Source organism: Schistocerca piceifrons, chromosome 11 (assembly GCF_021461385.2).
Source record: "Schistocerca piceifrons isolate TAMUIC-IGC-003096 chromosome 11, iqSchPice1.1, whole genome shotgun sequence".
Lineage (NCBI taxonomy): Eukaryota > Metazoa > Arthropoda > Insecta > Orthoptera > Acrididae > Schistocerca > Schistocerca piceifrons.
In genome coordinates this window covers 124,771,422-124,843,510 of record NC_060148.1, presented here as the reverse complement: position 1 = coordinate 124,843,510, position 72,089 = coordinate 124,771,422, and positions in this window count along the sequence as shown.

The following is a 72,089-nucleotide window of genomic DNA, read 5'->3' as shown; positions in this document are numbered from 1 at the left end:
CCATGCGTGAGGGCCCACCGGCGACTGTTTCAACAAACCTAATCGTAGTTCTCCTATCAACACCACCAAGGAACAAAGCCTCGCTACGCCTGCTGTGACATCACAGCTCTGCGACTGAGTTCAGAAACTAGCACTGAAGTAGCGGAAGGGAATGCACATTCGCTATTTGACTAATGATAGAAGTAACGAAAACAATGAAACCTTCAACTAAGAGAGTAGTGCATACTGTATCACCTAGATTGTAAATGATGAACTGTGGCGTAACACGATTGAGTGAAAAAGATTTATATAAATATTGGATCCTGTATCTTGAAAGGCAGTTCATATAGTCACCACTACCTACTTCTTAGAATTTTAAGCACTTATAGCGTCACCTTGCTGCTGATTAGATCTTACAATTAGGTAACCAACGCAATATTTCGACTACCTAAGGAATAATGATTTTCCTCGAATTAAAAAAAAAAAAAAACACTAGGTCCTTCAAATTCGCCTACAAATAATATAAATCATTTATCATATTTTTTCAGTCACCACTACCTACTTTTTATGCGATGTACGTAAAATTTTAAGCACTTACAGCATTGCCTTGCTACATATTCGATTTTATAATTAGGTAACCTTCCGCATGATAGTTTAGAATACATAAGTAATAATGATTTTCCTTGATTGTTAGTAACACTACACTAGGACCTTAAAAATTCATCGCAAATAATGTAGATCATTTATTAAAAGTTTTTTCATTTAGTAACTTATGAAAAAGGGGCATGTGATACTTAACAAGCTTCACTTTAATAAGTAAATTTCCAGAAAACATTTATTTCACAATTTTTTGTGAAAAGGAGTCAGATGTCAAGACTTTTTCATTCTTTTATAAATACTTACATCTTTTGTCACACACACATCATTTTTTCGTTTTACAAGGTTGTTTAGTAAAATATTTGCACTGCAAGTCAATATACAATGTATGATAGATTCAAGAGTGTGACCTTTTAAACAATGGAAACCAAGAAGTAAGTCTTTTGGCACATTAATGGCTGCTTCTTTCACAAGCACATTTCTTTGATTTACTTGTTGCAGGAACAAATTTTTCCTTTTCATTAAGAATTTTTTATAGTGTTAAGTATACATAGGAAACACATGTGACTACATCACTGCTAGGGTATGTTAAACCTCCCCTGTCATTTGCCATTATCAAATCATCTGCTTGTCTTGTTTCTTCAGATGTTACAAACCCTTCACAATATGGACAATTTATTTTAGATGCACTTGGTGTGAGCAATATAATGGAGTAATGGCCAAGTGTTTTCGTCTATTTCATCAACATCACTATCATCAACTACTACATTTAACAGCTCTGTGTTGTCGATATCTTGAAAGCCTGGGATTCTACAACTAGCAGCATCAACATAATTAGGTCTTACAACATCACCAAACACTTTGGACTTTAATACTAGAGGAAACATACTCTGTTCCCTTAATTTTCCTTGTTCCAAATACCTGCCTTAGCGATATATGGTAACTTCCCCCATTAAGTTGGCGGTATTTCCCAAACCTGTCCTTCAAACTGTCTGTCTGTATTTTCCCAAAGAACAAATATGTTCTCTTCTTCTCACACATTTTTTTTCTTTTTTTCTTTATTGTTATTTTCAAACCCGTACAAACAGGCAGGCTGTCAGCAGCATGGTACGCCGCTCTTCAGCCGTAGAGGAGATAAAGAAAGAACAGAAAGAATACACAAATGTGACATAACGGTGGGTAATAAAACAGTAGACACATAAAGACAAACACGGAGCCGTTCACACTCGACGATAATTCACTACAAACTGGTGTCACGACGCACTAACACTGAAGATGGCGATGGCACAGGTGAACGATGGAGTATGACGGGAACACTGAACACGAAACACGACGGCACTCACGAGACACTGATGGCGATGATCTCCGGCGCGCGAATGTCCACTCAGCGTGTACGAGTCCGGGGACCTGCCAAGAGTGGAGGTGGAGGAGGAGGAAGGGGAAATGGGAGAGGGGAGAGCAGAGATGCCATGGGCAAAGGAGAGAGGGGGAGGGAGGAAGGGGGAGGGAAGCCCGGAGGAGAGGGTAGGAGGGAGGGGGGAAAGGAAAGAGAAGGGAAGGGAAAGGGGGGGAGGGAGGGTGCCTGAAGGAAAGGACACAGGAGGGGGGGGGGAGGATCAAAGTTGATAGGAGGGGTAGATGCAGGGGAGGAGGACATCATCAGGGAGGGGGAGCTGGCGGAAGCCACCTTGGTAGAGGGTAAGGAGGGTGGAGAGATGGAGACCGGGTGGGACGTGGGAGTACAGGCGCGGCAGCGGGCGGGGGTGGGAGAGGATCGGGGAGACGAGCGGGTGAGGAGGATCGAGTTTACGGGAGGTGTATAGGATTCGTATCCATTCGAGGAAGAGGAGGAGGTGGGGGAAGGGGAGAAGGTCATATAGGATCCGCGTGGGGGAAGGGAGACGGATGCGATAGGCAAGGCGGAGAGCATGGCGTTCAAGGATTTGGAGGGATTTATAAAAGGAAGGGGGGGCGGAGATCCAGGCTGGATGGGCGTAACAGAGGATAGGGCGGATGAGGGACTTATAGGTGTGGAGGATGGTGGAGGGGTCCAGACCCCACGTCCGGCCGGAAAGGAGCTTGAGGAGACGGAGTCGGGAACGTGCCTTGGCTTGGATTGTCTGGAGATGGGGAGTCCAGGAGAGGCGACGGTCGAGGGTGACGCCAAGGTACTTAAGGGTGGGGGTGAGAGCGATGGGACGGCCATAAACGGTGAGATAGAAATCAAGGAGTCGGAAGGAGGGAGTGGTTTTGCCTACAATGATCGCCTGGGTTTTGGAAGGATTGACCTTGAGCAACCACTGGTTGCACCAAGCGGTGAACCGGTCAAGATGGGATTGGAGAAGGTGTTGGGAGCGTCGCAGGGTGGGGGCAAGGGCAAGGAAGGCGGTGTCATCGGCAAACTGGAGAAGGTGGACGGGGGGTGACGGCGGCGGCATGTCCGCCGTGTACAACAAGTACAGAAGGGGGGAGAGGACGGAGCCTTGGGGCACACCGGCGGAGGGGAAAAAGGTGTAGGAATCGGTGTTATGGATGGTGACATGGGAAGGACGGCGGGAGAGAAAGGAACCGATCAGACGAACGTAGTTAATGGGAAGGGCGAAGGTTTGGAGCTTGAAGAGGAGACCGGAATGCCATACGCGGTCATATGCGCGTTCGAGGTCAAGAGAGAGGAAGATTGCGGAGCGACGGGAATTGAGCTGTTCGGAAAGGAGATGAGTGAGGTGAAGGAGAAGATCGTCGGAAGAGAAGGACGGCTGAAAGCCACACTGGGTAACGGGGAAGAGGCGGTGCTGGCGGAGATGCTGGTGGATGCGGCGGGTGAGGATAGATTCCAGGACCTTGCTGAAGACCGAGGTAAGGCTGATGGGACGGTAGGAGGAGACGGCGGACGGCGGTTTGCCAGGTTTGAGGAACATGAGGATACGGGAGGTTTTCCACAGGTCGGGGTAGTAACCGGTGGACAGGACTACATTGTAGAGCCTGGCCAGGGTGGAGAGAAAAGAGACAGGAGCTTCACGAAGGTGACGGTAGGTGACACGATCGTGACCAGGAGCGGTGTTGCGTTTGGTGCAGAGTGTAGTGATGAGATCCTGTGTGGTGATGGGGGCATTAAGGTCCGTGTGTGGAATGTTGTCCAAGTACTGGAAACCAGGAGCGAGGGGTGGGACAGAGGTGTCAGTTCGATCGCAGATATCTGGGAAGAGGGAGTAATCGAACTGGGGATCATCAGGGATGGAAAACACATCGGACAGGTAGGAGGCAAAGTGATTGGCCTTACTAAGGGCGTCAGGGAAGGGGTGATCATCGTGGAGAAGAGGATAGTAGGGGGAGGGTTTAGTTCCGGTAAGGCGACGGAAGGCGGTCCAGAACTTGGACGAGTTTATAGGGAGGGTAGCATTTAAACGGGTGCATGTCTGTCGCCAGTCCCGGCGTTTCTTAGCCGCGAGCAAATTTCGAATGTGTCGATGTAGTTGCCGGTGGCGTCGTAGGGTGTCCGGGTCACGCGTGCGGAGGAAGGCACGGTAGAGACGACGGGATTCACAGAGGAGGAGGACGGCCTGTGGTGGTAAGGTAGGACGGTGGGGGTGGATGGCAACAGTAGGGACTTGGGCCTCCACGGCCTCAGACAAGGTCTGCTGGAGAAAGGAGGCGGCATGGGTGACATCATCGGGACGGCGGTAGGTGAGAGGGCAGCTATCGACCTGAGTGGAGAGGGTATCCCGGTAGGCATTCCAGTTGGCACGGGAATAGTCATGGATGTACTTAGGGGGAGGGGCATGACGGGGGTCGGGGCGGGGCGACGGCCGTCTGAAATGGTGAGGAGGACAGGGAGATGGTCGCTACCAATAGGCTCCAGGACATCCTCCGTAATGCGACCAAGGAGGTTGGGGGAGGAGAGAATAACATCGGGAGTGGAGTTGGATTCGGGACGGGTGTGCCGGGGGATGGGGATGAGGTCGCCTTGAAGGGAGGAGAGGAACCGATGCCACCGCCGTAACTGGGCAGCGGAGCGACTATGGATGTTGAGGTCGGCGGCGATCACATAGGAGGAGAAGGTACGGTCGATGTGGGAGAGGAAGTCGAAAGGAAGAGGGGCGTTGGGGCGGACATAGATGGTGGCACAGGTAATGGTAAGGCCGGGGAAGAAGAGACTAAGGATCAGGTGTTCGGTGGGGTCGGGAAGGAGAGGTTGGAGCCGAACGGGGATCTGGCGGTGGTGGCCAATGGCAATTCCACCACGCGCAACTGGGAGGGGATTATCGGAGCGGTGGAGGAGAATGGGGGAGGTGTGGATGGAGTGGTGGGGTTGGAGGAAGGTTTCATTGAGGAGGAAGGCATCCACACGGTGGGTAGCAAGGGTGTGCAGGAAGAGGTTCTTGTTGGCGGGAAGGGAGCGGATGTTGTTGAAAAGGATACGATGCTGTCGCGCCATGATAAGTACTTATACGAGGGTGTCAAGGCGGGAGAAGGTGAAATGGGCCTGGTTATTGGAATAGGTGGCGTACATTTTAAGGTGGAATATGGAACGGGCGGCGAGGGAGATCTGTTGTAAGGTGTGGGGGCGCTGAAAGGGATGGACGTTTTGGAGGACAATGGTGAGGAACCTGATGATGTCCTCAGCAGTGGGGGGGGGGACGAAGGGAATTGCCAGGAGGGGTGGGGGCATCCAGGGGACGGACAGGTACGGTGAGTTCAGGAGTGGTGGGAGGGGGTCGGGCTTTGCACTTTTGGGAGTAGGTGGGGTGGGGGGGCTGCAGGTATTACAGGAGGGAGGGGATTGGAGGTTAGGGCACTGCCGGAGGAAGTGCACTTGCCGACAATGCGGGCAGGTGGGGGCCTTGCAGCACTCTGCTGTTTGATGTGCATTGTAGCGCAGACATCTCTGGCAGCGCAGGGATTGAGGGGGGGAACGGGAGGGGTCGACCTTGTACCGCTGATTAAAGAGGAGGGCACCCTCCTTCAGGAGACGGTCAATGGAGGGGGCGTCCTCAGAGAAAACCCGCATAAGGCGGGTGGGGCCGGTCGCGTTGAAAATGCGGCGGACTGCCCGCACCTCCAGGGTGGGATGGGCCTTCAGCTCCGCAAGCACCTCCTCCTCCGTGATCGACGGGCTAAGCCGAGTGATCACGGCGGTGAGGGTCGGCGGGCGACGCGGGGGTTGGGGTTGGCGGGTAGGAGATGGGGAGGGAGCAGGTGTGAGGGAGGCGTGAGGACCAAAACGGGTGATGGGAAGGCGGGAGAGGATGTCAGTATGGAGGGTTGGGCTGGGGGAGGAGATAAGAACAGAATCCCGTCTGGGAGTAAGGAGAGAGATGGGGGCGCCAGGGAAATGTTGGCGGAGGAGGAGGGAGAGATTCCGGGCCTCGAGGAAGGAAGGATCGGGACGGGACAGGAGATATTTGTAGAGACCAGGTGGGGAGGAGGAGGAGGAGGAGGAGGGAGCGGGGCCTGGTGGGGAGACGTCCATGGCATTTTGGGGTGGGGATGGGGGGCGGGGTGGAGCCTTTTTAGGACCAGAGGAAGTGGAGGCGCCACTAGGGCGTTTGACAGCGGCAGATGGGCGGGTGGTGATATGAGGGATGGGAACGATGGGGAGGTGGTGGGAAGGGACAGGTCCTGGCACGGACGCAGCAGTCGGCGCCAGAGATAGTGACTGTGGCGGTGCAGGCGAATGTGGCAATGATGGTGATGGCGACGATGATGACGGTGGTGGCGGTGGCGGTGGCGGCGGTGATGGCGATGGCGACGGGGAGAGCTGGGCGTGGGCAGTGGCCCGACGGGCCACCACCCTAGCCGGAGCTGCAGTGACAGACTGCGGGAGTGGGGGGAAAGGATCAGAACGAGAGGAAGCGGGAGAGGGGGCGACAAAGAGCGAGGGCGAAGGGATAGAGAGGAGGGGAGGGATGGAAGGAGGGGGGTGGGACTGGGCACACCAAGTGATAGTGGTGGAGGTGGCGGAGGGGGATGTATACACGATGGCAGTGGTGGTAGTAGTGACGGTGGTCGTGGGGGCGGACATGACGACAAGAAGAAGAAAGAAAAAACACAGCACTAAAAGGACAGGACACACACTGGGAGATGACGGACGGCGACGGCGACGGCGACGGCGACGGCGACGGCGACGGCGACGGCGACGGCGACGGCGACGGCGAGAGGCAGGGACGCTGCTGCCGCGGACGGGGCCGGGGCGGCGGCGGCGGCGGCTGCTGCTGCTGCTGCTGCTGCTGCTGGACTGCTGCTGGCTGGACTGCTGCTGCCACCGGAGGGCTGGCTGGCTGGCTGGCTGGCTGGCTGGCTGGCTGGCTGGCTGCGGGACCACTGCTGCAGGCCGGGACCGGGAACTGCTGCTGCTGCTGCTGCTGCTGCTGCTGCTGCTGGCTGGCTGGCTGGCTGGCTGGCACCTGGAACACCTAGCACTTCGATGAGCGCGAAAATTGCACTATCGAAGGGCGGTAACCTTACGATGTACCGCCGGAGATGCGTTATGGGGCTGACGTATTTGTATATATCCCTGTCTCTCCCAGTAATTCCCAACAAGCAACTCCTCAAGCTAAGGGTCAAATCGGGTAGACTGGTGGTATTTCCAAACTTCGACTTTCGAAGAAGTCGGAAACTTAGCTTTAAACCTATATCGAGTTTACAGTAAAGCAACCACCTTTCTTTTATTTTCGTGTTTATCTTCCTTGTCTGCCCAGTCTGTAAATTTCATCGATTTAATGGTTGCATGATAGTTTAGTTTTTTGTATGAAATTCCAAGGGTACTATGGCCTTCCCTCGCTCCAGTATTTAAATTACAGTAAGCTTTTCTTTCGTCGACGGCGCACAGCTTTGGAAATCCAGGCAAGTAGATCCTATTTAGTAATGGGCTTTGTGAGTTCTAAGGGACGAAAAGCGGAACACAAAATTGTTACAGAGAAAACAGGAAATGTAATGTACATTCGGATTCTGGGATGCAAACAGGCTGATCGGTTAATACGATTGTGGCTAGAATATCGTATTTTCCCATAGCATATAAATGTATAGGATCTGTTTAGACTGTGACGTATGTACTAAAGCTGCACGTGAAGTGTTGTACTCATGAACGTTATAAACGGCAGATTTAGTTGTATGCAACTTATTACTGTTGTAGTGGCATCCGTCATATCCATTCCTGAACAAAAAACAACAACTGATTAATTTTACTAAAATTACCACACTATCTACAATAAACAACACTATATTAAGCTTAACACAGAAATCGTTAACTCAATGAAACGAATTCCACTACAAACACAGCCGACACTCGAACAATTCTGGATAATGAGCAAAAGCAAACTGCGCCCATTACAGCACACAAACGAAAACCCTGAACACACCACAAGAGAGCACAACAAACCACAACACGACGACATCTGCAAACACGCCACACTCACAAGGCAAACTCCGCGCCGTCATGACGTCACACGACAACACCCGTACGTCACGGGTCAAACCGACGCGTGGGATCGGACGCTTCTGTCGTCCCCTCTCAGATTATATTAGTGAATTATATTAGAAAACTTTTGTGGTTGTTGTTGAACGCTTTTGTGAACCTTTGGCAGACTTAGTGATAAACAATTGTTATGTTTTCTTCTAAATTTTGATTAAAATAACCTCATGGCTGGTAGACAGCTATGGTGGTGAAGGGTCATTCATTATTTACATCATTCCACATTGAATGAGCAAGAGCTGCGCATGCAATGCAAATAGAGCAAAACATACATTCAGATTTATTGTTGTCATTGTCAGCAGCAGTGGGAAGTACATCAGTGGGGATTGTGGATAGAGCAACAGTTGGCTCTCGCCTTCCTGTGCATTGTACTGCAGCTGAGATTGCTGTGTGGTGCCTAAAAATCAGTCATTATAGTGGGCACATAGGTGTCAAGAAAGAACAGCAGTTGGCTGACTCTTAGTCACTGCCACAATCACAGTTACTTTAATCAAGGCGTAGTGTGGTTGTGAAAAAATTATTTCATGCTGAAATTTGATCTGCACTATCAATACAAGACAGAAATATAACTTTTGTGTAAACTTTGCATCCTTAACTAAAATTTAACAAAGTTATGTATTATGGTATGAAGATATTTGAGAAGCTCCCATCTAACATACAACAAGAAATTAGTTATCTCAGGAAATTCAAAGGAAAATTTAAAAAATACGTCAGTAGTGACTCCTTCCATTGATTATCTTAGTGCAAGGATTTCATTCCTACTTTAGGTGGATGGCAGGTAGTGTGCTGTAAACTGTCCTATGTAATTACATATGTAGGTTACTGTTTTTTCTAAAAAATACTTGATTAATGAACTAAATATCATGTTTCTTATAAGGCATCCTGAAGGTAACTAATGTGACTGAAGTAGCAGCAGCTTTCTTTCTAATTCACTAGAACACATTTAACTGGCATAAAAAGAACTAGCATTAAGCAGTATTGTGATATTTTCTTGTTAATATAGTGTACAGCTTAAACAATGTTTGGTTGTCTTTTGTTAATGTTTACCTTCACTTACTCCCTGTAGGTTCACTTCCTTGGTGGTAGAGTAGAAGAAATTTCTATTCTTTTTCACCTTCTTGGTCGGATGATGAATGAGTAGAATAAATTTCTATTCTTTTGAAATTGTAATGGTTTATTTATGTCAAGAAATGTTAGTAAATGTATATAATGTGAAGGTGATATTAGAACACGTACCTATATAATGAGTGTCGGTCAATCCATAGCATCACTATCTTCAGCTGTCCAGTTGCAGTGTGAATGCAATACATGATCAGATTAGCTGACTAAATGTGCCACCATTTAACAACTTAATATGTAGTTAAATGTAGGAGTTTTTTGAAAATGATTTGCACCTAATTGGCCACAGAGTGGTGTATTCTACATACAAAATTCATATTGCTGATCAGTACATACATAATTCTTTTCTAATTTGACATGTATTGCTGTTATTCTAATTTGACATCTAATGATGTTATTCTACTCACATTTGTTCTTTCCGTTACTGCCATGTTCTATCTTAAAATATGCAATAATTCATTCAATATATCTCTGATGTATTTTCAGAAACACATTGCAAATCCAGTACCCCAACAGAGTGACTACAGGATTTCACAACCAAACGTTCTCTGCCAACACCCTATATTTTCTGGGATGGTTACTAGAGATAGGCAACAGCCAGTACCCAAGATCATTATTTTTATTTTACCATCTGTGTCAAATTAATGTGTCTGGTAATATATTAATAATGTTATATCACTGTCTGTAGTAGTATCATAGATACACTTTAAGAAAATGAAATGGTTTACATTCCACTGTGAAAACCCATGTCATAAAATGTTTACTGCCGTGGATGACACGTGTATCTCTTGTGTTGGAGTTACTGTTGCAGTGAATGTGATTTTTTAGTATGACATGTTAAAAACAACAGCAGTAAAATAAATTTGTTTATTGCAAAAGGAGTTACCGGTATGTCTTTTACATATGTTGTATTGTCCCATCTTATACATGTGTTGTTCACAATCCCTGCTCCCGTCCCCACCCACAGAAAGTAACTACAGAATCATGAATCTGTGTTGTGATTGGTTCTGCGTGGAATGTTGTTATAATATATTAAATTATTCAAAATTTGTTTGCTTACTGTGAACTATTAGACATCAGCTGTATTAGGTATATTAGTGACATGTGAAAATTTGTGCCAGAGAGCAACTTGAGCCTCATCAAAGATTCACTGTGTATATATTTAAAAGAAGGTATAATGAGCTAATTGTAACACATTCGGCCAGTGATACACAGCTTCTTATATGGCATGTGTTCAGTTCTTTTTCTTTGATTCATTCCACGCATCACCTCTCCTCTGCTTGTAACTTCAGATTGATCAGTCTGTGAGAGTACATAATGGGCTATGAAAATGAACACTTATTTACAACAGTTCCTACTAGATAAGTTCAGTTTGGTTTGATCTTCTGGATGTGACATGATCTCGAATAAAACAAGTTGAAGTAGTAACAGTTATGACCAGTGCTTGATTTATAAAAAAGAAGAGGTACCAGTACTTTGGCTTGTCAGAGGTATCAGTATGGCATACCATCACAAATCGAGCACTGGTTATAACAACCAAAGCAGTTGTTTGGTTTAGAATAGTGATGGCAGTAACTGTACCTGGATTGCTTCATCTTGTCACAGCAATGAAACATGAAGATATGTGTTAGACAGTTTTATGAAAAGGATAGTTGCTACCCACCACAAAGTGGAGTCGCTGATTCGCATATAGGCACAACAAAAAGACTGTCAAACACAGCTTTCAGCTAAACAGGTCTTCATCAGATTTAAACATCACACAACACAACACACAAACACAACATTCACAGACGCGGCCACAGTCTCTGGCTGCCAAGGGAAGACTTTTAGCGTCTTTCACTGCTGCTCACATTCTGGCCTTGGCAGCCAGATGCTGAGGCCAGGTATGTGTGTTTGTGTTTACGCACACTGCCGCTGCCACTCAAAGAAACTGATATACAAAATAGGTCTTATGAATTTTTGTGTGGTGGAGGGGTTGGAGGCAGAGGGGAAAGTTTGCACTGCTCACATGCAAAAATCTATCTTAGTATGTATTAATTAAGAAATCCCAACCTAATCATGAATCTGCCACTATAGATTTAGCATTGCGTTAACATACCAGAATTAAACAATTATTTGAAAGTGATGAATGAAATCAGAACATTTTGTGATTGGGCTCTGTATGGGATCTGATCCCTGTCACATTCATCTTTTTTTGTTGTAATATATATGGTTACACTGATGCAAAACTTCAGAAAGAGTACACAAGATGAATACTCCATAAAACAAGATTGATGGAAAAAAGGAAGTTAACTGTTTAGTATTTCAAAAATAATCACCATAGCTGTGAATACATTTATGCCCCTGTGAGACAAGATGGTCAATCGCTTCATGGAAAAATGTTTGTGGTGTACTACGAACTCTTGGTGTGAACCAAACGAATGACCAAGAATGGTTCTTTAGGGCTCCAAAAATATGGAAATCACATGAGGAGAGATTGGGACTGTATGGAGGTTGTGTGAAAGCTTCCCAGACAAAACTCTGCATCATAGTTTAAGCAACCTGCCAGTAAAATGCCTGCCAAGACTGTATAGAGTATGTTGCAGAAGTTTTGCTGGGAAACACATATTCTCCATAAAGCCCCAATGTCTCTCCATGTGATTTTCATATTTTTAAAGTGCTGAAGAAAGGCATTCATGGCTGTCCCTTTGCTTCAGATAAAGAGGTGTGTGTCTGGCAACATTTTTCCACAAAGGCGTTGACCATTGTAAGGCAATTACAGTGGAATAAATGTGTTAACAACTATGGCAAGTACTTCAGTATTAATGAGTAGTTTACTTACATTTTTCCACATTTTTCATATTTGACTGCCCTTGTATGCCACTCTCATAAGTTTGCTTTTGTAGCTCTGTGTACTACGTACACAAGTACTCTATTATTTTTTGACAGCATTTTTTTTAATGCCATGTTCCCTTCATGATCTTGCAGCTGTGTGCTGGGTTAAAGCTATCCCAAATTTGGTAGGTTTTCATAATGTAGCTAGATTTATCTGCAGTGCTAAAGCAATCAACAGTAGCTTCAGAAACACTGATTGACATGCATGCACCATTTTGGATTTGAGAACTGTAGACTCACTTTTTTAAGGTGGGAACAGTAGAATACGTACTTCTATTTTACAGTTGACAAACTTGATACTTGTAAAGTTGGAGTAACTGCATTTTGTATAAATCTACTACTTAAATAACTTTCTTATTTTTTTTTTTTTTATATTCTACTGGTTGTGGATGTACCACATTTGCACAAAGCACAAAAATTTCTATTTAAGTGATGTTTCAGTAAAATTCATTATCTGTCAGTTTAACTGAGTTCTGCTAATGTAATCATTGCATGTGTTCTTTTAAGAGAAATCTATAATTTGCATATTGTGAGCTAACAATTGTTTATTTCCAGAATGACATAAATTATTTGAAAGACCTCATTTCACTCTATCAGTAAACATTTTATTATTTGTGAAAATTAATTAACTAAAATGTCATTCACAATTAAATTTCCACACACTGAAAATAATATTATTATTTGGACCTCTGCAAGCCTTCCTGCACTTCAATGCTGCCTTCCAGCTTCTCAGCCTCCATACAGACAAATAGCCTCACATAACTACTGAAGCTCCAGTTACGCAGTATTTCATTCTTTTGCAGTTACATGGAATTTCTATATTTTTTTTAGTTTGTTTAATTTAAGCAGTATATTTTCCACCTTCATTTGCATTGTAAGGAAATGGAAATCCATCATTCTGGCAGAAACAGCTGTGCCACATATGGCAGCTGAGGAAACTCGGGAAAGGAAAGCAGATAAACTGAAATAAATAATAGCCATAAAATCAAACATGAACCATGGATCTTGCCATTGGTGGGGAGGTTTTTGTGCCTCAGCGATACAGATGGCTGTACCATAGGTGCAACCACAACAGAGGGTTATCTGTTGAGAGGCCAGACAAACATGTGGTTCCTGAAGAGGGGCGGCATCATTTTTGGTAGTTGCAGGGGCAAGACTCTGGATGATTGATTGATTTGGCCTTGTAACACTAACCAAAATGGCCTTGCTGTGCTGGCACTGCGGACAGCTGAAGCAAGGGGAAACTACAGCCATAATTTTTCCCGAGGGCATGCAGCTTTACTGTATGATTAAATGATGATGGCATCCTTTTGGTTAAATATTCCGGAGGTAAAATAGTCCCCCATTCGGATCTCCAGGCGTGGACTACTCATGAGGACATCATTATGAGGAGAAAGAAAACTGACATTCTACGGATCAAAGCGTGAAATGTCAGATCCCTTAACCGGGCAGGTAGGTTAGAAAATTTAAAAAGGGAAATAGATAGGTTAAAGTTAGATATAGTGGGAATTAGTGAAGTTCGGTGGCAGGAGGAACAAGGCTTTTGGTCAGGCGAATACAGGATCATAAATACAAAATCAAATAGGGGTAATGCAGGAGTAGCTTTAATAATGAATAGGAAAATAGGAGTGCAGGTAAGGTACTACAAACAGCATAGTTAACGCATTATTGTGGTCAAGATAGACATGAAGCCCATGCCTACTACAGTAGTACAAGTTTATATGCCAACTAGCTCAGCAGATGATGAAGAAATTGATTAAATGTATGATGAGATAAAAGAAATTATTCAGGTAGTGAAGGGAGACGAAAATCTAATAGTCATTGGTGACTGGAATTCGAGTGTAGGAAAAGGTATGGAAGGAAACATAGTAGGTGAATATGGATTGGGGCTAAGAAATGAAAGAGGAGGCCGTATGGTAGAATTTTGCACAGAGCATAACTTAATCATAGCTAACACATGGTTCAAGAATCATGAAAGAAGGTTGTATACATGGAAGAATTGTAGATTAAACCTGAAGAAACTGCAAAGAGGTAGGAATTTAAGGAGATGGGCTCTGGATAAACTGAAAGAACCAGAGGTTGTACAGAGTTTCAGGGAGAGCATAAGGGAACAATTTACAGGAATGAGGGAAATAAATACAGTAGAAGAAGAATGGGTAGCTCTGAGGGATGAAGTAGTGAAGGCAGCAGAGGATCAAGTAGGTAAAAAGATAAGGACTAGTTGAAATCCTTGGGTAACAGAAGAAATATTGAATTTAATTGATGAAAGGAGAAAATATAAAAATGCAGTAAATGAAGCAGGTAAAAAGGAATACAAACGTCTCAAAAATGAGATCGATAGGAAGTGCAAAATGGCTAAGCAGGGATGGCTGGAGAATTAATGTAAGGATGCAGAGGCTTATCTCACTAGGGGTACGATAGATACTGCCTACAGGAAAATTAAAGAGACCTTTGGAGAAAAGAGAGCCACTTGTATGAATATCAAGAGCTCAGATGGAATCCCAATTCTAAGCAAAGAAGGGAAATCAGAAAGGTGGAAGGAATATATAGCTGGTCTATACAAGGGGGATGTACTTGAGGACAATATTCTAAGCAAAGAAGGGAAAGCAGAAAGGCGGAAGGAGTATCTAGAGGGTCTATACAAAGGCAATGTACTGGAGGCCGATATTATGGAAATGGAAGAGGACGTAGATGAAGATGAAATGGGTGATACAATATTGTGTAAAGAGTTTGACTGAGCACTGAAAGACCTGAGTCAAAACAAGTCCCCGGGAGTAGAAAACATTCCATTAGAGCTACTGATAGCCTTTGGAGAGCCAGTCCTTACAAAACTATACCATCTGGTGAGCAAGATGTATGAGACAGGCGAAATACCCTCAGACTTCAAGAAGAATATAATAATTCCAATCCGAAAGAAAGCAGGTGTTCACAAAAGTGAAAATTACCGAACTATCAGTTTAATAAGTCACAGCTGCAAAATACTCACTTGAATTCTTTACAGACGAATGGAAAAACTGAAAGAAGCCAACCTCGGGGAAGATTACTTTGGATTCCGTAGAAATGTTGGAACATGTATAGCGATACTGACTTTACAACTTATCTTAGAAGAAAGATTAAGGAAAGGCAAACCTAGGTTTTTAGCATTTGTAGACTTAGAAAAAAGGTTTTGACAATGTTGACTGGAATACTCTCTTTCAAATTCTAAAGGTAGCAGGGGTAAAATACAGGGAGCGAAAGGCTATTTTCAATTTGTATAGAAACCAGATGGCAGTTATAAGAGTAGAGGGACATCAAAGGGAAGCAGTGGATGGGAAGGGATTGAGGCAGGGTTGTAGCCTATCGTGTAAATTGAGCAAGCAGTAAAGAAAAGTTTTGGTCCTTTTCATTTCTAATTTGATTCGACTGTCTCTCTGTAATCTCACTCCATCTTAAATATGTTCCTTCTTACACTACCTGTAAGATGCTCAGATAATCTGCCCTTCTCCCTCCTGTCCAGGTGCAGGCACTAATTAGCTTATTCCTATCTCCCAACTGGAGCAACAGGCATGGCTTGGATGTAAGTCTTCGTTTCAGTCAAAAGCAATTGCCCTCAGGACTTTGCTTACACAGCTGATAACTGCATTAACTCAGTGCAGGTTGTGTTGTTGCAAAACCTCCGAAACCCCTCACAAATATGTGCTGTTGCTGCTCTTGTTTCATCCAGGTAAGGTTTAATATTCTATGCTGTGTTGATACAACTGTTTAAGTTAAACAAGTCTGTGGCTCAATGTGGACTGTTTCTCTCCATGTTCTGTGTCTTTGTTCATAACCTATTTCCAAATTTTGTTATTTGAAGGAATGTTAAACATTTGTTGCAATTTACAGGTGGATAACATGACTATACAGTTCGCAGTACCAAAAGGCTCAATTGGACTGTTGACTGATGGTGAAAAAAGGAAAGTAAGAGAGGTACAGATACTTTGTTGTAATTCCAAGGTGGTATCATATTGTATCTCAAGTGATCTCTGTCATCCATTGTACAGCAGCATATGATACAACTCAAACAGATGATAAAAGAACATTGTTTCATGTAGTTTACACCACACTGAAAATATATGAAACATGAATTCATAATGCTAAAAGGGTAAGAGTAAGTTCGAGTAGTAATGCTGCTCATAATCAGACATTTTTATTTCTAATGAAACCATTTAGTTTTGTATGCCAACCCAAATTATGTTTAGTATAATTCACAAGAAATCACATTCAAGGAAGTCCTCTATCGTACAGCAGTAAAGATTTGTTGGAAATGATCAAGTTTTTTAAATAACTTTTTTGGTTCTTGAATATTTTTTACTTTTCAGGATATGGTTTTTCAGCTCTACTCCCTTACAGTTTCACCATTACTATACAGTTTAGTTGTATGGGGAACTAATCTTCTAACTTTGTTTGGCCTCGTGTCGTGTTGGGGACTCTCCAGGTACCTGTTCAGTCTGTTATGTGACCACTGTTCTAGATATGTGAAATGTTGCAGGATTAAAGTTAGCTTCTTACTTCTGTAGAGAAAACATAGACAAAGGAGGAGTTGCCAGTTTGTCATAAACTGTTTTGATTTCAAGAATATTGATATTAATAAATTTTGATCAGAGTGGCACTTAGAAGCTTGTGCAAGAAAATTAGTGTTTTACAATAAGTCCTTTATAATAGAGGTATTTACAGATCATCTTCAGGAAATTTTAAACTCTTCTTAAGAATTATGAAAGGTCTATTGTCCCTTCTCACAGTAAAAAAAAAATGGATATAGTGATTACTGGTAATATCAATGTAAGTTTATTGAAAAGCTCTTGTCAGAGAACAATTATGGCACTCAGTAACACTATCTTTCAATTTAGTTCCCACTGTGAACTTTGCAGCTAGGATATGTAAATGCTCAAAGATTGCCATTCATAATATCTTTGTATACAAATCAAGGGGAAAAAAAGGCATATCACAAAACCAATAGTAAATGGGCTATCTGATCATGACATGCAGCATCTTGTGTTATATTTTGAAACTTCTCAGGATAAAAAAATCTATTAAATCGGAGTACAGGAGGATAATACATAAGTAAAAATTTTTATATTGCTCAAAAACATGAACTGGATATATGCTTACAACACTTCTGACTCAAATGGAAAATACAAAGCATTCACTAATAAAGTTACCTCCACTTTTGAAAATTGTTGTTCTTTAAAGGTAACTCAAATCACACAGAAGTAAAACAATAAACCACGATTACACAAGGAATAAAGATATCATGTGGGACAAAAAGGAGACTGTATCTACCATCTAGGAACAACTCTGATGTTAACACTGTAATGTATTACAAAGAGTACTGCAAAATATTGAAGCAAGTAATCCAGAAATCGAAGCAGGCTTATTATGAGAAAAAGATAATTACATCGAACAACAAACCAAAAACTGTATGGGATATAGTGAAGACAGACCAGTGAGGCCAAAAAGGAAGGGGAACAGATAGCTCTAAAAATAAATGAGACTTCAGTAACAAGTGCATGTAGTGTTGCAAACCTCTTAAACAAGTACTTCATTTCTGTTACAGACAGCTTGGTGTCATCAGGTTCGGTGGGCAGTGCAATTGTGTATCCAAGACAAGTCTTTAAAAATAACTTCACTAAAATATAAATGGTGCTCAGGTCTCCCAGAGAAGTAGCATCCATCATAAAGTCCTTCAAATGTAAGTATTATAGTGGGTATGATAATATATCAAAAGAAGTTAATCAGGCCGGCCGCGGTGGCCGTGCGGTTCTAGGCGCTGCAGTCCAGAACCATGGGACTGCTACGGTCACAGGTTCGAATCCTGCCTCGGGCATGGATGTGTGTGATGTCCTTAGGTTAGTTAGATTTAAGTAGTTCTAAGTTCTAGGGGCCTGATGGCCTAAGATGTTAAGTCCCATAGTGCTCAAAGGCATTTGAACCATTTTTTTGAAGTTAATCAAAGAGTGCTCGAGCGAGTTGAGTTCTATCTTAAGTTGTTTCTGTAATCCTCAATCACCTGACTGCAAATAATATACTGTCAAAGTCACAGTGTGTGTTACTTAAATGTTCTGATATAGTGAAAGCTATTAGAGGCTACTGGCATTTTCTTTGACCTGTCAAAATCCTTTGACTATGTGAAGCACACCATTCTCTTAAGTAAGTTACAATATTATGGTGTCACTGGCAGTGCTGTGAAATTGTTAGTCTCTTATCTAACAGGAAAGAAAGGGTGTTGTTGTGAAAAACCTAAGCAGTCAGCCTTCATCTGATTGGGAAGTAATTACACGTGGTGTTAAAGGTTCCATCTTGGGTCCACTGTCTTTTTCTTGTTTACATTAATGACCTCATCTGTTACATTGCCTACTCAGATTTTCACTGACATTGAAAAGTGATAGTGTTGGAGGTACTGCGCCAGGTCTTCGCCAGAAATCGTGGTTCATTAGAAGTTGAGTGATTGGAGATATGTTGTTTCATTTACTTGTTAAATTATACTAGTTTTCTTGGTGAGGTCACCAGCTGCTTTGTTTTGTAATCGTCCCACCATTCTTCTCTGCTTGCCCACCCATGGGAAATTGGTTATTTATGAATTGGGTGGCCCATTTTCCCTTGTGGAGTGGGGGCAACTTAGAGCAATCTGCAGTTCAGGTTGTTCAGTAATCCCCCTGTCAATCTGCCATACGTTAATAGCTGCCTCTGTCATGTTTGTTGGGTTCGGTGTTAATGAATTTATTGCTTAAGGTGTAAAGGCCGAATTCCTGAAATATGTTTTTATCTTGTCTATCATCTTGCGAGGTGGCATATGTGTAATGTAGAGCATGTTGGTACATTTTATGTAAAATTGCATTTCATGGATTTTATTGAAATGGTCAATTAATCATATAAAGTTGCCACCCTTCCACCGTAAGGGTTCTTTTAAAACAAGTTACACTTTTGGTGGCAAATAATTTTTAATGTGAGTGTTTTGTACCATTTACAACCCTCTTACAGGGCGCATAGTTTATGTGTTTGTGTGAGTTGTTAAAAATTTTAATTTAGGGTCATCTGGTGTGTTGCAGATTTGCACCAGTGTAGTCTTTAAGAGGTGTTGTGAGCGGTCGTGTCTACAGCCATGTTAAAAGGGAGTGACAAGGTTCTCAGCCCAAAGGCTCATACCATAAAAAAAAAAAATTGTTATTTCTGCCTCTGAATAGATTGTAACTTGATATTTAGAGGGTGCTTTCTGATTATAATTTTAAATCTGTTTAAAAAACATGCTTTTAGGAATAAAATTTCCATTTATTGAAAATAAAATTTTTAATTTGTTTTTTCAGTTACCATTGGTAACTACTTTCACGCTCGCATAGTCCAATTATATGTGTTAATGTTCTTCATGAATCACTAGTAAATAAAATAAATTCTTATGGATTTTCTTTGAAAATAAATCAGGTTCAATGGAGGAGGGGATACTGTGGGGAGGGTTGAGATACAGTAAGGTGATGGAAGGCTGACCAGTACGTGGATGAGTTTATAGTTAGCGTATCATTTAGGTAGGTGCAAGCCTGGCGCCAGTCCCAGCGTTTTTTGGCTGCAAGGAAATTACGGGCATGTCTTTGGAGTTTCCGGTGGCATCGGAGTGTATCCCGGTCCTGTGTGTAGAGAAAGGCATGGTGGAGATGATGGGATTCACAAAGGAGGATGGCATGTGGGGGTAAAGTGTGGTGGTGTGCACAAATGGTGGTAGTGGGGATGTGAGCCTCAATGGCCTCAGACAGGGCCTGTTGGAGAAAGGAGGCAGCATGCTGATATCATCCAGATGCTGGATGGTCAGAAGATGGCCACTGACCTGGGTATCTAGGGCTGCCCAGTAGCCATTCCAGTCAGCACGGGAGTAGTTATGGACGAAATTTGGGGGAGGATTGTTGTGAGAAGTGAGGCATGGGTTCTGTCCGTCTCTCACGGTAAGGAGGACACAGAGATGGTCGCTACCAGTGGGGTCTAGTACGTTCGCCATAATGTGTCGAAGGAGGTCACTGGAGGCCAGGACTACATCGTGAGTGGTATTGGAATCAGGGCAGGTGTGGCGGGGGAGTGGAGGAGCTCATCTTGCAGTGAGGCGAGGAACCGATGCCACCATTGTAGCTGTGGATCAGTACGATGGTGGATGTTTAGGTCAGTGGCAATCACATAGGAGGAGAAGGTGTGGTCAATGTGGCAAAGGAAGTCAAACAGGATGAGGGCAGTGGCACAGACATAGATGGTGGTGCTGTTTATGGTAAGGCCAGAGAACAAGAAGCTGAGGATAAGGTGTTCAGTGGGCTCAGGAAGGAGGGTTTGGAGCCCAACAGAGGTCTGGTGAAGGTAGCCGATGGCAACTCCACCATGCGCAATCAGGTGGGGATTATTGGATTGTTGAAGGGGGTATGGTGATGTGCTGATGATACATGGGGGCTGGAGAAATGTTTCATTGAGGAGGGAGGCATCCACAAGGTGGGTTGTAAGGATGTGCATGAAGAGTTGTTTGTTGGTAGGTAGAGAACGGATGTTATTGAACAAGATACGACGCTGCTGCGCCATGGTAGGGTTTAAACTAGGGTGTCGAGATGGGAGAAGGTAAAATGGGCTTGGTTATGGGAGTAGGTGGCGAAGGTGTTAGGGTGAAAGATTGAACGGCAGCTAGGGAGATCTGTTGGATGGTACGGGGGCGTTGAAAATGGCGGATATTTTGTAGGATGATGGTTACGAATCTAACGATGTCCTCGACTGTAGGGAGAGGGCAAAGGCTGTTTCCAGGAGGTGTGGGATCGTAAATAGGTCAGATGGGGACAGTGAGTTAGGGAGATGTGTATGCGTGTGGGGGGGGGGGGGGGATCTGGCCTTACAGTTTTCAATAGTTTCGTTTTCCTTTATTGTAATTTCCATTCACGATTAGGGACAGGCTGGCAGCAGCTTAAGCAGGAAGACATGTATAACTATATAACCAAGGAAACATGGCGGAATATAGAAACAAAAAATCAAAAAACACACACTAGATTAAATGGCACCAGGCAAATTATGGAAACCAGGGGGTGGGGAGGATCTAGCCTGCAGACAGTGTAAAGGATGCAGATATGTTGGAGGAAAAGGAGGAGGTGGGGGAAGGGGATGAGGTCGTACAGGTGGTGTGTGGTGGAAGGAAGGAGGATATGGAGGGTAAGGCACAGCACATGCCATTTGAAGATTTGGAGGGTCTTGTAAAAGCTGATGGGTGTGGAGATCCAGGCAACACTGGCATAACAAAGGATGGGACAGATGAGGGATTTGTAGGTGTGGAGGATGTTGGAAGGATGTAACCCCATGTCCGGCTAGACAGGAGTTTCAGGAGGCAGAGGCATGAATGGGCTTTCTGCTGGATGGTCAAGAGGTGAGGGGTCCAGGCGATGTGAGGGTTGAGGGTGAGGCCTAGGTATCTCAGGGTGGGGGTGAGCTGGATGAGACGACCATAAAGGGTGAGGTAGAAGTCATGGAAGAAGCAGGTGGTGCGATCTATGATGATTGCTTGGGTTTTGGTGTGGTTGAGATGAAGGGACCACTGGTTATACCAAGTGGTGAACAGGTCAAGGTGGTTTTGGAGGGTGTGTTGAGACCATTGAAGGGTAGGATAGAAAGCCAGGAAGGTGGTGTAATCAGCATATTGGAGAAGGTGGACAGGTGGGGAATGCTTGGGCATATCAGCAGTGTACAGGAGAAAGAGGATAGGGGAGAGGATGGACCCTGGGGCACAGCACCAATGGGATGAAAGGTTGGTGTTGTGGAGGATGACATAGGAAGGACAGTGTGAGAGGAAGGAAGTGATCAGATGTACAAAATTGATAGGCAGGGTGTAGGTAGGTGTAGGTGGAGGAGATCGGTATGCCATACATGGCCATAGGAATTTTGGAGGTCGAAGGAAACAAAAATGGTGGAGCAAATGGAGTTAAGCTAGTGGAGATGAAGGTGAACTACGTTAAGGAGTTGGTTTTCTGCTGAGAAGCAGTGTTGGAAGCCACACTGGGTAAGGGGGAGGAGGTGGTGTTGATTAAGGTGCTGACAGATATGATGGGAGAGGATCGATTCGAAGATCTTACTGAAGATGGAGGTGAGGCAGATGGGACGATAGGAAGAGGCAACGGAAGGTGGTTTGTTGGGTTTGAGGAATAAAAGGATGGGGATAGAGAGGATGACGTTATAGAAATGGGCAAGGACAGTCAAGAAGGAGATGGGGCTTTCTATAAGGTGGCAGTAGATGACACAGTCATGAGACAGTGGGCCTTGTTGCATTTGGACCAGAGAAGTTTAATGTCTTGTGCTGTGATTAGAGTGGAGAGAAACTGATGTCACTACTGAAGGGCGGCAGGGGAGCAGCTATGGATGTTTATGTCGATGGGTATTACAAATGTGCAGAAGGTGTGATCAACGTGGGAATTGTTGGGATGGATGGGGGACAATAGGACAAACAGGGACAGTAACCTCAGGGTGGTATGAGGGGGTTTACCTTTACACATGTGGCAGTAGGTGGGATGGTGGTGTTGCAGGTGTTACGGGAAGGAGGGGTGGCTAGATTGGGGCAGTTTTTAAGAAAGTGGGAGACCTTGCAATGGGGACAGCTGGGGACGTGGGGTGTAGGTGGGGGGACGATTGGGAGGCTGTGGCTGACAGGGAGAAGAAGAGGAGAGGAAGGGAGTCAGGGATGTGTGGGGGCCAAACATAATGTGCAGTAGTTTACGGAGGAGATCTGTGTGAAAGAAGGGGTCTCGATGAGGACTGAGTCCCTGCAAGGAATCGAAAAATGGTTCAAATAGCTCTGAACACTATGGGACTTAACATCTGTGGTCATCAGTTCCCTACAACCGGTGGTCCCGGTCGCCTACAATGGACTGGATGGCAGAGCGGTGACCTCCCCAGCTGTCTGGATGCTAGGAAATGGCTGTAAAAGCATCAGAAACGCCAAAGAAACATTATAATTCGTGCCGGTACAATGTGGCTTGGTGATATCAACGACCTTCCCCGAGTCCTCGCTGACTCGTAGCGATGACACCAGATCCGGGCCGCACCAGTCTTGTTAGCGCAGCGCTGCATGCAGTGACGTAGCGGAGGAATGTCCTCACTTCGGCGGCGCGTGGTTGCCGGCGCCCCTCTGGTCAGCCAGCTCGCGGCAGACAGCAGGCTGCTGCATGTAGAGGCTCCGGGTTGGAGTCCCCGGCGGTGTCGGCACCAGAAGCGTTCTCGTAGTGCAGAGTGTACTCTATCCCACCCCATCTCCTTCCCTGTTCCTCCTGGGGGCTCGTCCGCGGTGGACGGGCGGAACAGGCTGCAGTCCCCCAGCGTCGTTGGCTCACCCGGTTGTGATGGCGGATGCACAGGGCCTAGGCCCCGCACGATCTCGATGACGGTTCACTGATGTGGTCAGCATTGGCGGCGAGCGAGTCTGCCGCGATGTCTGCTAACCCTGGGTCGATGACTGACAGCGGCAGCAGAGATGACCAGAGCTGGTACTGTCCCCTCACGTCTGCTGCCGGATGGGCCGCCCTTACTGCAACATCTCCTTAATAAAGATTAACATGTCGATCACCGACGTGAGCGTTATGCAGCGACTCAGTACACATCTAACTGCAAGTCTAACTGCGAGTGCGAGTGCCCTGTTGCTATCAAAGCTGGCGTATTTAAAGGAAGCACGAGAGACGTCCTGACGTCATGCTCGTTTGTAATGACCACATTTGTTCCACTTATAGTGCTGACGTATCTGTCGTACTCGCCCCTTAGGTGTTCTTGCCACAGAGTTAGGCCTACGTGTTGTTTCGACAGACTTACGCGAAGTTGTGAAATGCAGTACAGCTGACGCTATACCTCTGTCTTGCACTCTACGAAAGTCTCCGTCTAACACAAACCCACGTGCAAAGCAATTCTCTCTCGCCTGTTGTGTGGAACCAGGACATTGCCCCTGCATGACGACACATTCCATACATATCCAATCCTCTTACTTCTTCGCAAACCTACTGCCTCTGGCTTTCGGCATAGGCAACGAAACCTTGACAATATTCCACATCTCCAACTCTTTATTATTCCGTGACACTACAGAACTACTTAAACCTAACTAATCTAAGGACATCACACACATCTATGCCCGAGACAGGATTCGAACCTGCGACAGTAACAGTTGCGCAGTTCCAGACTGAATCGCGCAGTACCAGTCAGTCACAGTGGCCGGCTGCAAGAAATCAGCTAAGAGATGCGAGCACCAGTGTCTGGGGTGGACAGGACGAAGGTTTGGAGGGTGGGGTGTGGGGTACGGTTGTCAGGAGGAGTGTTAGTGCCCATGGAGTCAATGGGGGAGGGGGAGGAGGTGGTGCCTTTTTGCTGGAGGGGTAGAGTCGGCAATGACGTGTTTGTGGGTTTTTTTGGAGACCGTAGGCTGGGAGGAGGAGAGAGGGAGGTGGCGAGTGGCAGATCCTGTAGGTGTGGTGGACATGGTGGGAGAAGCAGCTGGTTCAGTGGCGGTGATTGTCGCATGGCATGGCGTGGTGAATGCGGTGGATGCAGATGATGAAGTGACAGGGGGGTGAGAGAGAGCAAAGGGAGCAAACCGACAACCTGAGAGGTGGCAGCGGAGGCGGCAGCAGATGTGTACTTGAAGGTGGGGGCAGGAGCTGTTGTTGGGGGAGGGGAAACGAGGTATAAGGAGGGAGGCGAGAAGCAGCACTCCAGGAAGGGACAGTGGAAGAGGGGTAGGGGGACGTGTAGATGACAGTGGAGGGGGGAAGGTTTATGATGGACGGATGGCGACGGACAGACGGACAGCAGGCAGCGTCGACGATGGACAATGGATGGACAAATGAACAGAGGGACGGACAGCTGGACAGCAGTTAGCATAGGCGATGGATGTCGGTGAACGGGCAGGTGGGCAGGCTGTCTGCCTGACATCCAGGGCCGCACTGACACCTCTCCCCCCCCCCCCCACTTGCTCCTAGCTTCCAGTACTTGGGGGCCACACCACCATCCTATGTCAACACCCCCATCGTCACACAAGACATCGTCACCACACTACACACCAATCGTAACATGGCTCCCGGGCACGACTGTATTACATACTGCCAACTCAAAGAAGCCCCCCTCTCCTTCCTTACAGTCCTAACCACCCTCTATAATGTTATCCTCTCCACCGGCTTGTACCCTGACATTTGGAAGTCTTCCCGGATCCTTAATGTTTCTCAAACCTGCCAAACTCCATTCCAATTCCTCCTCCTAGCGCCCTATGGGTCTCACGTCGGTTTTCAGCAAGGTCCTGGAGTACATCATTACCTGCCGCATTCACCACCACTTCCACCAGCACCGTCTCCTTCCCTTGACCCAATGTCGCTTCCAACCTACCTTCTCTGTTGACGATCTCCTCCTCCACCTGACACACCTCCTTTCCACTCATCTGAATTCCCATTGCTCCACCATCTTTGTGTCCCTTTACCTAGAACGTGCCTATAACCATGTATGGCATTCCAGGCTCCTCTTCGAACTCCAGACTTACACCTTCCCCATCAACTATGTTCGCGTGATAGCCTAGTTCTGCTCTCACTGCCCCTCCTGTGTTACCATCCGCAACTCCAATTCTTACACCTTCTACTCCTCCACAGGCATGCCCCAAGGCTCCATCCTTTCCCCTCTCCTCCACTTGTTATACACGGCGGACATGCTGCAGCCTCCACCACCTGCCCATCTCTTGTAAAATGCCGATGACACTGCCTTCCTTGCTCTTGCCCCTCCCTCCAACACTCCCAGCCCCTCCTCCAGTCCCACCTTGACTTGTTCACCACATGGTGCAACCAATGGCTCCTTAAGATCAATCCCTCCAAGACCCAGGTAATCATCGTAGGCCACACCACCCCCTCCTTCCGCCTCCTAGATTTCCAGCTTTCCATCACTGGTTGCCCCATTGCCTATCCTACATACCTATAAGTCGCTCATCTGCGCCCTCCTATGTTATGCCCACCCCACGATCTCCACCTCCCCCACCTATTACAAATCCCTCCAATTCATTGAGCGCCATGCACTCCACCTCACTTATTGCATCTGTCTCTTGTCCCCCATGCGGATCGTTTATGATCTGATTCCTTTCCCCCATCTTTCCTGTTCCTAGAATGGATACGGATCCTATAAGTCTACCACAAACTGGATCCCCCCCATCCTTTGGTTTCTCCCATCCTCTCCCACCTTAGCCCACTGCCACACCTGCACCACAGTGTACCGCCTGGTCTCCATGTCCACACGCTCCATACCCTCGCCCAAGGTGGCTTCCGCCAACTCCCCCTTCTGGATGATGCCCTCATGTCTTCCATCTACCCCTCCTACCAGATCTAATCCCTACTTTTTCCCTCTCCTCGGGGCTCCCACCCTCTCCCCCTTCCCATCTTCTTCCTTTTCCCATGCCAAACACCTTCTTTTCCTTTTAACCTGCCCCCTCCTTTCGTTCTCCCCTCCTTTGTCCCCTCTAACCCCTCCTTGTTTCGTCCTAACATCTCTACCCCCTTCTCTTCCCCTGTCATCCCTTCACCCAGTGGTAGGTCGCCTTCGGTGCAGTGATATTTATCGTTTTTGTTATGGTGTCAGCATTACTCTAGTGCCATGTGCAGTGTCGCCAGAATCACTCATTTGTGTTCACACTGTGGTATTTCTTTATTTTTGTGTCAAATTACAGTGTTCATTCTCCACATGTGTGTGTGGCTCCCGTCTATGTTGTTTTTAAATCTACCATTTATACTCATCTATTTTTGTTCTCGTTTCTTCATCACTTTATACCATTCTATGTTATGTGTTCTTTTCTCATTTGACTATGATTTTTCTGTAACTCTCTTGGCTGAAAAGCGGCGTATTGTGCCACTGTCAAGCGACCCCATTTTGGGGAGTGAAATATCAATAAAGAAAAAAACCATAAAAAACTTCGGGCTGGTATGGAAAATCGGGCCATGCGGCTGTCGCTTGGCGCCACTAACAGATGACAGGGCAGTAGCCGCACTTGACTTTGCTGCAGTGTCGGTCCGTTTCCCCACAGTATTTGACGCTAGTTTCTAAGAAAGAGCGAGTCAAATGTGTGAATTTGTGTCTACAATGTGTTCGCCAGATAAAACAACTGACTAGGGACGTACCTATTAAGGTCGTTTCCCAGCAACAGCGGCGACAAATGCTTTCCGCGGTGACGCGGCTGTTTGAGGAATTGGCAGTCCCAGCTAGAAGCGGCAGACGCTAGCAACAGAGAATGACTGTGCAGGTGGGGACCCACTCAGACGCGTGATGAATTTCATTAACTATACCACGAACCTACGCGAAAGAAAGACAGAGTTGCGTGAAGACATACGAAGTTTTCATTTTCTTTGCAAAATATTCTTCCACATCTTTCATTATTCATGTTTTCTTACTTCATCATAAAGAGACTGGACGAATTACTGTTCATGACTGTCCCCTGTCTCATTATGTAGTGGACAATATTTAGGAAACCGATCACCCCAGAACTAAAACTTGCTGTGACTCTCATAACAACTTTTAGTATTGACACTTGCAGTACCGAAGTGCAGTTTACCATAATTATTGCACATCACCTCTTGTGGAGTAATATCTATAACCGAAAACGTGTGGCAGTTGATCCTTACTGTATATGAAGAAGATATGTGTTAACCCCTTTGTTATTGAAACAATCAGTGAAGCAGTATCACAATACTTGGCTCCATCGCTAACCTGCCCTTAACTTTATATGAAAAATAAACATAAATCCAAAATCCACCCACCACAGTGGTACAAGTGAACATGCCTGTCAACACCACAGATGAACAGATTGAATCACTGTACGATGAGATAACAGTACTTATTCAGATAGTTAACAGGTCTTTGAGGAAGAGGCGGAGGGGAGGAGTGTGTTCCACACCTGTTTCCAGCTTCATGGTGGTGACAAAACCTGCCAGGTTATGTTGTGGCACAAGTACTATAAACTGGACAACATTTTGCTTGTCCTGCTCATCTGACTTGCTTTCTTCTCTACGCCATAAACATGGACCAGTAGTCTGGTATTCTGCGCCGCAAATTTAGGTGTGTCCTGTATCTTGACGGAGAACTCGATAGCATGAAAGTTATAACAATTACGAAAATCGAAGTACCTACCATATCGAGATGAACGCTGTGGTTTTTCCTCATAATTTTCTCACGAGCCTGGACTGACCATACAAAACAAGCCTTATGCTTTTCATTTTGAACATTAATGCATGGTGCTATATAGCTAGGCCCTGCATTTACCGGATCGTAGACGGATATGCAGTGGTACGACGAAAAAAATATATGGTCTGGTTACAATGGCGTTCCTGCCGCTGCCGCTGCTGTTGCTGGCTTTCAAGAGCCAGGTTGTCAATTATGCGGTGGACATATACTGAAAGAAAACGAAATTCTTAATGAAAAGAAAAGAAGTAACGCTTAATCGATCTCTGAAATCGCCTACAACAACAATATACACTGAATCGCCAAAGAAACTAATACGGGTATTGCGTATTGAAATACAGAGATAATTAAGGAAGAATAAGGCGATGCAGTTGGCGACGCCTATATAAGACAACAAGTGGCTGGCGCAGTTGTTAGATCAGTTACTGCCGCTACAGTGGCAGGTTATCAAGATTTCAGTGCATTTGGGCGTGGTGTTACAGACGGTGCTCGAGGGATGCGATACAGAATCTTCGAGATAGCAATGAAATCGGGACTATCCCATAGGGGTATTTCAGAGTGTATCGTGAATATCAGGAATCGGTAAAACATCAAATCTCCGATATCGATGGGGCCGGAAAAAAATCCTGTAAGAATGGGATCTACTAAGACTCATGAGAATCGTCTAATGGGACATAAATGCAATCCTTTCGCAAGTTGCTTCAGAATTGAATGCTGTGCCATCAAAAAGGGTCAGCATGTGAACCATTGTACGGAACATCATCGATACACTCTTTTGGAGGTGAAGTCCACTGGTGTACAGTTGATGACTGCCAACACAAAGCATTACACCTCGTCTGGGCCCATCAACACTCACAGTGTACTGTTGATGACTTAAAAAATGTTGGCTGGTTGGATGCATCTCGTTTAAAATTGTATTGAGGGGACGGACATGTACAGGTACGGAGACAACCTCATGAACTCTGTTATGGTGTGGGGCTTGTGCAGTTGGAGTGATTTGGGAGCCGTGATAAGTCTAGATACGACTCTGACAGGTGACACGTACATAATGATCCTGTCTTAATACCTGCATGCATTCACGTCCATTTGCATTCCGTCAGACTTGGGCAATTCCAGCAGGACAATGCGACAGCCCACACATCCAGAATTGCTACAGAGTGGCTCCAGCAACGTTAGTTTAAACACTTCCACTGGCCACCAAATTCCCCAGACATTATTGAGCATAACAGGCATGGCTTGAAACGTGATGTTCGGACGAGATCTCCACAAAAGATTGCTTTTATTTAACTCGAAGAATAAACAACTTCTTTCATGCAGATTTTTTAACCTCATGAATTCAGAATCACTACATAATCCTAAATAATTCTTCATTTCCATACTATTATTAAAGACAATTGGTCAGTTGGACGTCACATGGCACAAGCCAGCCGTTCTGCACCCAAGCGTGACATGAGTGTAAATGGGAGAATTATCTAACTCGTAGTTACCTTAGGATATAGAGCGATGTGAAACATACATTTTACAGTCTGAGAGGTGAATAAAGAAAAAAAAAGGGTGCACAATGAACAACTTATGCAGATTGGTCACAAACTGAAACGAATATAGGAATCGGCAGAAAATACAAAATTATAAACTTTGGTGCCTGATGGATGAACATGTGACGCTGCAGTGCAATATCAACGCGTGACTGGCAAGGCTAGCAAACAGGGGATGTGTCGATACCAAGGTATAAAAGTCCTTGTGAATTTCATTCTATGTACTCAGCTACGCAGTAAGTACGCCTGGCAGGTAGGCATGTGCACAATATACGCAGAAGTTAACATTTGAGAGAGGTCGTGTAGTTGGGTTAAAGAAGGTAGTCAGAGTAATTGGCAGATCACTCAACATCTGAGTGGGATGATGCCACTATTTGCTGATGGTAGCAGGAATGGGTGAAGCATGGAAGAAAAACACCATCAAGAAGGAAGCAGTCAACTTCGAGAGACGACAGAATGTGAGGACTGAGGAAATGTCAGAGAGGCGCTCAGAGCCTACATCAGGGACAAGTATACATTCAGAGGCCAACCTATTGTTCTCTTTTGATTGACAGGTCATTAACCTAATGTTTTGCTAATAGGATTATGACCCCATGAGGATTATCCTTCTCTTCGATTAACAGGCCTTTAACCTAGTGTCCCCACCCATCACCCTACCCTTCCCTCCTCCCACGTCCATCCCCATCCCTCTGTGAACTCCCCTCGCTGATACGAGCACACTTTTGATATCTATTTGAATGATTGATTAATGATATCGATCAACTGATTAATCCCATCTGGGATACCCCTCCCCCACTGTGAAATTCAGTGTATGGAGTATTGTTTAATTATTTGTATTTGTTTATTTATTTACGGACTTTAGTTGGGAAATCGATTGCAGAGTATGGAACATTGTTTAAACAGTTTAGGCAATATAGTTTATTTATTTAAAGAATTCGGTGGGAAATTGATGGTTTATGGAATATTATGTGAAGAATTTAGACAATGTGTGGAATATTGTTAATTTAAGCAATTTATGAGATATGAATCTCTGAATGAAATTTAGTTTATTTGTTTATGTATAGATTTTGGTGGGAAATCGATTGCAATGTATGGAATGCGTGCAATATTGTTTGTTTGTATAGTTCTTTATTTATATTATTGTTTATTTATGTAATTTATGGCACAGAAGGAAATGTATAGAAAATTTAAACGATTGCAATGCTTTTTCATTCATAATGCACAAGCAAACACATATTTACACTGTCACAGAGTGCTTAAACACATCTGGAAAACTTGCTTCCTTTTCACCACATGTGGAGGCTATCCGGATTTGGGATGCACTAGAGGAATTTAATTCGACTACAGTCCATTATCCTTGTTTTGCTTTTGTTGACTTTCATCTTGTATTTTCCTTTCAAGACACTGTCCATTCCGTTCAACTGCTCTTCCAGGTCCTTTGCTGTCTCTGACAGAATTGCAATGTCATCAGAAACCTTCAAGTTTTTATTTCTTCTCCATGGATTTTAATTCCTAATCCGAATTTTTCTTTTGTTTCCTTACTGCCTGCTCAATATACAGATTGATTAACATTGGGGATAGTCTACAAACCTGTCTCACTCCCTTCTCAACCACTGCTTCCCTTCCAGGCCCCTCAACTGTTAAAACTGCCATCTGGTTTCTGTACGAATTGGAAACAGCCTTAGACTCACTGTATTTGAACTCTACCACCTTCAGAATTTGAAAGAGTGTTTTCCAGTCAACATTGTCAAAAGCTTTCTCTAAGTCTACAAATGCTAGAAACGTAGGTTTGCCTTTCTTTTAATCTATCTTCTAAGATAAGTCATAGGGTCAGTATTGCCTCACGTGATCCAACGTTACTGTGGAATCCAAACTGAACTTCTGCGAGGTCGTCTTCTACCAGATTTTCCATTCACCTGTAAAGAATTCGTGTTAGTATTTTACAGCCATGACTAATTAAATTGATAGTTCGGTAGTTTGGCTTCTACCATATTTTCCATTCATCTGTAAAAAATTCGTTTTAGTATTTTACAGCCATGACTAATTAAATTGATAGTTTGGTAATTTTCACATTTGTCAACACCTGCTTTCTTTGAGATTGGGATTATCATATTCTTCTTGAAGTCTGAGGATATTTCACGTGTCTCATACATCTTGCTCACCAGATGGTAGAGGTTTGTCAGGGCTAGCTCTCCCAAGGCTATCAGTAGTTCTAACGGAATGTTGTCTACTCCAGGGCCTTGTTTCGACTTAGTTCTTTCAGTGCTCTCTCAAACTCTGCACGCAGCATCATATCTCCCATTTGATCTTCCATTTCCATAATATTGTCTTCAAGTACATCGCCCTTATATAGACATACCATATACTCCTTCCACCTTTCTGCTTTCCACTCTTGGCTTTGGATTGGTGTAATGCACGTGCATTCCTCTCACGTGTTTAAGCCAAGTATTACACACATTTAAGCGATCGGGAATGTTCAGTAGCTGCCAGGCTACATTGACAGTCTTAGACATAAAACCTGACCGCCAGCCAGCCACCACAGACACTAAGCCTGAGTTGCTCTCTTAAGGTTCCCAATAGAACCGACCACCCCTGACAACGCTAAGTCCGACGCTCGGCACAATCTGGCAACACAGTAAGATGCGGAAGTGTCACGAGGAAAGGTTGTCTGCTTCCTAGGTGTTCTTGTGAAGTGTGATCCCGTGACCTAGTGGTATTTATAGTGCATTCTAAACTTATTGTCGTGTGTTTGTGTCCAACCATATAAACTTTTTCCCCGACGTATCGGCCCTCATGTAAAGTTATGAGTATGATTGAACCCACCAATAATAAAAAATACTTCAAGAAACAATTCCGCAAGACAGATCGTGGCTACGTCGCAATCAGAACAGCTTGTGCTTGAGCGTTTCCTAGTGCTGTGGCGGCTACCAGCCACTGGCCAGGGGCCCCATTCTGTATTGTTCATACCGATTGGTGTAGTAGATTTGTCTCGGTAGTGACGTCATTTTGGGTTCTTTACCGAAACATCCTATTCAGTAAGCTTCTGAGACCTGTTACCGAATGGACTTCCAACGATTTTACGACAATTGTAACGAAAGGTTTTGGATTTCGGGTGGCCCTGTTGATCGGTGAGCTGTGGTTTATGTATACCTATAATTTGTTATTTTAAACATATTTATCGGTTTTAGCTTTCGATTTAGTGATTGTGTTACTAAAGAATCACCAACGGATACGTCCAGTGTGAAAGTGAGTTCTTAATAGACAATTTTCCTTTGTTAGAAATATGGTTAGGTTAGGTTGTTTCTGTTAATGAGTACATAAAAAAATGTTTTGTGTCATTATTCTCTCAAAATACATGTTATTTTTATGCAAATAAGAGTTTGAAGGTCATTAAATATCAAGACATCGCCTCTGCTTACTTATATTACATGAGTGTGAACTGACGTTACTAGTGACTTCTTGTACTTTTTCCCACAAATGGTTTAGTTAGTAATAATCGAAACGTGTTTATAACTTTGAAGTAACAAGGGAAAGCAATTATTTGAAACCTGATACTGGAAACCTTCCAAACTATCATGTATTTATAACTTACGGAGCACCATTTGGCAACAAAGTCAGCCTACGTTACTATGCACAATAGTACAAGAACTGAGCGCTATGTTTCTGTTGTTTGGCGTGGCCAAGTGGTAGCTGGCACGGTAGATCAGCGTGTTCCGTTAGAGGGTTAGCTACCCTCTGTAACAAAAAAAACTGAGTTAATGGATCAAAAACAAACTGAAATGGATGTCTTTCTACGTCCGCACCGAGCAGATATAACGAACGAAAACGAACGAAATGAGAGTGTATAAAAAAAAATAGTGGTTAGCCCATGGGTATGCTGTATACAAGCATCTGGGTTCGCACATGGATGGGTGAAAAATTTTTTTCCGCTTCATGTATCCAGCACGTTGTGAAACATTGTTATTCGTGTAAGTTAAGATTTTTGAGCAATATTCGTTATTATTTACATGTAAGCGCGCACTTCCTCAGTAATGATTTCGTGATTTGTGTGTGGTTAAAAAACGAAATAAGAAATTGCTGGAGATGAAATTGCTGTGGGTGAAACAACCGACAGTGGCCTTTATATTTTTTCTTGTCAGAAATAATTTTCCATTTTTTTCCCGAATATCCAGCTTGATGGAATGTGGCGTCATGCGTTATGGCAACGGAAGCGCAATTTTCGGTACTTGGAAGAATAGCGCGCCTGTGTCATGTGCTACCAACTTTGTGTCCATGGTGCTGTGTGTGTTGCAGTGTGCATGCGCGGATCTGCAGCTGCTTGCTTTTGATTGGCTTGCGCAACGCGAACCAACAACAGCGTTTCGGTTCTCTAGACCCGAACGTTATCACTACCGAAATGCATACTGAATAATGCAGGGACTCTAATTCGAGTACTAGAGCTTTCGGTGCTCTGGAGTACCGAAACGATCGGCACAATGCCGGAAAGATACAGAATAGGCACCCAGACGCCACCCACTGCATGGAATCCGGCGCCGCCCAGGTGAACGAGGTGCGATACTGTCGTGTATGTATCAACCGTCATTTTAGAATTTGAAGTTCTAGTTATATCTTGCAGTTAAGCATTGGATTTTGCATACTTGAAAATTATGAACTACAGTTAAGCGCTGTAAAATTTGGTCGCAAGTGGAAAAAGGTATAACATCAGCAACACAATATTTGCTTTTTGTATAATAGAGGGCTGAATGCAGAGGAGGCAACTCGAAAAATTTGAACTGTGTCTGGAGCGAGTGCTTTTGGTAAAAATACGCCAGAAAAAGATATTCTTGGTTCAACAAAGATCGTTCTGGCATTAATGATTTTCCACGTTAAGGAAGTCTTGACTACTGTAATAAGTGATGGATTACCATTTAACCGTCATGCGACATTTGCATTCAACAGGCAAGGTTCAGAAGTCTGGTGTAGGAGTACTGAGTGCTCTAATTCGAAACAACAAAAATCAATGCAATGAGTATTATAGCAGTTTGGCTTGAACGTCATCAGGTCGCTCATTGAGCATTCCTATGCATTTCTGTTACTGGTGCCGTGTTATGATGCTTTTATCGTTAACTTTCTAAGAAGAAATGAAAGGCTGAGTCCTACCAAAAGACGTAAACTCGAGCAAAGAGTAGTGTGAACATAATATTTTCCATCTGATAGCTCCAACAGTGTGTTTTGCACTACTACTACAGCTGGAATTTGTTGCCAAGAATTGAGACACCATTCGGTCGCAGTGTCTCTGCGTAATTGATTGATGCATGTGTTGTTCAACAGACAGCAGTCGTCACTCTCACTGCAATCAGTGACTCTGTGTGTCTGTGTGTTTGTGTGTGTGTGTTTTCATGTTCGCGCCTGATCTGAATCAATACCATCAACATAAGAGAGAGACAAGCAACAATAAATATTGCATCAAATGTAACTGTTAACCATTGTAATGCAGTGGCTAGTTACTACAAATTGAATTTTTACCCAACACACGTCTTGCAAATTACGGTAAGCAAGTAAGATGTATAAACTCCATTATATCGTTGCCAGAGACAGTGCGCTCTTGTTGTCGCGACCTGCGACAAGTGCAACGATTAGCAATGCCCAATGCCGTCACGATTTGTTTATGTTGGCTGAGCGTGGACGCTGCTGCAGACGCTTCTCCATAAACAGAAGGAAATAAACATGGCTCTGACTGCAGTGAGCGGACATCACTGCCTGCATTTTCTTATAGCAACAAAAGTTGCATGGAGCAATTAGACCTGGTATCACGTCATTAGTCATCATGTTATTAACCAGTGATGAAATTTCCACGCTCTTTGAATCCCAAAAGTCGGAACCTTCTCACAAAGTAATGTGAGATGATATCAAAATTTATCCAACACACAAAAATTTACTGCAGAGCTTTCATGCATGCAGTAGTTGCACACAAGGAAATATTATGTCTTGGAAGCGTATACTTCATTTCCTCCTCTCATATCAACGCCCTTGTTTTAGTATGAAGTGAGGAAATAAACACAAAAAGCTGAAGTTTCTGAGAGGCACGTAAGCCATTTTCTCTTCTCATATTATAGGTTTTGTTTTCGTATGAAGTAAAAAAATAAACAGTTTAGGGTTCTGAACTATAATATGACACCAGATCCTTGTCATACGATCTATCGGAAACGCAAAAAGCAGGGAGCTCTCCATTATTTTGTCCAACAGTTTGTTTCCCTTCATGCATTACTACAGCACAGAGATTCTTATTTAAGGACTTGCGGGCATCAAGTTCTTAAGCAGAATGAGCATTAAGTTATTTTGCTAATTACGGTACGAAAAAATGCAACAAAGACGAGTTCTCCTAGAGCAGTGAAGATATTTGCACATGTCTGTATTCAGAAATGACTGCCAGGATCGCACCTACATGGAACCTGGTACCTGAGCGTTACTACTGTGCAACGAGGGACTACCGAAGCAGAAGGACACCAGGTTAGTGATACATAAACCAGAGAAGTAAGGCAGAGTCGCTTCCTTCTCACTACAATGCCACTGTCGAAACTTAAGTAGGTAATTGTGGTTGCAGGAGTTACAATGCGTTCTTCCAGACGTATGTGGAAAAGAACTTGTATTTAGATGATCCCCTGAAAGAAACGGATTTAATATCAATCATTTTGATCAAGTTGCCTCTGAGGGTACAAGGAAAACTGATAGGAATATATAAGTCAGATGTAAAAGCAATTGTGCAAGCGCTGGACCAATTGGATTCATTTTCAGGGAACAATCAGAATCTAGAAGGTTGGAGAAGGAACCCCTGGGAAAATAACGGACCTAATGAAGATAGGATACAAGGAGAACTGACAAACAGACAGATACAATATCCTCAACACACAGATAATGGAATAACTCTGCAGGAGACAATGATAGACAGGACACACACAACTGGTCAAAGGATCAACTGAAAACCTCAGTTGGCTGGGGTGGCCGAGAGGTTCTAGGCGCTACAGTCTGGAACCGAGCAACCGCTTCTGTCGCAGGTTCGAGTCCTGCCTCAGGCATGGATGTGTGTGATGTCCTTAGGTTAGTTAGGTTTAAGCAGTTCTATGTTCTAGGGGACTGATGACCTCAGAAGTTCAGTCCCATAGTGTTCAGAGCCATTTTTTTTTAACCTCAGAGGGCGTAGCGTTCTGTGCAACACAAGGTGTTTAACAAACACCTGGCACTCAAGTTACTGACAATTTTATTTCAAAAAAAGGTTCAAATGGCTCTGAGCACTACGGGACTTAACATATGTGGTCATCAGTCCTTTAGAACTTATAACTACTTAAACCTGACTAACCTAAGGACATCACACACATCCGTGCTCAAGGCAGGATTCGAACCTGCGACTGAAGCGAATATTATTTCAGTTTCCCTTCATATTGTCAATCTTCATCTTCTTTCAGTCAGAACTATTTACTATCATCTTTAATTCATCATATTGCCAATATTCCCTTGTTTCTGTCAAAATGATGCTGTATCATCAGTCCCTGCTTTATCTTAGAATATAGGAACATGGGAATAGTGAGTAACATTGGTAAGTGAGAAAAAGAGACGGTACAAAAAAGGAAAAGCTATTTATAAAATTGTGCTATCCTGTTGGAAAATGTTTAGCAAAATCTGAAATTATGTGATTATAACATGTTACAACCCTAAAAGACAGTCAGTACAACAAGGAAAAAGCTATGATTAGAGTAAACAAGGTATACAGAGACAAAGAATATTATCCTGTTGGAAACAAATTTAACAAATTCTAAAAAGACACCATGGAGACAGTGAACAAACAACTTAGCGAAAACAGGAAAAATAGATATAAGTGGGTATCATTCTGCAATTGTGCTTAGATAAGAGAACAGTAAAGAGATCGAATGGTAACAAAATTCGAAACATATGTTTAGCCAACTGACAAGGTAAATCGTGACCAAAGGATAAAGAGGTAAGTGCAGCAGAATAAGATGAAGAATTGAAGTTATGTAAGTATGGGAACTGGGTCCAAACCCCATAGAATAAAAGAAAGAAAAGGTATAAGTTAATGAGTGGCCAAGGATGGTATCACTATACATTATGAAGTATAAAGATGATGAGGGTCATACAAAGGTGTCCCCACATCCAACAATGGGTAATGGTAAACCGAGAGGTACCTTGAGTAAAGATAAGAAGTATTGAAATAAGTTAGAGGGAATGCTTTATAGTTGTAATAGTGAGAAGGACGGTATTCGCTGGTGAAAAAGAAACAAAAAATAGTGAACCAGTGATTAATAGGACGGCAATTACTTTGCCGATGATTATGGAACATGTTCTTGTATGTAGTAGAAAATGGGCATTATAAAGTAAGATTAGCCAAATGCGAGTTTTATAAATTTTGATTAACTTGGATGTAGAAATAATTAATATGTAAATGTTTAGATGAGCTAAAAGTAAGGGGCATATGAGTAGAAGTTCCATCTCAGATAAAACAGAAGTGCATCAGAATAAGTATTCAATTTTAATTAAGGTATGTATTATATAGTGTTCATGGTATATTCAGAAATGATTTAAAGCTAAAATGGTGCCACTCTCAAGGCATCAGATAAAGATCGAATCAGATAACGATCAGAAGTAATTTTAAAGATACATACTCACTTCAATGGGACATGTATCTGTATAGCTATATCGTGTTAAGGATAGTGTAATAATAAGAACAGTAGTCGATAAGCAATGATTGTAGAGTATGTGTAAGATGAAGTAATACCAATGATTAAAGATGTAAACCGAGGGCAAGAGACACCCAACCGACAATATTTCAAAATTAAACAGGGTCTTCGAGCATATTGAATTTTGAAAATAAAAGAAGAGGGGGGGGGGAATGTGTAATGCACGTGCAATCCCTTCACATGTTTAAGCCAAGTATTACGCTCAGTAGCAGCCAGGTTACATGTCCATTTGAGAATTAAGCGTCAACGAGGAGCATTAGTGATGAAACCATAGGAGGCAATGTTCTGCAACCTTAGTATGGACGAGATCTGTCTATTCGGGAGTAGGATCTTACAATCTGAGACAGTGTTACGAGACAAACTTCGGTCACAATTTCCGCAAACATGACGTCAGATCCGCCTAGCAACAGCGATCTGAACGCCCATTGGCTGAAAGTTTGGATATATATATATATATATACATATATATATATATATATATGCGTGTGTGTAGGAAATGAGCGAAGTGTCCTTATAGGCTGAGAGAGAAAGGTGGGGTTTCTCTTGTCCATCGGGAAGAGAGGGCGAGTCAGTAGCGAGGTGCCACTGAAAAAGCACCTTCGAGTAACTGGGGGTGGCTCCAAAAGAACGATGACGAAGAAATGTTCCAGCTGGTAAACATGAGATAGTGAAAGTTAGTTATCAGTGAACGCCACGTGTCGTGGGCAGTGTGTATTACGATTATGGAAAGTTAGAAAAGTGTTAATGTGTTGTAAAGGGTTGAATAACGGCGTAGCCAAGAGCCGCCATATTGGAAATTCGGTGAAGTGTGCTTCAAAGTATTTTCTTTATTAAAATGAGTATAGTACAAAGCGTTGTTGGCATTTAACTACTGGCATCCAGAAACACTCCACTTCAGCAAGATCGCCCCTACATTGAACCTGGTGGCTGAGTGCTAATACTTGGGATGAGGGACTACCGAAGCAGCAAGACACCAGGTTAGTGATACTTATACCAGAGAGGTAAGGCAGAGTCGTTTCCTTCTCGCTACAGTGTCACTAAGGGCATTGTACTGGGTTTCTATCTGAGCTCTTGATATTCAAACAAGTGGTTCTCTTTTCTCCAAAGGTCTCTTTAATTTTACTGTAGGTAGTATCTATTTCACCCCTGGTGATATATGTCTGTACCTCCTTTCTTTTGTCCTCTAGCCATTGCTGCTTAGCCATTTTGCACTTCCTGTGGATCTCATTTTTGGGAAGTTTGTATTACTTTTTGCATGCTTCATTTACTACATTTCTAAATTTTCTTCTTTCATCAATTAAATTCAATATTTCTTCTGTTACCCAAGGATTTCTAATAGCCCTCATCTTTTTACCTACTTGATCCTCCCCTGCCTTCACTATTCCATGTATCAAAGCTACTGATTCTTCTTCTACAGCATTTATTTCCCCAATTCTTGTCAAGCGTTCCCTAATGGTCTCCCTGAAACACTCTACAACCTCTCGTTCTCCCAGTATATCCAGGTACCAAGTTCTTAAATTTCCCACCTTTTTGCACTTTCTTAATTTTTGATCTACAGTTCATAACCAATAGATTGTGGTCGAGTCCATGTGCGGATCTAGTTGGCACATAAACTTGTTCTATTGTGGCAGGTGTCGGCTTCATGTCTATCTTCGTTACAATAAGGTGTTAACTATGCTGTTCACTGTAGCTCACCCGCACTCCTATTTTTTAAATTCATTATTAGACCCTCTCCTGCATTACTCTATTTGTTTTTTTATTTATAACCCTGTATTCACCTGACCAGAAATCTTGTACCTCCTGCCACTGAACTTGACTACTTCCCACTATATGTAACTTTAACCTATCCATTTCCCTTTATAAATTTTCTAACCTGCCTGCCTGATTAAGGGATCTGACATTCCACACTCCCATACATAGAACAACAATTTTTTTTCTCCTGATTGCGACGCCCTCCTCAGTAGTTCCCACCCAGAGATCCGAATGGCGGCTACTTTACCTCTGGAATATTTTACCCTAGAGGACACCATCATCATTTTACCATACACTGAAACCACACGCCCTCGGGAAAAATTACGACTGTAGTTTCCCCTTGCTTCCAGCCATTCCCAGTACCAGTACTAGAGGTGGCAAAAAATAACGTAACTGATAGAAATAACCAGTTACTGAGAAGTAACGGTTACTGCTATAACCGTTCCTCTGATACAGGCAGTTATTTCAATAACTGTCTAGTGTCAACAGTGCCTCACGCCGTCTGTTGACTAAAGATCATACTATGCTTTCCCGTCAACTCATCAGAGATCAGGCTACGAACGAAAGAGAGGGATACACCATTTGGAAGGCGTTCTATAGGCCATGGGAATAACTGTGAGTCTGCGCGCCATCTATTGACAAGAGCTGTGTACTATTTTGTGTGCCTTCGCTACTTTTAGCACAAACAATTAAATAAAGTTAATGTCCGAGCGGTGGCTGATAAGAGCGGCAGTACAGGCATTAACAAGTACGGTTGTTCTCTTGAGCCACCGCCTTATATGTCAATTTAGCGTGGATGGGTAGTATAAAGAGAGTTACCATAAGGAATTCGAGCGACTATGGAAACATCTGTCAGCGATCCATAATTTCCTCGACGTCCGTCTGATCGGCCTCTTTCTCTCCCACCGTCCTTCCTACGTCACCATCCATAACACGGATTCCTACACCTTTTTTCTCTCCGCCAGTGTGCTCCAAGGCTCCATCCTCTCCCCCCTTCTGTACCTTTTGTATACGGCGGACATGCCGCCGCCGTCTCCCCCATCCACCTTCTCCAGTTTGCCGATGACACCGCCTTCCTTGCCCTTGAACCCAACCTGCAGCGCTCCCAACACCTTCTCCGATCCCATCTTGACCGGTTCACAGCTTGGTGCAACCAGTGGTTGCTCAAGCTCAAGGTCAATCCCTCCTTTTCCTCAAACGGATACGGGTCCTCTACACTTCCCGTAACCTCGATCCTCCTCACTTGCTTGTCTCTCCCATCCTCTCCCGACCCCGCCCGCTGCCGTGCCGGTATTTCCACTTCCCACAAGCTCTCCATCTCTCCACCCTCCTTACCCTCTCTCAAGGAGGCTTCCACCAGCTCCCCCTCCCAGATGATGCCCCCACCCCTCCATCTACCCCTCCTACCAACATTGATACTCCTCTCCCTCTTCTTGTGTAGGCAAAACCACCCCTTCCTTCCGCCTCCTCGATTTTTATCTAACCATATATCTCTGCTCTCCCCTCTCCCTCTCCCACCTCCCCTCCTCCTCTCTTGGCAGGTCCCCGGATTCGCACACGCAGTGAACATTCGCGCGCTGGATCACATCGCCATCAGTGTCTCGTGTGTTTGCCTTCGTTTTATGTTTAGTGTTCTTTCGCCACCACGCCACCACTGTTCACATGTGCCATTGCAGTCATCCTTGTTATGTGCGCCGTGTCAACTAGTCTTAGTGTTTTTTCTCGTCCAGCGTGACCAGCTTCATGTTTATTATTTTTGGTGTCTACAGTTTTTGCCCATCGTTTTTATTGTATTATCTGTGCCACCTATATGTAATACTTATTGTACGACTCACGGCTGAAGAGCAGCGTAATATGCTGCTGCCTGCCCGCCTTTGTATAAGGTGATCAAAATAACAATAAAAAAATTTGAAAAAATTTCCTAAAGGCTGACTGGAATACCTACCGAGATACCCTCTCACCTACCACAACCCTGATGATATTACCCGTGCTGCCCCCTTTCTCCTGCAGACCTTGTCTGAGGCCGTGGAGGCCCACATAACTTCCGTCGCCATCCACCCCCACCATCCTACTTTACTCCCACAGGCCGTCCTCCTTCTCTGTGAATGCCGCCGTCTCTACTGTGCCTTCCTTCACATGCATGAACTGGACACAGTACGACGCCACTCGCAACTACAACGACACATCAGAAACTTGCTCACAGCTAAGAAACACCGGTACTGGCGACAGACATGCACCCGTTTTAGTGCTACACTTCCTATCAACTCGTCCAAGTACTGGTCAACCTTCCGCTACCTTACCGGATCTAAACCCCCTCCCTACTACTCCTTCATGATGATAACCCCTTCCCTGACAACCTTAGTAAGGCCAATCACTTTGCGTCCTACCGCTCCGATGTCTTTATCATCCCTGACGATCCCCAGTTCGATTACTCCCTCTTCGCAGATGCCCACGATCGAACTCACACCTCTGTCCCTCCCCTAGCCCCTGGTTTCCAGTACTTGGACAACATTGCACACACCAAATTCAATGACCACATCACCACTCAGGATATCATCGCTATCTTCCTCTCCCTTGACTTTGAATGCACCTATGACCAGTTGTGGCATTCCAGTATCCCCGTCAAGCTCCAGACCTTCGCCCTTTCTATTAACTACGTCCGTCTGATCGGGTCCTTTCTTTCCCAACGTCCAACCTACCTCAGCATCCATAACACAGATTCCTACACCTTTTCCCCTCTGCCGGTGTGACCAAAGGTTCCGTCATCTCCCCTCTTCTGTACCTTTTGCATACGGTGGACATGTCGCCGCCTTCACCACAAATCCACCTTCTCCAGTACGCCGATGGCACCGCCTTCCTTGCCCTCGCCCCCACCCTGAAGCGTTCCCAACACCTACTCCAGTCACATCTTGACCGGTTCACCACATGGTGCAACCAGTGGTTGCTTAAGGTCAAACCCTCCAATACCTAGGAGATCATTCTAGGCAAAACCACCCCTTCCTTCTGCCTCCTCGACTTCTATGTCACCATCTATGGCCGCCCTATCGCCCTCACCCCTGCCCTTAAATACCATGGCATCACCCTTGACTGTAGCCTCTTCTGGCCCCCCACCTCCAGACAATCCAAGCCAAGGCACGCTCCCAACTCCGTCTCCTCAAGCTCCTTCCTGGCCGTACATGGGGTTTGGACCCCTTCACAATCCTCCACACCTATAAATCCCTCATATGCCCTATCCTCTGCTACGTCCACCCTGCCTGGATTTCCGATCCTCCTACCTTTACAAATCTCTTCAGATCCTTGAACGCCATGCTCTTCGCCTCGCCTATCACATCCGTCTCCCCTCCCTAACGTGGATCCTGTCCAACCTTATTCCATTCCCCCACCTCCTCCTTTTCCCTGAATGGATACGGGTTCTTCTACACTTCCCGTAACCTCAATCCTCCTCTCCTGCTTGTCTCTCCCATCCTCTCCCAACCCCGCCTGCTGCTGTGCCTGTATTTCCACCTCCCACAGGCTCTCTATCTCTCCACTCTCCTTACCCTCTCTCAAGGAGGCTTCCACCAGCTCCCCCTCCCTGATGGTGACCTCCTCCCCTTCATCTACCCCTCCTACCAACATTGATACTCCTCTCCCTCTTCCTGTGTTTGTTCCTATGGGCACCCTCTCTCCCTTCTTTCCCCCTTCCCTCCCTCCTCCTTTTCCCCCCTCCTCCCCAGCTTCCCCTGCGCCCATACCTTCATTCCTCCCACCATCTCCTCTGCCATTGGCATCTTCGCTCTCCCCTCTCCCTCCCCCACCACCTTCTTCCCCTCTCGGCAGGTCCCTGGACTCGCACAAGTTCAGTGGACATTTGCACGCCAGATATCATCGCCATCAGTTTCTTGTGTGTGTGCCATTGTGTATGCGATTTAGTGTTTTTCGCCACCACGTTCCTTCGTTCACTTGTACCGTCTAAGTCATCAGTGTCTGTGCATAGTGCTGACAGTTTCTTGTGTTTTTCGTCGAGTGTGAATGCCTTCGTGTTTTTAATTTTTGTATCTATTTTTTTTAACCACCAATCTGTTACTTTCCTGTCTTCATTGTCTCTTTTATTGTAATGCTTGTGGCTGAAGAACACAGTAGATTTATCCGCTGCAAGCCCACATTTGTATAAGGTCAAAAATAACAATAAAGAAAAAAATTATAATTTCCTCTCGGCCAACTGGAATCCCTACCAGGATACCCTCTCTATCCAAGTCGATAGCCACCCGTTCACCTACCACCACCCTGATGATATTACCTGTGCCGCCTCCTTTCTCCTCCAGACCTTGTCTGAGGTTGTGGAGGCCCAGTCCCTTCCATCGCCATCCACCCCCATTGTCCTACTTTACCATCACTTCCATTTCCGTTAATCACGCCGTCCCTACCGTTCCTTCCTTCACACGTGTGACCCGGACACACTACAACGCCACCGGCAACTACAACGACACATCAGAAACTTGCTCACGGCGAAGAAATGCTGGGACTGGCGACAGACATGCACCCATCTTAATGCTACACTTCCTATCAACTCGTCCAAGTACTGGTCAGCCTTCTGCCGCCTTACCGGATCTAAACCCCCTCCCTACTACCCTCTCCTTCATGATAATCAATCCTTCCAGGACAACCATAGTAAGGCCAATCACTTTGCCTCCTACCTCTCCGATGTCTTTACCATCCCAGATGGTATCCACTTCCATTACTCCCTCTTGCCAGATGTCCGCAGTCGAACTGACACCTCTGCCTCTCCTCTCGCTCCTGGCTTCCAGTTCTTGGACAATATTGCACAGAACGAATGCAATGCCCCATCACTACTCAGGATCTCATCACTGCACTCCGCATGAAACGCAACACCACTCTTGGTTACGATTGTGTCACCTATTGCCAACTTTGTGAACCTCCTGCCTCCTTCCTCTCCACTCTGGCCAGGCTCTACAATGTAGTTCTGCCGCCGACTACTACCCAGACCTGTGGAAAACCTCCCCCATCCTGATGTTCCTTAAACCTGACAAACCACCATCTGCTGTCTCCTCCTACAGTCCCAGCAGCCTTACCTCGGTCTTCAGCAAGGTCCTGGAATCCATCCTCACCTGACTCATCCACCAGCATCTCCGCCAGCACCGCCTCCTTCCCGTTACCCAGTGTGGATTTCGGCCGTCCTTCTCTACCGATGACCTTTTCCTTCACCTCACTCATCTCCTCTCCAAACCTTTGCCCTTAGTCTTAACTACATCCGTCTGATTGGGTCCTTTCTTTCCCAACGTCCTACCTAGGTCACTATCCATAACACGGATTTCTACACCTTTTTCCCCTCCACTGGTGTGCCCCAAGTTTCTGCCTTCTCCTCTCTTCTGTATCTTTAGTATACGGCGGACAATCCGGCACCTTCACCCCCATCCACCTTCTCCAGTACGCCGATGACACCGCCTTCCTTGCCCCCACCCGCACCCTGCAGCGCTCCCAACACCTTCTCCAATCCCATCCTGACCAATTCACCACTTGGTGCTACCAGTGGTTGCTCAAGGTCAATCCGTCCAAGACCCAGGCGATCATTGTAGGCAAATCCACCCCTTCCTTCCGCCTCCTCGACTTCTATGTCACCATCTATGGCCGTCCTATCGCCCTCACCCCCACCCTTAAGTACCTTGGCGTCACCCTTGACCATTGCCTCTCCTGGACCCCCATCTCCAGACAATTCAAGCCAAAGCACGCCCGTGACTCCGTCTCCTCAAGCTCCTTTATGGTCGCACTTGGGGTCTGGACCCCTCCACCATCCTCCACACCTATAAATCCCTCATCCACCCTATCTTCTACTACGCCAACCCTGCCCAGATCTCCGTCCCTCCTACCTTTTTCAAATCCCTTCAAATCCTTGAACGCCATGCTCTCCGCCTCACCTATCACATCTGTTTCCCCTCCCCCACGTGCATCCTGTACGATATTAATCCATTCCCACACCTCCTCCATTTCCTCAAACGGATACAGATCCTCTACACCTCCTGTAATCTAGATCCCCCTCACTCACTTGTCTCTCCCATCCTCTCCCACCGCTGTCCACTGTCGCACCTGTATTCCCACATCCCACCTCCTCTCCATCTCTCCACTCTCCTAACCCTCTCCCAAGGTGGCTTCCACCAGGTGCCCTACCTTGATGATGCCCTCCACCCCTCCATCTACCCCTACTATCAACTTTGATCTTCCTCTTCCACTTCCAGTGTTTTTTCCTCAGGGCACCCTCCCTCCCTTCTGTCCCTCCTCCCTCCCCCAGACATCCCATACCCAAACACCTTCTAATGTTATTTAAAATCCGTCTTGATTCCAAATTTTTTATTCATATGACCGGTTTCGGTTCATTCAGAACCATCTTCAGATCTGTAAAAATAATGATACTATTTTACTATTTCACGGAAGCAAATCTTTTTCATCCTATCTAATCAACATCAAATGTACCAGAACGTACCTGATATTTCAGTTACAGGAGTAACCCATCCAAATCCAGTACGATCTAAAAAACATAGGGCGATTTATATATTTATGGTGCTGGTGGGAACTTGTTTTCCTCTACGGTCGATCTGCTTCCGCGGTTTCCGCCATTTCGGTGTTGTGCCGCGGTCCGCTCAGACGTCTGATGTCCATCACCGCGGGCAAGAGGGCTGCACAGGAGGGCCCCGTCAACGACGCCAGGCGCTGCACGCGTCTTCCGGCTTCTCCACCGCGCACCATCTCTCATCCCTCGGTCTGATCTCCACACGCAATCTCTTAGTAGGTCGTCATAAGTGCTAAAATAGGCGTTACGATTGAATTCGCTTTGCTCGTTGAGGATTAAATCCGGATCTTTATTTTTGTGGGTGTATATTTGAATTTCTTCCAAAATGTTAAGAAACCGTCCCTTATGAGCTCTATGCAGTATGTCTAACTTGTTCGTGACTGAGTGCTTTGTCGCAGCCATATGCACCCCAAAAGCTGTTTTGTTTTGAGAGTAGGTGTGCTCCCTGAATCTGGTTTCAAAGTTCCTACCAGCCTGCCCTATACATTGTTTACAGCAGTCATTCCATTTGATCTTATATACCCCTGAATCCTGAAATTTATTCCTACTATTACATATTCTATGCCGGAGCTTCAATTTAAACGTGTTATTTGTTGGGAACCATATTTTAACGTCGGATTTACGAAAGCATCTTTCAATTTTATCTGTAATTCTTCCATTGTAAGTGAGAGCTACATTTTTTTTTGTTGTTCCTCTTAACTGCTACTTGACTTCCTTCTATTTGTTCCATTTTCCTCTTCTTTGTCTTCCTATAAATATTCATCACCTGCTTGCACGTATATCCGTTCGCTACGGTCACTTCTTTTAAAATACTTAACTACTTTTCTAATACCTGTTAGCTTAGTGGCAATCTTAGTAGCCTGTATACCATCCAAGTAAAATATGCCCATTTGTATCGCGGTGGAGGTAGAGGTGGAGGTGGAGAGAGGGGGGGATACAGTGATACAGGTGCGGCAAACGGGCGGGGGGTGGAGAGGAAGGAGGAATCCAGTGGGTGGGGGGGATCAAGCCTGCGAACAATGTAAAGGATGCGGAGATGTTGGAGGAACAGGAGGAGGTGGGGGAAGGGGATCAGTTCATACAGGAGCCGTGTGGGGGAAGGAAGGCAGATACGGAAGGATAGGCGGAGTGTATGGCGTTCAAGGATTTGGAGGGCCTTGTAAAAGCGAGTGGGGGCGGAGATCCAGGCAACGCTGGCATAACAGAGGATAGGATGGATGAGGGATTTGTAGGTGTGGAGGGTGGTAGAAGGATGCAATCCCCATGTCCGGCCAGACAGGAGTTTCAGAAGGCGGAGGCGGGATTGGGTTTTCTGTTGGACAGTCTGGAGATGAGGATTCCAGGTGAGGTGTCGGTCGAGAGTGAGGCCAAGGTATTTCAGGGTGGGGGTGAGCTGGATAGGACGACCATAAAGGCTGTGGTAGAAATCATGGAGGCGAAAGGAGCGAGTGGTGTGGCCTATGATGATTGCCTGGGTTTTGGTGGGGTTGAGATGGAGGAACCACTGGTTACGCCAAGTGGTGAACTGGTTAAGGTGGGTTTGGAGGGTACCTTGCGACCGTTCTTTATTGTAATTTTAAGCACCTCATACAAGGCGGGCTGTCAGCAGCATATTACGCCGCTCTTCAGCCTTAAGGGGTACAATAATATGACATAGAGGTGACACAAACAATACAAGAAAAACGGCGGGCAAAGGAATGTAGATACAAAAACAATAAACATGAAGCCGTTCACGCTGCACGAAAAAACACTAACACTTGTTGACACGGAGCACAGAATAAGGACGACTGCGACGGCACACGTGAACAGTTTAGGCGTGCCAACGAAAGAACACTAACCGCAGACGAGGCACCCACACGAGACACTGGTGGCAATGATCTCAGGCATTCGAATGTTCACTGAGTGTGTGCGAGTCTGGGGACCTGCCAAGACGGGAGGAGTGGGGGTGGGAGAGGGAGAGGGGAGAGCAGATGCCCTGGGCAGGGGAGATAGGGGGAAGAGAGGAAGGGGGAGGGGAACCCGGGGGAAGAGTGGTGGAGGCAGGGTACAGGGGAAAAGGAAAGAGAAGGGAGGGAGGGTACCTAAAGGAAAGGACACAGGAAGTTTGGGGGAGGATCAAAGTTGATAGGAGGGGTAGATGGAGGTGAGGAGGACATCATCAGGGTGGGGGAGCTGGCGGAAGCCACCTTGGGAGAGGGTGAGGAGGGTGGAGAGATAGAGACCGGGTGGGACGTGGGAATACAGGTGCAGAAGTGGGCGGGGGCGGAAGAGGATGGGTGAGACAAGCAGATGAGGAGGATCGAGTTTGTGGGAGGTGTACAGGATCCATATCCTTTCAAGGAAGAGTAGGAGGAGGGGGAAGGGGATGAGATCATACAGGATCCACGTGGGGGAGGGGAGACGGATGCAATAGGCGAGGCGGAGAGCATGGCGTTCAAGGATTTGGAGGGATTTATAAAAGGTAGGGGGGGCGGAGATCCAGGCCAGATGGGCGTAACAAAGGATAGGGCGGATGAGGGATTTATAAGTGTGGAGGATGGTGGAGGGGTCCAGACCCCATGTACGGCTGGAAAGGAGCTTGAGGAGACGGACTCGGGAGCGTGCCTCGGCTAGGATTGTCCTGAGATGGGGAGTCCAGGAGAGGCGACGGTCGAGGGTGACGCCAAGGTACTTAAGGGTGGGAGTGAGGGCGATAGGACTGCCATAGATGGTGAGATAGAAATCAAGGAGGCAGAAGGCAGGGGTGGTTTTGCCTACAATGATCGCCTGGGTTTTGGAGGGATTGACGTTGAGCAACCACTGGTTGCACGAAGCAGTGAACTGGTCAAGATGGGATTGGAGAAGGTATTGGGAGCGCTGTAGGTTGGGGGCAAGGGCAAGTAATGCGGTGTAATCGGCAAACTTGAGAAGGTGGACGGGGGGTGACGGCGGCGGCATGTCCGCCGTGTACAATAAGTACAGAAGGGGAGAGAGGACGGAGCCTTAGGGCACACCGGCGGAGGGGAAAAAGGTGTAGGAATCCGTGTTATGGATGGTGACATGGGAAGGACGGCGGGAGAGAAAGGAACCGATCAGACGAACGTAGTTAATGGGAAGGGCGAAGGTTTGGAGCTTGAAGAGGAGACCGGAATGCCATACGCGGTCATATGCGCGTTCGAGGTCAAGAGAGAGGAAGATTGCGGAGCGACGGGAATTGAGCTGTTCGGAAAGGAGATGAGTGAGGTGAAGGAGAAGATCGTCGGAAGAGAAGGACGGCTGAAAGCCACACTGGGTAACGGGGAGGAGGCGGTGCATGCGGAGATGCGGGTGGATGCATTGGGAGAGGATAGATTCCAGGACCTTGCTGAAGACCAAGGTAAGGCTGATGGGACGATAGGAGGAGACGGCGGACAGCGGTTTGCCAGGTTTAAGGAACATGAGGATACGGGAGGTTTTCCACAGGTCGGGGTAGTAACCGGTGGACAGGACTACATTGTAGAGCCTGGCCAGGGTGGAGAGGAAAGAGACAGGAGCTTCACGAAGGTGACGGTAGGTGACACGATTGTGACCAGGAGCGCTGTTGCGTTTTGTGCGGAGTGCAGCAATGAGATCCTGTGCAGTGATAGGGGCATTGAGTTCCGTGTGTGCAATGTTGTCCAAGTACTGGAAACCAGGAGCGAGGGGAGGGACAGAGGTGTCAGTTCGATCGCAGATATCCGGGAAGAGGGAGTAATCGAACTGGGGATCATCAGGGATGGAAAAGACATTGGAGAGGTACGGAGTCAGGGAAGGGGTGATCATCATGGAGAAGAGGAGAGTAGGGGGAGGGTTTAGTTCCTGTAAGGCGGCGGAAGGCTGACCAGAACTTGGACGAGTTGATAGGTAGGGTATCAGTTAAATGGGTGCATGTCTGTCGCCAGTCCCAGCGTTTCTTAGCCGCGAGCAAATTACGAATGTGTCGCTGGAGTTGCCGGTGGGGTCGTAGTGTGTCCAGGTCACGCGTGCGGAGGAAGGCACGGTAGAGACGGGGCGGGATTCACGGAGGAGGAGGATGGCCTGTGGGGGTAAGGTAGGACGGTGGGGGTAGATGGCGACAGTAGGGATGTAGGCCTCCACGGCCTCAGACAAGGTCTGCTGTAGAAAGGAGGTGGCATGGGTGACATCAGCGGGGTGGTGGTAGGTGAAAGGGTGGCTATCGACCTGGGTGGAGAGAGTATCCCGGTAGGCATTCCAGTTGGCAGGGGAATAGTCATGGACGTACTTAGGTGAAGGATCATTACGAGGGTCGGAGCAGGGCCGACGACCGTCTGAAATGGTGAGGAGGACAGGGAGATGGTCGCTAACAATAGGCTGCAGGACATCCACTGTTATGCGGCCAAGGAGGTTGGGGGAGGAGAGGATAACATCGGGAGTGGAGTTGGATTCGGGATGGGTGTGCTGGGGGATGGGAATGAGGTCGACTTGAAGGGAGGAGAGGAACCGATGCCACCGCCATAACTGGGCAGCGGAACGACTATGAATGTTAAGGTCAGCGGCGATCACGTAGGAGGAGAAGGTACGGTCGATGTAGGAGAGGAAGTCGAAGGGAAGAGGGTCGTTGGGGCGGACATAGATGGTGGCGCATGTAATGGTAAGGCCGGGGAAGAAGAGACTAAGGAACAGGTGCTCGGTGGGGTTGGGAAGGAGACGTTGGAGCCGAACGGGGATCTGGCGGTGGTGCCCTGGAGGAGGAGGAGGAGGATATTAGTGTTTAACGTCCCGTCGACAACGAAGTCATTAGAGACGGGGTGGTGCCCGATGGCAACTCCGCCACGCGCAATCGGGAGGGGATTATCAGAGCAGTGGAGGAGGTATGACGAAGTGTGGATGGTGTGATGGGGCTTCAGGAAAGTTTCATTGAGGACGAAGGCATCCACGCAGTGGGTGGCAAGGGTGCACAGGAAGAGGTTTTTGTTGGTGGGAAAGGAGCGGATGTTGTTGAAAAGGATATGGTGCTGCCGCGCCATGACAGGGATTTAAACGAGTGTGTCAAGACGGGAGAAGGTGAAATGGGCCAGGTTCTTGGAGTAGGTGGCGTACATTTAGAGTTGGAAAACGGAACGGGCGGCGAGGGAGATCTGTTGGAGGGTGTGCGGGCGCTGAAAAGGATGAACATTCTGAAGGACAATGGTGAGGAATCTGAAGATGTCCTCAGCGGTAGGGGGTGGGCGAAGGGAGTTACCGGGAGGGGTGGGGGCGTCCAGAGGGCGGACAGGAATGGTGAGTTCAGGAGTGGTAGGAGGGGGCCGGGCCTTACACTTCTGGGAGTAGGTAGGATGAGGGAGGTTACAGGTATTACAGGGGGGGGGGGACTGGAGATTGGGGCACTGCTGTAAAAAGTGGGCTTGCCTACAGTGCGGGCAGGTGGGGGCCTCGCGGCACTCAGATGTTGGGTACGCATTATACCGCAAGCACCTTTGGCAGCGGAGGGATTGAGGAGGGGAACGGGAGGGGTCAACCTTATAACGCTGGTTAAAAAGGAGGGCACCCTCCTTCACGAGACGGTCTATTTAGGGGGTGTGCCAGAAAAAACCCGCATAAGGCGGGTGGGTTCGGCAGTGTTGTGGATGCGGCGAGCAGCACGCACCTCCAGATGGGGATGGGCATGAAGCTCCGCCAACACCTCCACCTCTCTGATCACTGGACTGAGCCGAGTGATCACAGTGGTGAGGGTCGGTGGGCGATGCGGGGGTTGGGGTTGGCAGGAGGGAGGTGGGAAAGGAGCAGGGGTGAGGGAGGCATGAGGGCCAAAGCAGGTGACAGGGATGCGGGAAGGAGATCGTTGTCGAGGGTAGGGCTGGGGGAGGAGGTTAGTACCGAATCATGGTGAGGAGTGAGGAGGGAGATTCGGGCACCAGGAAAATTCTGGTGAAGGAAAAGGGTGAGGATCCGGGCTTCAAGGAGGGAGGGATCAGGACGGGAGATGAGGTAGCGGCAGGAGGAGGGGGTAGGGGAAGAGGAGGAGGGGGCAGGGACAAGTGGAGAGACATCCATGGCATCAGGGGTGGGGGAAGGGGGATGAGGCGGAGCCTTTTTGGGAGCAGAAGAGGCAGGGGTGCCACTGGGGCGCTTGACGGCGGTGGAGGAGGTGGGGAGGATGGGAACAACTGGAATGTGGCGGGTAGTGGCAGGTCCCAGGGCGGGAGTCGGCGTCGGAGATGGTGAGGGCAATGGCGAAGGCGATGGCGAAGATGATGACGAGGACGATGAAGATGAAGGTGAAGAGGAGAGCGGAGCATGGGCCGTAGCCTGCCTGGCGACCACCCTGGCGGGGGCCGCAGAAACGGAAGGAGCAGAGGGAGGGAGTGGAGGGAAGGGATCAGAGGAGGCGTGGAAGGGAGGAGCCGGGGACGGGGCGACAAATAGGGAGGGAGATGAGAGAGTGAGGATTGGGGGGATGGACTGAGGGGGGAGTGAAGCGGCACACCACGTGATGGTGGTGGCAGCAGCAGAGGGGGAGGTGTATATAATGGCAGTGGTGGTGGCTGTAGAGGAGGTGGTGGGGCTTGACATTATGATAAGGGGGAAAAAAACACAGTACTAGACAAAGGAGCAAACGAGAGATGGGCAGGGCAACGAGAGACACAGAGGAGAAAGGGACGGAGAATGACGAAGGAGACTGGGGCCTAAGCACCACTCTGCTGCCGCTGGGGAGGGGGGGGGAACCGGCTGGCTGGCTGGCTGGTGGGGACTCCTCTGCTGCTGCTGCTGCTGCTGCTGGTGGTGGATAGTGGGGGCAGCTAGGACTACAGCTGGCCGCTGGCTGCGACCACTGGTGGTGGGGACTGCTGCTGGCTACTGGCTGCAGCTGGCGCAGGCGAGGACCGCTGCTGGCTGCTGGCATAGACCGCTGCTGGCTGCCAGTAGGGACCGCTGCTGGCTGCCAGCGGGGACCTCTGCTGGCGAGGACCGCCACTGGCAGAGACCGCTGCTGGCTGCTGCCTGCTGCGTGCTGGCTGGACTGACGCACGCCGACAGGCTGGCTGACTGGCTGACTGGCTGGCTGGCTGGCTGGCTGGCTGGCTGGCACCTGCAACACCTATCACTTCGATTGGTACCAGAATAGCACAAATCGAATTCAAACGAATTACCGCCGGAGGTGACACTACTACTTGCGATTGCATTTATGAATAGCATTTGCCGTAAATAGCAGAAACGAGTATGAAGCCGTCGTCAGGAACCATTCAGTCTAATTCTCACTCACATGATTATCATTAAAGAATAAATATCTTTCTTATCTAAAAGAATAAATATCCGAACAGGGGCCGTAAACCCGACTTTTACGTTAGGCAGGTATCGAAGAACGGCACCACTCCTGCCGTCATCAACAGATGGACGCACAGTAGCCACTCTTGCAATTGCTGCAGTGCCGATTCTTTCTCCCTTCAGTTTTGACTCCAGTTTAGAAGAAAGAGCGAGTTGAATGATTTAATTAGGGTCTGAACATGTTTGCCAGAAAAAGATAACAGACTACCGCCATATGTATTAAGGCAGTTCCCAGCAATTGCGTGACAAATGCTTTCTACTGTGATGCAGCTGCTTCAGGAAATTGGCGTTGTCACCTGAAAGTGGCAACCTCCTGTATCCTGATGTTATCCAAACCAAACAAGCCTCCATCTGATTCCTCTTCCTACCATCCTATCTGTCTCACATCAGTGTTCAGCAAACTCTTGGAATCCATCCTTACCCGGCGCATCCATCACCACCTCCACCAAAACCACCTCCTCCCTGACACCCAATGTGGCTTTCGACCTTCCTTCTCCACCGATGACCAACTCCTCCACCTCACTCATGTCCTCTCCCTCCAGCTTAACTCCCATCGATCCGCCATTTTTGTCTCCCTTGACCTCGAAAAGGCCTACGACCATGTCTGGCATCCCGATCTCCTGTTTAAACTCCAAACCTACACCGTTGCTGTCAACTACATCCGACTGATGGCCTCCTTCCTCTCCCGCCACCCCTCCTACATTACCATCCATAATCCCAATTCCCGCACCTTCTACCCCTCTGCCGGTGTGCCCCAGGGTTCTGTCCTCTCCCCTCTCCTCTACCTCCTGTACATGGCAGATATGCCCCAACCCCCTACCAGTACACCTCTTGCAATATGACGATGACACCACATTCCTCGCCCTCACTCCTACCCACCAACGGTCCCAAAGCCTTCTCCAGAATGACCTTGTCCTATTTTCCACATGGTGTAACCAGTGGCTCCGAGACCCAGGCAATCATCGTAGGTCATACCACACGCTCCTTCTGGCTCCTGGATTTCTCCCTTACCATCTGTGCCCGTCCTTTCCACCTCAACCCCACCCTCGCCTACCTTGGCCTCACCATTGACCGTCACCTCACTTGGATCCCTCATCTCCACTCCATCCAATCCAAGGCCCACAACTGCCACCCACTCATCAAACTCCTCTCTGGCCGGACATGGGGGTTGCACCCCTCTACCATCCTCCACACCTACAAATCCTTAATCCGTCCCATCCTCGGTTATGCCAGTCCTGCCTGGATATCTGCTCCCTCCCGATCCTTGAGTGTCATGCAGTCCCCCCTCGCCTTCTGTATACGCCTCCCATCCCCCATGCGGATCCTCTATGACCTCATTCCTTTCCCCCATCTGCTCCTATTCCTCAAACATATCCGCATACTCTACACCTCCCGCCGCCTAGATCCCCCTCACCCCCTGGTTGCTCCTCTCCTCTCCCATCCCCGCCCCCTGCCACCTCTCCACTGTTGAGTCACCCTACCCTCCATCTCTACACCCTTCATCTCCTTTCCCAAGGTGGCTTCCATCAACTCCCCCTCCCTGATGATGCCCTCTCTCTCTCCATTTATCCCTCCTATCAACTCTGATTCTCACCCCCTCCTTACCTCTGTCCTTTTCCTGGGCTCCCCTTCCATCCTCTTTTTTCTCCACCTACCATCTCTGTGCCTGCCCTCTCTCCCCTGAGTCCTCTTGCATTTCCATTCTCTGCCTTTTCCCATTCCCTCTCGCATCTGCCCTGCCCCTCCCCCCCTTATGAGTCCTCTACCTCCTTTGGTTCCTCCCCCTTTCGTTTTTCCTCTCCTCCCTCCTTGTTTTACCCCCCCCCCCCCCCCCAATCTGTCCAGCCCCCCCCCCCCCCCATCAGCCCTCGGCTATGGTGTGACATCTTTGTGCCGACATTTTAGTGCAATGTTTACAGTGAGTTCAAATGGTTCAAATGGCTCTGAGCACTATGGGACTAAACTGCTGTGGTCATCAGTCCCCTAGAACTTAGAACTACTTAAACCTAACTAACCTAAGGACATCACACACATCCATGCCCGAGGCAGGATTCGAACCTGCGACTGTAGCAGTCACACGGTTCCGGACTGCGCGCCTAGAACCGCGAGACCACCGCGGCCGGCTTACAGTGAGTGTTCAGTGTTGTGTGTCTTTTCCGAAGCGCTGCGAACAGACGTCATACTGTCGCTGGGTGTGATTTTTATATCTCTTGCGAACAGAAACCAGACTGTGGCCGTGTTTTTTAATTGTCTGTTTACTATGTTACCTGTCTGCTTCCTGTGTATCTAATTGGCTTTGCCAACCGTTTGCTTTATGTTTTAGCTTTCCACAATTTTCCACCGTTTTACAATTTAAGTCACCGTTTTATCCCCTGCTTTTATTGTTTCTTATCTTCTTCTTACGTTTTAAAAAGTCTGTAGGCTGCAGAGCAGCGTACTAAGCTGCTGCCAGCCCGCCCCCTTAGGGCGGTATCGAGATTCAATAAAGGAAAAAAAAAAAAAAAAAAGAAATGGAAGTGGCAGATGCTAGCGGTATACATGGCGTTATGGATATGGAGTTCATCATAAGAATAAACCTGGTGTAAAAAACCACAATCGCGATGATAGGTCAGAAGCATTAGCAGACGTACACTGGTGTTATTACGTTCTTGGAAGTAGGTCCTCCTTACGTATTAGCTACATTAAATGAAACATTATGATGTTCAAATCTATTGAGAGCCACCAACCTTTTTCTTAATAACGCTTTAGCTACGTATTTAAATTTAATTTCAAAAATGCTCGTCCGCAGCTCGTGGTCGTGCGGTAGCGATCTCGCTTCCCACGCCCGGGTTCCTGGGTTCGATTCCCGGCGGGGTCAGGGATTTTCTCTGCCTCGTGATGACTGGGTGTTGTGTGACGTCCTTAGGTTAGTTAGCTTTAAGTAGTTCTATGTTCTAGGGGACTGATGACCATGGCCGTTAAGTCCCATAGTGCTCAGAGCCATTTGAACCAGCCAAAAATGCTCTACAGTCACAGCCTCTTTATTGTTGAGCTCTGATTGTCGGGGTGTTAATACGCGGAATGAAAATACCTGAGGCTGCAGACTGTTCCATAGTGAAACAGAGTTAAAAAGAGGGCCGAAAAATAGACTGTTCTTAATGTTTTTCATAAATTTACAGAGGTAATCGGCTTTGAACTTTTCTGAGGGACTGTGTTAGACACAGTGCAGTTACGCATCTAAACTGCAGGTTTCGCTGAATGGTAGCCTGCTGTGGGCGTTTGTTCCCTGGTTACAATTTCCCCATAGTCATTTTTTTTTTTCATTCGATTTCAAATAGCTACATCCCGTAATTGTAGAACTCATCATAACTTTTTATGAATAATGTACGAATTCTTCTTTCTAATTACATATTACATGCGAAATTCTCGTTTTTATTGGGTGTACAAATTCTGAATTATCGATTTTTATAAATGACTGTTAACAAAAGTTGCTTAAATTATGAAAACATAAGAATATAAGTTTTAAGACAAAAATGAAAAACCAAACACTTTTTATTTGAATTATCTTCATCGTTTTATACCACAGATGTAGATAAGCCTCGTAGAAACATGAAAAACAATTCTTTTCACAGCATCGAGCATGGCATACAGATTCTAGATTTTTACATTTGTCACTGTACCATTACAATACGAACTCAGCAGAACTGATATGCTGCCAAATGAAGGGAATTGGCCCAAGAAATAACAAGACTTGCCAACTGCCAGACGTAGACTACTGGTACAAACGCACGCAGATTTTTCACACGTCACGCAGTACGCTGGCGGGATACAGAACGGCTCATCAAAAAAGAAGAAAAGAAAATGGGGCGGCTGTTTGGCATCGTGTATTCTGATGTCGATAGGGTCGTTATCAACGTAGCAGGTGACACTTCTAGAAATGAAATGTATTTCTCCGACTCCGATAACGCAGGAGCTAAGAGATCACCAGATGACTGACTGTAATAAATACATTAGTGGTTTCAGTGTTCAACAGTACGTTGAAATCCCTGCAGTATTCTTTTACATTACACACAGCTCGCTATGTTTAAGTTGGAAATTTTCATCACTCTTGTTTGTAATTAGAACACCATATCAGGTGACAACAATTGCATTTCATGCTTGCCGTCTGGTGACAGAGAAGTGAGCGGTAGTGGTGGAGTTTCTCCAAATATAGTTTCATTCTGTTTAAAAATTAAATGACATTCGAAGCTATCTTGCTTCTTTCCTCGTCTCGTTTTACATCTGAACTGCAACTGTTCACATCATTGCAGGTAAGTTGGACCGCTGGCTGGCCAGTGCTGTCCAAGTTTGATGCTCCGGTATAGCTGTTGTCCCGCATTATCGCTCCGTCTGTGTGCATGTAACACAGCACAAAACGTATCCTTATGATCTTACTTGACTGTACTGGTCTCAGATTGGTTTCCGCTCCACGTGAAACGAAATCCAAGTATATTGAAGCAAACATACAAGAATACATGACGTAATGGTTACATCAGTTTTATTCTTATGATGAACAGATGATACTGACGCTGTGCAGTCTTCCAGCATCGTCATTATATCAGACCGGCGAGTGCATTGATAGACGACATTCTTTGGAGGCAAACGACCGATCTGAATACTACACGGTTCGCGTTATAACATTGCCCCGATTTTGAGAGAAAAACATACATAAAAATAATCTCAGGGACGTATGAATCAGAATGTGATTGATTAAACTGCGAATGACCGCTAACAGTGTTCGGCCATGACCCCCAAACAATCCCAGAAACAACTTCTCTCCAATACAGCCCGAAACTGCACTAAGAAATCCATACTAAACTCATGTGTAACGTGAACAACAAGGAAAGGGATCTTCAAATGAAACACGGCTACTTAAGATGAAATTGACATAATTATTTCACAAAAGCACACATGTGACACTACACAGCTTATCTCGGTACCGCAGGACAAAAGAGAGAGGGGAAAACAAGTCGCCTTCCGCTTTTTTGTCATATCGTTAGACAAACGAGCGTACCTACTACATTTTGTTTCAACATTTTAACTCAAAGATACTTCTTTACAAAATAATTCATAAATAACTGGAAATACATCATCTCATTAGTACATCGTTTCTTTCAATTATATACAAATTTATTTTTATATGCAAAATTATTTACGATATTTTCAGGCGATAATTAAGACCAAGGCTACTTCTTTATACATTTATAACGTAACATTTCAGCACGCTATCTGAACGTGCGTGAAGGGATGTGGCGGGACCGCATGTGATGACCAGTTATGAAAGAAAATGTAGCACTATGGATGTTCGGACATACAACCACCTACATTGTTGAGAACAGCGATGCTACGTCCTTCGAATATCTGTCCTACGTTGAAGGGGAATATTTTCGGTTGGCGCGCGATGACAATCATCGGAAAACTTTTGGCAACATGCTGCATATCATGACCATGGAATCCGCGCAAGTACTCTCGATTGCTGCACTTAACCCATAACCGACACGCTATAGAAGAATTCCGTACAATGCTATAGCCTGTTCATGTGGGTGATATAGGTGCCCAAGCACTTCATTTGTGTATATGGGAGAATTTATCTAATTAGTAGTTACTTTATTATATAGAGTGGTACGAAACATGCAGATACATTTTACACTGTGACAGGGGAAAAAGAAGAAAAAGGTGCACCACAAACAACTTGTGCAGATTGGTCAAAAATTGAAATGAATGCAGATATCGACAGAAAATGCAAATTTGTAAACTTTGGTGGTCGATGAATGAATGTGTGACGCTGCAGATCAATTTCAACGCGCAACTGGCGAAGTTAGTAAACGAGGGACATGTCGGCAGGAAAAAATACAATCTTTACGAATTTCATTCTGTGTACTCTTCTGGACAGCAATTATGCCTGGCAGACAGGTACGTAGACACTATATACAGCTGTAATCATTTGGGAGACTTGTTGGGCTGAAAGAAGGCAGTTGGAGTAATAGACGAATCGCTCGTCATCTGAGGGAAGTGATGGCACTATTTTCCTATGTTAGCAGGAATGGGTAAACAGTGGCCAAACATAGCATCAAGAAGGAAGGGCTTGACCTCGGGAGATGACAGAACGTGAGGTCGGAGCAGTCATCAGAGAGACACTCAGAGCGCCGGATTTATCATTATTGTCGAGCTGACGTGCAACTGGTACTTCATTTACTGCAGGGACTATTAACAGGCGGCTCACAGAAAGGAGCTGTGGCCACGTCGCCCCTGTACAGAATCAAGCTCGTATTCAGTGGTGTCGGGCACATTCAGCCTGGAATCTCATTGAGTCGAGTAGAATTGTCTTCAGTGATTAGTCACACTTCAAACTGAGCCCCGAATACCAACGAACACTTGTCTGGAGATGCTGCAGACAGTGGTGGGATATCAAACAGACAGTCCCAGCATACGGGAACACAATCAGGTGTTATTGTCTGGGGTGCTACTACATTTCCCAGGGTATTTGACAATCTCTCTGTTCAACCAGTTCTCACACATCTAGACTCAATAAAGGGACATAGATGGTTAATTTACGGCCTTTCCCAATCGTACTTCATGATATCTTCTCGCTTGCAAAAGGATGTGCGAAGTACAGGGTTATTACAAATGATTGAAGCGATTTCACAGCTCTACAATAACTTTATTATTTGAGATATTTTCACAATGCTTTGCACACACATACAAAAACTCAAAAAGTTTTTTTAGGCATTCGCAAATGTTAGATATGTGCCCCTTTAGTGATTCGGCAGACATCAAGCCGATAATCAAGTTCTTCCCACACTCGGCACAGCATGTCCCCATCAATGAGTTCGAAAGCATCGTTGATGCGAGCTCGCAGTTCTGGCACGTTTCTTGGTAGAGGAGGTTTAAACACTGAATCTTTCACACAACCCCACAGAAAGAAATCGCATGGGGTTAAGTCAGGAGAGGGTGGAGGCCATGACACGAATTGCTAATCATGATCTCCACAACGACCGATCCATCGGTTTTCCAATCTCCTGTTTAAGAGATGCAGAACATCATGATGGAAGTGCAGTGGATCACCATCCTGTTGAAAGATGAAGTCGGCACTGTCGGTCTCCAGTTGTGGCGTGAGCCAATTTTCCAGCATGTCCAGATACACGTGTCCTGTAACGTTTTTTTCGCAGAAGAAAAAGAGCCCGTAAACTTCAAACTGTGAGATTGCACAAAACACGTTAACTTTTGGTGAATTGCGAATTTGCTGCATGAATGCGTGAGGATTCTCTACCGCCCAGATTCGCGCATTGTGTCTGTTCACTTCACCATTAAGAAAAAATGTTGCTTCATCACTGAAAACGAGTTTCGCACTGAACGCATCCTCTTCCATGAGCTGTTGCAACCGCGCCGAAAATTCAAAGCGTTTGACTTTATTATCGGGTGTCAGGGCTTGTAGCAATTGTAAACGGTATGGCTTCTGGTTTAGCCTTTTCCGTAAGATTTTCCAAACCGTCGGCTGTGGTACGTTTAGCTCCCTGCTTGCTTTATTCGTTGACTTCCACGGGCTACGCGTGAAACTTGCCCGCACGCGTTCAACCATTTCCTCGCTCACTGCAGGCCGACCCGTTGATTTCCCCTTACAGAGGCATCCAGAAGCTTTAAACTGCGCATACCAACGCCGAATGGAGTTAGCAGTTGGTGGATCTTTGTTGAACTTCGTCCTGAAGTGTCGTTGCACTGTTATGAGTGACCGATGTGAGTGCATTTCAAGCACGACATACGCTTTCTCGGCTCCTGTCGCCATTTTGTCTCACTGCGCTCTCGAGCGCTTTGGCGGCAGAAACCTGAAGTGCGGCTTCAGCCGAACAAAACTTTATGAGTTTTTCTACGTATCTGTAGTGTGTCGTGACCATATGCCAATGAATGGAGCTACAGTGAATTTATGAATCGCTTCAATCATTTGTAATAGCACTGTATATTCACGTAAAAGCTTGAAAATTAGCAGCAGTTTCCCCCTACGAAACATACACTATGTGATCAAAAGTATCCGGAAACCTGGCTGAAAATGACTTACAAGTTCGTGGCGCCCTCCATCGGTAATGCTGGAATTCAGTACAGTGTTGGCCCACCTTTAGCCTTGATCACAGCTTCCACTATTGCAGGCATACGTTCAATCAGGTGCTGGAAGGTTTTTTCGGGAATGACAGCCCATTCTTCACGGCGTGCTGCACAGGAGAGGTATTGATGTCGGTCGGTGAGGCCTGGCACGAAGTTGACGTTCCAAAATATCCCAAAGGTGTTCTGTAGGATTCAGGTCGAGACTCTGTGCGGGCCAGTCCTTTAGAGGGATATTATTGTCGTGTAACCACTCCCCCACAGGCCGTGCGTTACGAATAGGTGCTCGATCGTGTTGAAAGGTGCAATCGCCACCCCCGACTTGATCTTCAACAGTGGGAGCAAGAAGGTGTTTAAAACATCAATGTAGGCCCGTGCTGTGAAAGTGCAACACAAAACAACAAGGAGTGCAAGCCTCCTCCATGAAAGACACGACCACTCGATAACACCACCACCTCCGAAGATTACTGTTGGCATTACATACGCTAGCAGATGACGTTCACCAGACATTCGCCATACCCACACCCTGTTCATTGGATCGCCAGATTGTGTACCACGATACGTCACTCAACACAACGTTTTTTCACTGTTCAATGGTCCAATGTTTACTCTCCTTACACAGAACGGGGCGTCGTTTGGCATTTACCGGCGTGATGTGTGGCTTATGAACAGCTGCTAGACCATGAAATCCATGTTTTCTCACCTGCTGCCTGACTTTCATAGTACTTGCAGTGGATCCTGATGCAGTTCTGATTTCCTGTGTGACAGTCAGGATAGATGTCTGCCTACTACACATAACGATCCTCTCTAATTGACGGCAGTCTCAGCGAGTCAACAGACGAGGTTGGTCTGTACGCTTTTGTGCTGTATATGTTACTTCTAGTTTCCACTCCACTATCACATCGGAAACAGTGCACCTAGGTTTGTTTAGGAGTGTGAAAATTTCGCATAAAGACGTATGACGCAGGTGATACCCAATCACTTGACCATGTTCAAAGTCTGTGAGTTCCGCGGAGCGTCCCATTCTGCTCTCTCATGATGTCATTGATATGGAGTACCTGGCAGTAGGTAGCTGCACAATGCAGCACAGAGCTGGTTGATGTGGTGAATGGTATCTGTGGATCTGAATGCCATCATAAAAATTAGAAATCTAGATTCCAGATTAGTATTATTTTGTCAAATAAAGGGCGCTCAGCCCAATCATGTCGATTTGTCATTCCACTCCCAGCATCATTGTACATACATTTATCCATTTGCTGCCATGGATTAAGTAGCTAGAATTGTCTGTGATTGCTGTGTGTTTTCACACTAAGAAAAGCCCGGCTTTCCGTTCCAATCTATCACGTAGTCTTTTGGCACTCTGCGCAGCACTCAGAATGGGCCTGTATGTGGTTGGTAGAAATCAGACACGTGTTCTTCAGACGATAGTTTCGTTGTTTTGTCTGTCAGTAGCTCAGCAGAGTGGGAGGGGAAAAGCAGAGAGGAGCTTAAACAAGTGTCTAGGCATATGAAGATAAAGTGGGCCTGGTTGTGAGAGTAAGTGGCGTAGCTACTGAAATGGTAGACGGAGCAGCAGCAAGGGAGATCTGCTGGATTGTGTGGGGATGTTGCAGTGGGTGGATTTCTGCAGAACAATGGTCAGGAACCAGATGTCTTCAGCTGCAGGGGGAGGGTGGAGGAAATTGATGGGATGGATGGGCTGGTCAATGTGGTGAATGGGGACGGTGAGCTCAGGATTTGCATTTGGAGGAGTGGGTGGGGTGGAATTCGTAGCATGTGTTGCAGGAAGGACGACGCCAAGTTTAGGACATTGTTTAAGGTAGTGGGAGGCACTCCACGAGGTAATGGTGGATGCGGGGCAAGTAGAGGTGTAAATGATGGTGCTAGTGGGTGTGTCCATGATGGAATTCGTTGTCCACTGGCAATAGGAGTCACTGAAATGGGGAAATAGACAAATATGGAGGGTGGCTGTGATGAGGACAGGGGGATGTCGGCGGCGGCGGTGGTGGTGGGGAGCACCGGGCGGCAGCCAGCAGACAGATGGCAAAGGCACCTTGAGAGCAGCCCAGGTGGCATAACCCTCCAATTTGGAAGTGAGGGGATCCAACCCTCGAGATGTTAATTTTTTCCCCTTACTGAATGTCAGTCCCCCCCTGGCGATAGATGCGTAAAGCCCAAATAAGAAAAGAGAGAAAAAAAAAACACATTATGGGAAGATAACAAACGATATAAAAAGGCAATACAACGGTGACTTTGTTAAAAACGGTAAAGTGGCGGAAAAGTTGCAGAAGTTAAAACAGAGAAAATATGGGGTTGATGATGCTAATGAAGACATACAGAAAGTACACAGGCAAAATTTAAAAAACATGGCGACGGTACGTTTTCTGCTTGCAACAACCATGCGTGTGACCCCGCCGGCGACTGTTTCAACAAACCTATTCGTACTTCTCCTATCAACACCACCAAGAAACAAAGCTTCACAACGCCGCTGTGACGTCACAGCTCTGCGACTGAGTTCAGAAACTAGCACTGAAGTAGCTCAAGGGAATGCACATTCGCTATTTAACTAATGATAGAAGTAACGAAAACAATGAAGCCTTCAACTAAGAGAGTACTGCATACTGTATCACCTAGTTTGTAAATGATGAATTGTGGCGTAACACAATCGAGTGAAAAAGATTTATATAAATATTGAATCCTGTATCTTCAAAGGCAGTTCATATAGCCACAACTACCTACTTTTTAGAATTTTAAGCACTTATAGCGTCACCTTGCTGCTGATTAGATCTTACAATTAGGTAACCAACGCAATATTTCGACTACCTAAGGAATAATGATTTTCCTTGAATACAAAAAAAAACATAAATAAATAAAAAAAGTACACTAGGACCTTCAAAATTCGCCTACAAATAAAATAAATCATTTATCCTATTTTTTCAGTCACCACTACCTACTTTTTATGCGACGTAAAATTTTAAGTACTTACAGCATTGCCTTGCTGCATATTCGATTTTATAATTAGGTAACCTTCCACATGATAGTTTAGACTACATAAGTAATAATGATTTTCCTTGATTGTTAATAAAATTACACTAGGACCTTAAAAATTCACCGCAAATAATGTAAATCATTTATTAAAAGTTTTTTCATTTAATAACTCATGAAAAAGGGGCATGTGATACTTAACAAGCTTCACTTTAATAAGTAAATGTCCAGAAAACATTTATTTCACAATTTTTTGTGACAAGGAGTCAGATGTCAAGACTTTTTCATTCTTTTGTAAATACTTACATCTTTTGTCACACACACATCATTTTTTCGTTTTACAAAGTTGTTTAGTAAAATATTTGCGCTGCAAGTCAATATACAATGTATGATAGATTCAAGAGTGTGACCTTTTAAACAATGGAAACCAAGAAGTAAGTCTTTTGGCACATTAATGGCTGCTTCTTTCACAAGCACATTTCTTTGATTTACTTGTTGCAGGAACAAATTTTTCCTTTTGTTTAAGAATTTTTTGTGGTGTTAAGTATACATAGGAAACACATGTGACTACATCACTGCTAGGGTATGTTAAACCTCCCCTGTCATTTGCCATTATCAAATCATCTGCTTGTCTTGTTTCTTTGGCTGTTACAAACCCTTCACAATATGGACAATTTATTTTAGATGCACTTGGTGTGAGCAATATAATGGAGTAATGGCCAAGTGTTTTCCTCTATTTCATCAACATCACTATCATCAACTACTACATTTAATAGCTCTGGGTTGTCGATATCTTGAAAGCCTGGGATTCTACAACTAGCAGCATCAACATAATTAGGTCTTACAACATCACCAAACACTTTGGACTTTAATACAAGAGGAAACATACTCTGTTCCCTTAATTTTCCTTGTTCCAAATACCTGCCTTAGCGATACATGGTAACTTCCCCCATTAAGTTGGCGGTATTTCCCAAACCTGTCCTTCAAACTGTCTGTCTGTATTTTCCCAAAGAGCAAATATGTTCTCTTCTTCTCACACAGCCAGTATTCACTAAAATCAATAAAGGTTGCAGTAGTATGTTTGAGAGCAAAGTGTGTTTCTCTGGTCAATTTCTTTCCTCCATTGCAATCTTCCCATGAACACAACCACGAGAGAAAGTTTCTCAAAAAGTCATGAATATGTTTTGAATTGAGAGTAATCTGTTCTTGGTAAACATTTCTTAGCCTTTTACCCTTCAGCAGCGTTTCAACATTTAATATCAAACCACTGACTTATTATTTTTACAAATGTGGCAATAGTCTCCCAGTTTTCAAATTCTTTCTTGCACCTAGTTGTTGCATTGCAACAACTGTCGTGTTATTAAAAATACGCAATGCTAATTTCACATTTTTCATTCAAAAGAATTTGGATATGGTGACTTAAGTGTTGAAGTGCTGCCATACTGCAATAGTTCACCTTTTTCTAGTAAATGTAGTTCCTTCAGTGCTGTAACAGAAGCAAGACCTCCCATCAAGCTATCACTAAAAGAAGGAAAGCACAAAATTTGGTCCTTTTCGTTACCCCAGTTGCTCCGTTTACATTTTAAAATGTGTACAGTATCTACAAAATAGTAAATTGGGCGGTCTGCAGAAGTCAGCTACTACTATTACCTGAAATCCCACTGCTTCTAGTTTAATTGAATTGTGTGAACTGGGAGAATATGCACCACATCTTTGTACACTGAATCCATACTCTGGATCATAAAAACATAAGTACTAGTTGCACACAAAACCACATCTGTGTTAAAAGCACCACCTACAACATTGCCACCTTTATAGTCAAGTTGTGACTTTAAATAAATCTCATCCATCAACAGCACAGTTTTATCATTCACAGATAAAGCACCAACTTTTTGTGGTATGTAACTGAGAAACTGCTCACTCTGAAGCTCAATGATTGGGTTAGTTGGAAGTTTACTGCAAAGTTTTGACAAAGTACTGGGACTTGGAATGGAATAATTACGAGCACTCGTCAAAATCCTATATGCATGTGGCCTGATAGAATAAGCTAATGACCATAAAATCATTGAAACACTCCCTACCTAATCTCTGTTGGACTATTAAATTCTGGAAATGAAACTTGTTCCTTCAAAAATTTAATTTTATGCTCACTTTCTGGTAATTTTTCTTACAAGTTTTCCAAAATGTCTTCAATGCAAGGCAAACTTGCCTCAAATGGAGCCTCATTTATATGAAACATCACATACAACTCTTTCAAAATATTGCTAACTGTACCAGTATCACTTACTTGGTTTGATAATTTAATCTTACCAGCACAATTTAGCTCAGCTTCCTTCCCAAATGCACTTAACACTAAATCACTATTTATAACGACATGACACACAACACTTGGATAAGGAGCATCCTATAACATCCGTGACCCAGTCACTGTGCTTTTCACAATCAGATAATTTTGATTTAAAATCTTCTAAACTAGCAAATGAACTCTTCTCCATCATTTTTTGTGTGATCCCACACTCTGCTCAATGACTTTCTCAAGTGCTTGGTTCCCCAAATGTTCGCGACCCTCTGGATGTTCTCGAGCTAGTGCTTGTTTTGAAGATAAATACGTAGGTCTTCCTGGCAACTTTGATGGTACAGCATCTGCAAATAGAGAGATATAAACATGAGATTCGTATAGCAATGTTTAATGATCTTAGATATTTAACAATATCGTAAGAAAATTAAGGAACCTGTACTTTAATCTGTAAACTGATTACAAGTACCCTTTACGATAAATTTTCACGAACGTTTCTTTAAACGTGGACTGTCCAAAGGTGCTGTAAACTGTAAAGAGTTTGCCAGTTTTGGGTCGTAAGCACTAGTAATTTTCTCAATGACGCCTACAGTGAAATGCAGTTCACATATCAGAAAAGAAGCATATATTTCACTGTTAACGTAAGGCAGAATGTAAACTGACAAATGAAATCTAACTGAGGACTGCATAAAGTGAGCTTCAAAGTATTATGCTTCGTTATAGATAGGCTATTGATTTGAATATTCAGTTCTGTGACATAACAGTATTAAAAAGGGTAACAATATAGAAATAAATTTAAATTACAGATACTTACAACGAACAGTTTACTGGGTTCCCAGTCATTCCTACGAACTGCAGCGATCCGTTTCAATCTTAATGCTTCATCAGACGGGAATGAAAAGACGCTAACTTTTAAACCGTTGTCGTAGTTTCCCCTACAATAGGGCATACAGCACTTGCATGGCATTTTGAGCAGATGCTCAATAACAATCCGAATCGCATATGACAGTGAGAACAAGATTTCCGCCACAAATGTTCCAAAAACAAAGCCATGCTTTCAGTCATTGCTACGAAAACAAACCAATGCTGAATGCAGTGACCACGCTTCCAAACATGAAACACCGCTTCTACCACAGATAGCACTGCTCAACTGCAGAACGCTAACGTCACAGCTCCCACAGAATTGTGTGCGTAAGCTTTGTTTTTAGGTGTAGTTGCTACAATGCGACCCGTTTTCGGCCGTCACGAATTGCAGACGGAGCTAAAATGATAGCCATATTTTCTGAGGTGGCGCCTCGCAGTGACATCTGTTGGCAGCGCCCAGCAACACTGAAGTATTCAAGCGCTGCTTACTTAATTTACAAGTTCAGCACGAAAATATTGAGAGTGAGAAACAATTCCGTAGTTATATCAAGTATTTATTTCTATACTGCTAATAAAATAACAATAACCACCCTCGCCCTTGGTTTGTCTGTCAAGAATGTATTGCATACCCACAAAATTTCTTGGTAAGGTATTCTTTAGATATAGCAACTTTCTGATGTAACGAGTGAATACATCTCTCTTGAAGCTCAATTTTTGAAAGGTACGGATTGTATATTCCGTCCCTATATAAGAAGCCCAAATTGAGTATCGGTAATACTTCAGTGCTCTACTATACGTGAAATGTATCTTCTCCTTCCAACATTAGTCTTATCAACTGCAATATGGTATGCTAGTGCGTTATGGGGCTGACGTATTTGTATATATCCCTGTCTCTCCCAGTAATTCCCAACAAGCAACTCCTCAAGCTAAGGGTCAAATCGGGTAGACTGGTAGTATTTCCAAACTTCGACTTTCGAAGAAGTCGGAAACTTAGCTTTAAACCTATATCGAGTTTACAGTAAAGCAACCACCTTTCTTTTATTTTCGTGTTTATCTTCCTTGTCTGCCCAGTCTGTAAATTTCATCGATTTAATGGTTGCATGATAGTTTAGTTTTTTGTATGAAATTCCAAGGGTACTATGGCCTTCCCTCGCTCCAGTATTTAAATTACAGTAAGCTTTTCTTTCGTCGACGGCGCACAGCTTTGGAAATCCAGGCAAGTAGATCGTATTTAGTAATGGGCTTTGTGAGTTCTAAGGGACGAAAAGCGGAACACAAAATTGTTACAGAGAAAACAGGAAATGTAATGTACATTCGGATTCTGGGATGCAAACAGGCTGATCGGTTAATATGATTGTGGCTAGAATATCGTATTTTCCCATAGCATATAAATGTATAGGATCTGTTTAGACTGTGACGTATGTACTAAAGCTGCACGTGAAGTGTTGTACTCATGAACGTTATAAACGGCAGATTTAGTTGTATGCAACTTACTACTGTTGTAGTGGCATCCGTCATATCCATTCCTGAACAAAAAACAACTGATTAATTTTACTAAAATTACCACACTATCTACAATAAACAACACTATATTAAGCTTAACACAAAATCGTTAACTCAATGAAACGAATTCCACTACAAACACAGCCGACACTCGAACAATTCTGGATAATGAGCAAAAGCAAACTGCGCCCATTACAGCACACAAACGAAAACCCTGAACACACCACAAGAGAGCACAACAAACCACAACACGACGACATCTACAAACACGCCACACTCACAAGGCAAACTCCGCGCCGTCATGACGTCACACGACAACACCCGTACGTCACGGGTCAAACCGACGCGTGGGATCGGACGCTTCTGTCGTCCCCTCTCAGATTAAATTAGTGAATTATATCAGAAAACTTTTGTGGTTGTTGTTGAACGCTTTTGTGAACCTTTGGCAGACTTAGTGATAAACAATTGTTATGTTTTCTTCTAAATTTTGATTAAAATAACCTCATGGCTGGTAGACAGCTATGGTGGTGAAGGGTCATTCATTATTTACATCATTCCACATGGAATGAGCAAGAGCTGCGCATGCAATGCAAATAGAGCAAAACATACATTCAGATTTATTGTTGTCATTGTCAGCAGCAGTGGGAAGTACATCAGTGGGGATTGTGGATAGAGCAACAGTTGGCTCTCGCCTTCCTGTGCATTGTACTGCAGCTGAGATTGCTGTGTGGTGCCTAAAAATCAGTCATTATAGTGGGCACATAGGTGTCAAGAAAGAACAGCAGTTGGCTGACTCTTAGTCACTGCCACAATCACAGTTACTTTAATCAAGGCGTAGTGTGGTTGTGAAAAAATCATTTCATGCTGAAATTTGATCTGCACTATCAATACAAGACAGAAATATAACTTTTGTGTAAACTTTGCATTCTTAACTAAGATTTAACAAAGTTATGTATTATGGTATGAAGATATTTGAGAAGCTCCCATCTAACATACAACAAGAAATTAGTTATCTTAGGAAATTCAAAGGAAAATTTAAAAAATACGTCAGTAGTGACTCCTTCCATTGATTATCTTAGTGCAAGGATTTCATTCCTACTTTAGGTGGATGGCAGGTAGTGTGCTGTAAACTGTCCTATGTAATTACATATGTAGGTTACTGTTTTTTCTAAAAAATACTTGATTAATGAACTAAATATCATGTTTCTTATAAGGCATCCTGAAGGTAACTAATGTGACTGAAGTAGCAGCAGCTTTCTTTCTAATTCACTAGAACACATTTAACTGGCATAAAAAGAACGAGCATTAAGCAGTATTGTGATATTTTCTTGTTAATATAGTGTACAGCTTAAACAATGTTTGGTTGTCTTTTGTTAATGTTTACCTTCACTTACTCCCTGTAGGTTCACTTCCTTGGTGGTAGAGTAGAAGAAATTTCTATTCTTTTTCACCTTCTTGGTCGGATGATGAATGAGTAGAATAAATTTCTATTCTTTTGAAATTGTGATGGTTTATTTATGTCAAGAAATGTTAGTAAATGTATATAATGTGAAGGTGATATTAGAACACGTACCTATATAATGAGTGTCGGTAAATCCTTAGCATCACTATCTTCAGCTGTCCAGTTGCAGTGTGAATGCAATACATGATCAGATTAGCTGACTAAATGTGCCACCATTTAACAACTTAATATGTAGTTAAATGTAGGAGTTTTTTGAAAATGATTTGCACCTAATTGGCCACAGAGTGGTGTATTCTACATACAAAATTCATATTGCTGATCAGTACATACATAATTCTTTTCTAATTTGACATGTATCGCTGTTATTCTAATTTGACATCTAATGATGTTATTCTACTCACGTTTGTTCTTTCCGTTACTGCCAGGTTCTATCTTAAAATATGCAATAATTCATTCAATATATCTCTGATGTATTTTCAGAAACACATTGCAAATCCAGTACCCCAACAGAGTGACTAAAGGATTTCACAACCAAACGTTCTCTGCCAACACCCTATATTTTCTGGGATGGTTACTAGAGATAGGCAACAGCCAGTACCCAAAATCATTATTTTTATTTTACCATCTGTGTCAAATTAATGTGTCTGGTAATATATTAATAATGTTATATCACTGTCTGTAGTAGTATCATGGATACACTTTAAGAAAATGAAATGGATTACATTCCACTGTGAAAACCCATGTCATAAAATGTTTACTGCCGTG